The following is a 72,089-nucleotide window of genomic DNA, read 5'->3' as shown; positions in this document are numbered from 1 at the left end:
ATCAAACTACAGTTGCTTCAGAGAATTTACTCATGGTAACTCACTGCATGTGTGTTGGAGTCAAACTGCTCCATAGAATTTTTGGTGTCTGTGTTTCAGAATAAGATTGCCAGGGCTTTCTTTTGTGATATCTCAGAGTGGACTTGAACTTACAACCTTTCAATTAGCCTGGATAACAGTAAGCGTGGTAAAAGTAATATGAGCAACATTCTGTACAGTGGGTTTTGCCTTTTCTTTTTCACTTGTAATCCTGAAAGGTTGGCATGCTATTGTTATTCCTGTTACACAGTTGAGAAGCTAAAGCTCAAGCAGGCTCAATGATTTCACTTCTGGCTTTACAGAAGATTTGGGTTCAGACCTAACTAATACTATAACACCATGTGTTATAGATTGAATTGCATCCCCACCCCCCACCCCCAAAATACTTTCTGCAATCCTAACTTCTATACCTCTGAATGTAAACTCTGTGTGGAATAGGATTTTTCTTTGTTTCATTAATCAGTGTAGAGCATATCCTACACCTAAGTACTTCTGAGTGATATATGGGCCAGTATAAAGACGCATTGCCATCCCGTTGATCCTGGCTCATAGTGAACCAAAAGGATGGAGTAGAACTACCCTACATGGTTTCTATGGCTGCATTCTATATAAAAGCAAGAAGAGGTAAACCAACTGTCACATCTTTCTCCCATGGAATAATGGATGGGTTTAAAACGTTGGGTTCACAGCTGAACTCTTTAAATAATGAAATTTATTGTGCCCTAACCTATACCGAGAAGCCTTCATGGCATAGTAGATTATGCAGTGGTCAGGTATTTGAACCCACCATAAAGATTTATAGCTTTAGAAACACACAGGGCAAGTTCTACTGTGCTGTGGGGTGGCTTTGGCTCTGAATTGTCTCCGGTGTGGTGAGTTTGCTGTGGGGGCTGGAACCTTATCCTTTAAATCAGTGGGTCTTAGGTAGAACCCAGAGGTCTGTGTCTTAACCATTCCTGCGAGTGATTCTGACGCACACTAGTGTTGGAGCACAATTGTTCCTGGTGTCTAAAAGAACCCTGGTGGTACAATGGGTTAAACAGTGGTTTGTAACCATCACGTGGTGGTTGGAACCCCTCAACCGTTTCATGGGAAAACAACGTGACTCTTTCTCCTATAAAATGTTCCCACTGCATGGGAAAATAATGAGACTCTCCTGTAAACATTTGCTTTCTTGGAACTCCTGTGGATCAGTTCTACTCAGTCCTATGGGATTTTTAGGAGCTGGAATCAGCTCCATGACAGAAAAGAGAACCCTGGGTTTTATTGAGTTGGCTGATATGGAGGTGTGCTAACTCCATGGTTACACTCAGACCATTCATGGGGCCAAAGGAGAGGGGAAATGATGAGAAAACCATTAGCATCAGACAGGACTCTTCTCTATGTGCCTGCTACTTGTATAATAAACCCTACAGATTAATTTGGCCTTGTCTTTTGAAGTCCTTCACTAGAGGCTGATAACAAAAGACAAATGCCAGCAATTCTAGTGGAAGCAATTATTTCTAAGTAGACAGGTCTCAATGGTGATGTGTGAGAGAACTAGAAACTATAGAATGGTTAAAAGAATGGTTTAATGCTGACAATGAGGCAGTCCAAAATCCAAGCTATTTCTAAGAAAATGAGTGATTTGCAATTGTGACCAGATGCAGATACTCTAGATAACTACATTAGTCAATACTCTGAGGAAATAAAGTCATCTAACCAGGCTTGGGCATCCCTGGCTGATGCCTAGAGAGAGTTGGTGGTACAGTGGTTAAGAGCCTGGCTGCAAAATGGAAGTTTATCAGTTCAAAGCCACCAGCCACACCACAGGATAAAGGTGCGACATGTTTCTGTAAAGATCACAACCTTGGAAAGTAGCTCCGGGAGTTCTATTCTAATTTAGATGATTGATATGGGTTGGAATTGACTCAATGTTAATGTATTGGGAGAAGTGGTACAAACAGTATAATGGACAAGATGGAGTTTCAAGTCTACCCAGAGATGTTCCAAGTCTACCCAGAGATGCTTAGGAAGAAAGACCTGGAGATTGACTTCCAAAAAAGCAACCACTGTAAACTGGATGGAGCACAGTTCTACTGACACACATGGGGTCATCATGAGTTGGAAAACTCAACAGGCTTTTTTATTTTTCTAAACAAGTTTGATGCTGTATTCAGAGATGATTATAACGGAATACTAGTTCTAACAATAGTATGTACTGTATCACTAGACAAATATTTATGGAACTCACTCAGAAAAGTATGTGTTGAAGGACGGAAAGAGTAGAGGGGACTGAGTGAAATAAATGTCTTTGAATTACTAAATTTAAGTCATAAAATAATTAACTCCAAGTGTGTATTTCATTCTGTTTCAGATTCACTAACAAACACCATGAAATCAGAAAACCACACAGGCATTTTGGAATTTCTCCTTCTCGGCCTTTCAGATGATCAAAGACTGCAGCCCTTCCTCTTCTGGCTATTCCTGTCCATGTATCTGGTCACTGTGCTAGGTAATCTGTTCATTATCTTGGCTGTCAGCTTTGACCCCCACCTCCACATCCCCATGTATTTCTTCCTCTGCATCCTGTCTTGTGTTGACATCTCTTTCACCTCCACCACAGTCCCCAAGATGCTCGTGAACATCCAGATGGCGAATAAAGCCATCCGTTTCAGAGACTGCCTTACCCAGGGATATTTTTTCCTGGCTTTTATATGTATGGACAATTTAGTCCTGACTGTTATGGCCTATGACCGCTATGTGGCCATCTGTCACCCTTTGTATTACACTGTCATCATGAACCGCCACCGCTGTGGCCTATTGATTCTACTCTCTTTGTTCATTAGCACCATGAATGCCCTGCTCCACATCCTGATGGTGCTCCGTCTGTCCTTCTGCACAGACCTGGACATCCCCCATTTCTTCTGTGAACTTGCTCAGATACTCAAGCTCTCCTGCTCTGATGTCCTCATCAATAACATCCTTGTGTATATTTCGACTAGCCTGTTGGGTATAGGTCCTCTTTCTGGGATCATTTTCTCTTATATGTGCATTGTCTCTTCCATCCTGAAAATCCCATCACCTGGTGGAAAGTATAAGGCTTTTTCCACCTGTGGGTCCCACCTGGCTGTTGTTTCCTTATTCTACGGGACCTCTCTTGGGGTCTATTTTAGTTCTGCAGCTAATCCATCTTCCAGTATGAGAGCTGTGGCCTCGGTGATGTACACTGTGGTCACTCCCATGATGAACCCCTTTATCTACAGCCTGAGGAATAGGGACCTGAAGGGAGCCCTGAGAACACTTGTCTCAGCAATATCTTCTTTTCGGTAATTCTGTCATCTGCCTTGGACATGGGAATATAAAAATTGAAATAAATGAAATGCTGAGTATGCCAGAGATCTTGACACCTCTCTGATTCAATTCTTCCTGCAATCTAATTAGCAAATGGATTATCAAGTCAAGTAGTTTTGTATTAACTCCTGTTTTCCTATGTCTTTGAAAACCAAGACCAAACCATTGCTATTCTATCAATTGTAACTACTGGGGACTCCATTCATCACAGAGAAGAACTCTTTCACAGGGGGTTTATAGTTCTGGTCTTTATGGAGAAAGTCCTCAGGATTTTCCTGGGTGAGTTTAGACCACCAACATTTAGATTAGGGATTGAGCACAACCTGGTTGCATTACCCAATTATCAAGTAGCTTAACACTGTACTGACTGGCTATTTCAAGCCCAAACTAATGCGCCAAGCCAGCTCCTGTAACGACCTATAAAGCTTTCAGGTTTATAAACTGCATGAACTAATATAAGGATAAATACGTGTTAACATGGATAGAAATGTTTGGGTATGAAAACACGAATATACGAATGATCAGTGAGGAAAGTATTAATTCTCTGAGTTTAGTTTATATACCTGTAGAAGAGTCATAACACACTCTTACAAGTGATATTAGAAACGTTAACTGAGATGATCCAATATAGTGCAGAGGAAAATATATAAAAACTGGAAGACGGGTGAGTTTCTCTCTAAGAGAAGAAAAACTCAGATATTTCCCCAGAATAAAAAGTCCTAGAAAATCAGTAAGCTTCACTCACAAGGTTGAAAGCCTTAAGGACCCAGAAAAGCAAGTCCGTTTCATTCCAGCACCTCTCACAGGTTACCCTATGATCTGCAGCAATTGGTCTGTATTAAGGACTCCCACTGCCCGCTGCCGTACAGTCAGTTCTGACTCATTGCGATCCTACAGGCCAGAGCAGACATTTCCCAGAGTGTTGCTCTTTATGGGAGCAGATAGCCTCACCTCTCTCTGACAGAGTAGCTGACGGGTTTGACCCATTCTGGTTAGCAGCCTTCTATGCCACCAAGCCTCTTCTTATCAAGGAAGAATAAAATAAAATAGGGAAAGAGAAGGTACAGGCTAGCTTTCTGTGCTTTCTTTTCAATTTTTCTGAAAGCCTAAAATTATTCTGAAAATAATTCTTTTTTATTAATTTCTCAAAATTAAATGAATAATTATTAGGTATGCAATCCTCAAGTCAGCGACCTTGCAGCGGGCACTCGTTTGCTTCCACATCATGAGTATATTGAGTAAACCAATCCTCACTTTACCCCCTCTGCCTCCCTTCCTTCTACACTTTGTCCTCCTTTCTCCTGGAATCTGTACATGGAAAGGTAATTGAATGAAATCGGTTGGGCTTTCTTATGTAAACTACAGGGGTTATATGTGAGCACACTTAATATCCAAATATATGGATACTCTTTTCATTCTTTTGTTAGTGATTGCTAGCAAACTGGCATCGTGGTCAGAGAACATATTCCGTATGATTTTAATATTTTGAAATGTATGCAGATTTGCTTGATGCTACAAATAGGAAATGTCTTCAGGAGATCATGGAAAATTAGAATGAAAAGGTATTTGAATTTCCCCACAAGCCATTTGAAGCTCCCTTGTCTAGGAAATGTTCTGTTTGTGCTGTAAAATGAATGTGTACTCGATATTATGGACTATGCCATGGATTGAATTGTTTCTCTCAAAACTCTGCGTCAACTTGGCTGCGTCAGTTTCCCTGTGATTGGGCAATTATGTAATGGTGTGATTTGGCACATACGCAATGACTAAAATGCGAACAGGATGGAGATCCTGACTTTATCCTTGAGGGGGTTCTAAAAGTGGATTGCTAAAACCCTTCGTCCGCCTCTTTTAGACCACCTCAAGGTTAAAGTCAGCACCATCCACGTCTACTTCAAAATCTAGCTCAGCTACGTGGACCTCCATCCTGGTCTCATTTTAGTGATGCCTTATGAGCATTCAGATTTTTTGTATTTTTAAAAGACATTGTTGTAGCAGATATCTTAAAGGAAGAACAGCTGCTTCTAATTATTAGCTATCTTTTTGATTTAAAAAGTGTATTCGAACATTGTCTTTCTTAGTGGAATTGTTGATATTTTGTGAAGTTTATATAAATACTGATTGCTAAACCTCAAATCAAGCAAGAGTCAGACTTTTGAGGCCCAAGAACTTTAACCCTTAGTGTTATTCTCATGTTTCCAAACTAAAAGGGAGGGCTTTGTGGATGCAATGCTGTTGTTGATGCTATTGTGTGTCCTCAAGTCAATTCTGACTTAGAGTAAACCTACATGGCAGAGTAGAATTGGCCCTTGGGATTTCCCATGTGTACTCCTGTGGAACCTTGATATGTAGACCAAGAGGCAGTTGTTTGAACATAAGGAGGGGATACTACATTATTTAATCAAGAAAGGTGTAAGTCAGGGTTATATCCTTTCATCATACTTAGTTGAACTGTAAACTGAACAAATCATCTGAAATGTTGCATTATATTAAATAGAACCTGTGATATGCAGATCATATAACCTTGCTTGCTTCAAGTCAGGAGAATGTGGAGAATTTACTAATGGAAATCAAAGAATGCAGCCTTCAGGATGGATTACAACTTGATTGAAAAAAGACAATAAAAATCCTCAGAACACCAAGATAAATGGAAAACAGATTGACCTTGTTAAAGGTTTCATTTGACTTGAATCCCAGTCAATCCTCATGGAAGCAGTAGCAAAAGAATCACATGGCATATTGCATTGAGCAAATCTGCTCAAAGGACCCTTTAGCATGTTAGACAACTGAGGAGCGAGGTGGGCCATGCAAGTCAAAACTGGATGATGGATAAGGGACACGGGGAATGAGTTTGTGCATTCTAATCATGGTTTGGGGTAAATCACAAAAGTACTATGGACTTCCGGGAGAGCAAACAAATCTGTCCTAGGAAAGATACAGCCAGAAAGTTCCTTAGAAATGAGAATGGTGAGATTTCCTCTAACATCCTTTGGACATGTTTTCTGAAGACCAGTCCTTGGAAAAGAACATCATGCTTAATAAAGTAGGGGGTCGGAGAAAAAGAGTGAGATCAGTGGCTGCAACCACAGACTCAAACTTAGCAACAATTGTGGGGTGACACAGGAAAGAACAGTCTTTCCTGCTGTCCAATATGTGGCCCCTACGTGTTGGAATGGACTCAATGGCACCCAACAACAGCAACAATAACGTTATGAGAGTAAATCATCAGGTCTATTCTGTCTGGAGCCACTGATCTGTTCAAATCACTGACATTCATAATGATAGCCAATTATATAACCATCGCACTACCAACGCTACTTTAGCAACACCAAGACTAAAACCACAATGGAACACAAGCTCAAATACCCATCAGATGATCAGTCTGGATGATATGAAAATGAATGCGGCACAAGGATTGGAGGAACGCTTATCAAGAACCTGAGAAATGCAGATGACAACTTTGCTTGCTGAAAGTGAATTGGACTGAAAACACTCACCGATGAAGATGGAGGATTTCAGCCTTCAATATAGCTGCAACTCGATATAAAGGAGTGCGCCTGAAAGACGGCTACAATGCTGTGTAAGGGAAACAAAATCCCCACAACTAGACCAATAGGTAACATCATGACAAATGGGGAAATGTTTGAAGTAGTCAAGGGTTTTGTCTTGCGTAGATCCACCGTCAATGCTCATGAAAGCAGCAGTCACTAGTTCAAAGGACACATTCCATTATGCAAATCTGCCGCACACGTGCTGAAAAGCTGTTGAAAAACAAGGAGTTACTTTGAGGACTGACATGCCCCTGGCCCATACCATGGTATTCCCAATGGTCTCATATGCATGAGGAAGTTGGACATTGACTAAAGAAGACCTAAGAAAAATCTATGTGTTTGAACAATGATGCTGGTTAAGAAAACTGAAAGTACAATGGATTGTCAGAAAAATAAGCAGATCTGTCTCAGAAGGAGTACAGCCAGAATGCTCCTTAGAAGCAAGTATGGTGAGACTTCGTGTCACATGCTCTGTCGCACATTGTCAACAGAGACTAGTCCCTGGTGAAGGACATCCAGTTTTGTAAAGTAGAGGGGCAACAAAAAGGAGGAAGTTCCTTGACAAGGTGGCTTGGCACAATGGCTGCCATGATAGGCTCAATCATAAGAACCATTGTGAGGACAGCCCAGCACCTGGCACTCTTTTGTTCTGTTGTATGTAGAGCTGTGATGGGGCAATACCCACTTGATGGCACCTGATAACCACGATATCCAATCTTCTTGTTGGACAACAAGCACTTCATTTTCATAACCCGACTCAATCATTTAGTGGGAGTGACTAGAACATATAAAAGTTATCCCTAACATTACAATATGAGATATCTGGAATAGGATTATATAGATAGCTGTATTTATAGCCAAAGTTTATGAGTATTTACTAAAGGGTGAAGGGAGGAGGAAGCAGGGAATTATTGCTTAAAGGTTAGTGTTATGCCTGGATAACTAGATAATCCAGTGATACTCGTGTATGTGTAAGAAAGAGCTTTATATCAAGAATTAATTATATATCAGAAAAATATCCCATCCCAGTACAACTCAAGTCCTTAAGTCCAATACGAGGCCATTAGTCCTTTTTAAGCCTCACAAAATCACAAGCACGATGCAGAATGCAGGATTATCATAGGTTGGTGGGTGCAGACTTGTGTGTATACAAAGGCGGTGAACACATCCAGGGTCCCAGCAGTAACCAGGGTCAGCCAGCAGGAGGACGTGGGCAAAGAGAAGGAAGGGGAAGTTCCCAGGACTGCCATCCTCATCAGAAGGCCACTCCCAGAAGGAGGCACCATCAGGTTGTGACTTGATTGACAAGTTGAATACCACCCCTACATATTTCTATATCTTCAAGTTGACAGGAAATCATGTGACTACCACAAGAGTACTGAGTTTCTGATTTGGTTCTGAAAATGTTTCAGAATAAGATAATGGTGATGCAATTGATGTATGTGTGGATTGTGATAAGAGTTGTATGAGTCCCTAATAAAATGTTTTTTAAAAAAAGATAACGCTAATGGTTGTACAGCAAGATAAATATAATTACTGTCACAGAATTGTGCAATAAAAATGGTTAAAGTGCAAATGTCATTTTAAATCTATTTTGCCACAATGAACTTTTAAAAGAATAATGAACATGAGAATTGTAAACTTTTCTGGATATAAGATGTCAAGAAATAACTGTTTAAAACAAACATAAGTTATTTATACTATCTTTATTTCAAATTTCTTTCCCAGCTTTGTAAGCAGTGGGAAGAGTCTAGTAAATATCCCCAGCTCCAGCCTCAAGTCTAAATTGGAATTTTTCTCCTTTAGTTCTCCTTTCTACTGGGCCTTGGTCCAGAAGATAGCATGTTGTCCTATTCTGGAGTGTCTCATTGGAAGCCTCTTCTCTTCTCTTCAAGAGCCCACGTGCCCTTTTTTCCATCCACACTCCCATATCTCAATATCCTTGGGCTCTTGTGAGACGTACACCACCATCACACACACCACCACCACAATCACCCCTTGGAACTCATGCACTATTCTTGATGCCATTTAATTTCTTTTTTTTGTATTAGTTCTAGTTGTTTTTCTGTGGTATATCTAGGAGGACATACTTGCAGGATAAAAAACATGTCAGATGTGCTGCCTGCACCTTCAGCCCTGCCCTCTATTACTTGGGATCCCCAAATTCCCCAGTCCATTCATTTTCTTGGAAGTGGTAAGGATCCTGCACAGTAAGTTAGGGAGCCAGGTCTGCCTGACACTGAGCTTCCATCCGCTTAGGGAGGAGGGATTGCAGAACTGACCAAGGCTTCTCTTGACTTATCAGCTAACATCTCATTTCCCTAGTCCATTTGTATTCCTGAGAAAAAGATCAGAGTTACACTATGTATTGCTCACATTAGCTTTGCAAAAATCCTAGGATGTGGCTGGCTCATTTACACAGAAAATGAAACTGAGACATATCAGAAATGTAGTCAAGGTGCCCTCTGTGACAGAACTCTAGAGGCAGGTAGGTCTATGCAAGCTCATCTCTTGCCCTAAAGGTGCTGACACCTTGGAGCTGGGCCTCCTAGTTTTATGTCCCTGCTATTTCAAACATGCTAACTCGGATCTTCTGGTTCCACCCCTGCCTTTCTTGACTCAGGAACCAGCAAAACATTCTGGGAACAGGGTCAGGTTCTGGGTAAAAATGAGAACTTTCCTGGTGGATCAGATGTGGGAAGATAGGAGGGATGACAAATAAAGGGCTGAAGGAGTCCCCAAGTTTAAAATTGGACAAGGCTAAATATGAGGTTGGTATTATTTCATATTGAGAAAATGAAGTCAGGAATTTCATTTGTAATTTTAAATGAGCTGTAATATACCCTCTGCTACCCTCTGTTTTTGACTTGTCTTTTTTTTTTTTTTTTGAGAAGTAGATCACTAAACCCTTCTTCCTAGTCAGTCTTAGTCTAAAAGTTCCCCCTGAAAGCTAACGACTATGGATGATCCTGCTGATATATGAAATATCAATGCAAACTTTCATCATAACAGCAACATGCAGGCCACCAGAGAACTGCAAATGTGGACAATGAATAAGGGAAACCAAAGAATTAATGTATTTTAATTATGGTGTTGGCAAAGAATATGGAATACTTTTATACTAATTAGAATTAACAAATCTGTTTTGGAAATGATGATGGCCAGACAGAATCTAAGGAGGGTCGAATCTCTGGAGAAGGACATCATGCTTGGTTAGAGCTTCAGCAAAAATAGGAACACGCTTAGCAATACGGATTGCCCCAGTGAACGCAGCAAAGGACCAAACATGGAAAGAGCATCGGAAGGACTGTGAGGATGACTGGAGACTGAGCATTGCTTCAATCTGTGGTACCTACGGTCCTTGTGCGTTGGAATCCTCTCAATGTAACCGAACAGCAACAGCACCAAAATAAAACACCTTTATAGAGAATATTTCATGTGTGCACTGTGTGAAGTTCAGTGTCCAGGATATCGTCTACAGGGTAACTAACAAGTTCCAGGACCGGTGTGATTTTGTAAGGATCCAGAGATAGCTGTGCTCACCTGTACACGCTCACAGAGAAGAGTTGAGTCACAATTTTATTAAGATGCAGGATCGCTCAAAAGAAATGAAGCAGGTCCTTCTCTCAAGTTGAGGACACCTTGAGCATAGGTAAGACACACTTCACTCTGGACGAGAAGGGGAATTCTAGTTTGAAAGCTGCATTTTCAACGGGGGAGTGGGTTGTTCAAATTAGTTGCTTAGTTCTTTCTTGAGTCTCTTAATTTTATCTCAGCTCCCACTCTGGGTCGGCATGCTTTCAAGTTTATCTCTAGGTACTGTCATGGGTTATAATGTTCACTGTAGCCTGACTTCAAGGTTAAGGTATTTGTTCGTTCTCTTAGTGGGCAGTGCAGAAGCCCCTATTCTGTCCCTGACACCCTGGGATTCAGGGTAACCTTTGGCCTGGGGGTGGAAATTTTATAACTTAAAGCAATAAGAATTCCTAGTAGCAACAAAGCCCACACGGAAGAACACACCAGCCTGTGTGATCACGAGGTGCCGAAGGGATTAGTTATCAGGCATCAAAGAACAAAAGAAAATAAAATTATTGTGTGCACACCTCCATGATACGATTGCTGAAAACAAATGGGTGCATAAGCACATGGGGCGAAGGAAGCTGATAGTGCCCGGCTATTATAGCGTCTGGGGTCTTAAAGACCTGAAGGTAAACAAATGGCAATCTAGCTCAGAAGCAACAAAAACCCACATGGAAGAAGCACACCAGCCTGTATGATCACGAGGTATCGAATGGATCAAGTATACTGCATCATCAGAACAGAAAAAAATATTACCAGAGTGAATGAAGGGGGAAGTGCAGAGTGGATACCCAAAGCCCATTTGTTGGCCACTGGAGGTCCCCTTCCAGAGGGGTCTAGGGGAGGAGATGAGTCAGTCAGGGTGCCATGTAGCAACAATGAAGAATACAGCTTTCCTCCAATTCCTAAATGCTTCCTCCCCGCCTCAACTATCATGATCCACATTCTACCTTGCAAGTAGACCAGAGGATGTACACTGGGATAAATAGGAGCTGGAGGCACAAGGAATCCAGGGCGGTTGATACCTTCAGGACCAGTGGTGTGAGTGGCAATACTGGGAGGGCAGAGGGAGAGTGGGTTGGAAAGAGGGAACCAATTACAAGGATCTACGTGATACCTCCTCCTTGGGGGATGGACAACAGAGAAGGGGGTGAAGGGAGACGTCGGACAGGGCAAGATATGACAAAATAATAATTTATAAATTATCAAGGGCTCATAGGGTGGGGAGAGCGGGGAGGGAGGGGAAAAAGGAGGATGCCAAGGACTTAAGTGGAGAGCAAATGTCTTGAGAGTGATGAGGGCAATGAATGTACAGATGTGGTTTACACAATTGTTGTATGGAACCTGAGGATCCAGCCTTCGGGCACTTAAAGCACTTAGAAATTGAAATGTGCTAGCTGATTAAATTCCACCTGCACAAAGCCGCCAAGGTAAGCCAATCTTGAGTACTACATCTCCCAGAATCCTCTCCGCCCCACGGTTCCGGGTTAGAGCGGCCAATGGGGTCCCGCGAGATGTAGAAGGCGGAAGTGAAGCGGAAGCCATTACACTAGGGAGGCAGTAGCCGCGAGCCACATGGGTAGGGGGCTTCACGGGCGCCGTGCGGTGCTTCTCCGCTTCTCTATGGTAAACAGGGATCTTCCATATGAACTTCTCGGCCCTTCGGCGGCGGGTTCCGGAGCCTCTGCTTCCCCTGTTCTGCCCCAGTCGCGTAAGCTCCGCTTTACTCGCTTAACCCATCATCTCCCGCGTTCCCACGGACGTCAGGGGCTCCCAGGCAAGGAGGTGGAAGGGGGACCCGCAGCCAGCCGAGAGGTGTGATGTAGACGCTGGCGATCCGCGGTCGGAAACGCTGTCGAGGCGGCGACCACGGTCGACCGATGCAGTTAGGGATGTGAGAAAGCACCGGTCACAGGACTGCCTTAGGGGTGCAGGCTGGAAAAGCCTGGCCCGAGGCAGTTTAGGAAGCAGTTAGAGACCCCAGAAGAAACCGCCTTTTGCCTTGCTCCCAGTTTCATCTAATGCTAAAAAGCCGCACCGATCTTTTGTGTCTCCAGCAGCCTGCCAGCCTTGAGAGTTAATCTACTAATAGCTTGTGTTGGCTTTTATCATCGAGCTTTTACAACATTTATCCATTTCACATTTTTAAAATCGGGAAATAGAACTTTCATGGGAAAAAAAACAAAAACAAACAGAAAAGCACAACAGAAACCTTTTGAGTATGGATGTGATGCACAATAAAAACCCAAACCAAACTCAACTGCTGTGGAGTCGGTTTCCCTTCAGAGTGAATCTTTGGGAGAGTGGAACTTCAGACACTGTAACTCTTTACAAGATTAGAAAGTCTCATTTTTCTCCTGCCCCCGCTGGTGTTTTGAACTATTGACCTCAGGGTTCACAGCCCAATGTGTAACTACTACAGCACCAGGGCTCCTTAAACAATTAAAATGATACCAATCAATTAAATTCACAAATCATGTCAAACCCACTGCCATCGAGTTCTTTGGACTCACCCACCCTATGGGACCGCGCCTTTAGGCTTCATGGGCTGTAACTTTAATGGGAGCAGACAGCCTCAGGCTTCTGCAGAACCATTGGAAGTTCCTAGCCAATAACCTTGTGGTTAACAGTCCAAGTTTACTGGACAGCGCTACCAGGGCCCCTTGGGAACAAGGTCAGGATATTAAATCCCAAGAAATTATGTACATTTTCCAATCTGCATGCTCCTGTGTGTTTTCCCAAAGATAAATGTACTAGTGTTGACAGTCATTAGTGATGGGAAGAGCCTCCTTGGCATAGTGGTTATCATTTGGCTGCTAACCTTGAAGTCAGTAGGTCAAAAGCACCAACTGCTCTCCAAGAGAAAGATGGGAATTTCCACCCCTGTAAAGAGTTATAGCCTCTATAGCCTCAAAAAACCCACAGAGGCAGTTCTATTGTTTTATATCTCATTGCCATCAGTCAAAATCAACTCGATGGCAGTGAGTTTGGTTTTGTTTGTGCTTGAAATCACTTTCAAATTTATCCACATCAATTCACTTACGGTGAAAACACTTGCCACAATTTACTTGCCCATTCGACTATAGGTGGGCATTTGCCGAGTTAACACCTTCTCTTATTGAATAATGTTGCCATAAACATTTTTGTGCCGTGGTGTCTGTGTCAGAGTCTGTCCAGGGTTGTATTCTGGTTCACGGAGTCTCTTTTAAATCAAAACCCCAAATTAGTCACAATTGCCTCAATGGCAGAGAGTTTGAGACATCTCAGAGTGATCTTCTGTGGAGTGTCCATGACTACTAGTACGTCTTCACTGGAGCCGGCAGCCTCATCTTTCTTCTGAAGAGCGGCTGGTGGGTTTGAACCTTAAGCAAAATGTTTTTCTTTGGGTTGAGTGACTATGTGAGTAAAGAATGTGTAGTGTAGAGACATCAACGATTATAGCTATGGTGGTTGTTGTTGGTTTTATTGTTGTTGTTTTTACTCTAGTTTTGATTTCCACACTTCAGACCTTAATCCATCTCAAAATGTTTTATGTGCGTAATAATTGACAAAGATTCAAATTTATTTTTGTTTTCCCTCATAATGCCACCCATAAATCACATTTCATGTATTGTTTTCTCTTGGCCATTGTGCTTATCCCAGTAGCAATACAGGAGTACAAAGGTTTAATCAATTCAGTAATTTTTAGATTGAGATATTTCTAAATAGCTTGTAGACAAATTATGTTCACCTAGCTATTCTTCTCCAGAACATTATGACCGTTCCCTAGCTTTTTGTTCTTCCATATACATTTTTGTCAGCCATCTTACCAAGCTCTGCCCCCAGGATTTCCTTTCCAAATTGTGTTGAATCAAATTATGAATCTTAAGGAAATGGCATTTTTCCCCCCACTGAGTTATTTCTATTTATCTATATCTTCTATAATGCCTTTCAGTCAAGTTTGGAAGTATCTGCAGAAGGGATTTAAATTGCATTGCTTGATTTATTATATTTTTAGGAATTTTGGTCTACTAAGTCAGTAGTTCTCAACCTTCCTAATGTTGCGACCCTTTAATACAGTTCCTCATGTTGTGGTGACCGTCCCAACCATAAGATTATTTTTGTGGCTACTTCATAACTGTTATTTTGCTACTGTTTAAAATCGGGCAACCCTTGTTAAAGGGTCATTTAACCCCCAAAGGGGTCACAACTCACTCATTGAGAACCGCTGTGCTAAGGGGTCCTGGTGCCATGGTGACTACAGTGTAGGCTGCAATCTGCAATGTTACCGTCTCAGAAACCCACAACAGTTCTGCCCTGCCCTGTCCCATCACCATGAGTCACAACTGGCATGGTATTATCTAAGAAGTAGTACGTCTTTCTGCGCTATGCGTTGAGTTTGGGTCTAGACATGTGACTGTAACATGTTATTAATTCATTATGTTAATGTATGTGTTTGTTTTTTAATTTTCTTAGACAATATTCATCTGTATAAAATAACTACATATTTATATTTTCCCTTAATATCCTACATATTTGCTTTATTTTTATTTTAGGACAGGCAGGTTCTTCTGATATCATTGATTAGAATTTGGATTAGAAACTTTAGACAGTATTATTTTCACTCTGATCTTAAAGGGAAATCACTTCAGATGCTTCCTGGAGACTCTTCTACCCCCTTTGGGGTAAAATATATATAAAATATATAGGCATCTTCATTTATTAAGTGTATAGGTCATGATATTGATTAAATTCATCATATTGTACTACTATCACCACTGTTTATTTTCAAAAGTTTACATCACCCCAAATACCTTTTAAAAATAATACTAAAATATATATGAGTTTTATTAGATTAAAGACGTTTCCTTTCCTTGTTATTAGAGTTGGTCATCAGTGTAACTAAAAAATATGTAGAGAATCCCAAGGAAACCTTTAGTACTGTTAACCGAAAGCTTGGAAGTTCAAGTGTACCCAGTGGACCTCGAAGAGGAGGATTGGTGATGTACCACTGAAAATCAGTCATTGAAAACCCATAGCTGTAGCATAGTCATCGTCAGAGTATATTCTGTAGCAACTGATGAAAAGAAATAGACATATCCCAGAAGACGTAAAAAAATTCCTGGGAAAAATGGAGTTGAAGGGCCATAGATTTTTCCATGATCTACTTGAAGCCTGTATGTGTAGACCACACACAAACCAAACCAAATTAACCTACGCCCCTCCAGCCAATCCCAACTCAAAATGACCCTGTAAAGGGTTTCCAAGGCTGCTAAAATGCGTGCTTTCTTTTGCTCTTTGTACACTCTGAAAAGTTTTCTGGGTTTATGTCTTCTTTCGTTACTGTGTCTGTTAAAATTTATTTTGTCTGTGGGCAGAAATTCCCTCAAATCATTGTTTTGCCATTTCTTGATAGGCGTTTTGATAAAAATACGTTTATATGTAGGTGGCCACTTCAGAACCAGGGTGATAGTCCATAGTCTTCTGGCTTCCAGTGTTGCTGACAGAAATCAGCTGTCAGCCTAATGCTCATGTCTGTAAAGTTGTTCATACAGCATGACCGCCAGGCCAGCATCACCTGGCAACTTGTCAATGGCAACTTGTTAAAATTTTACATTTTTGGACCCATCCCAGATCTACTGAATCAAGTTCTGGTGCTGTAGCCCAGCAGTGCAGGGATTTTGTTCGGTGGTTTTGTTTTGTTTTGTTGCGGTGGTTGTTTCTCTCCCTGGAGGAGGGGAGGTAATTGTTTGAAATGTGATTTTTTTTTAACCATAGGCAGCTGGAAGGGTACTGTGCTTATGGTCATAGGGGAGAAATGACTTTGAGGAGAGGAGTGAAAATTGTTCAATTGGTAAATTGTGCTGTTTGAACATATATCATTTTGAAAACACTCCAGGTGATTCTCTGGCAATTTCAAGTATGAGAACCACTGCTTTAGAGATTTATCTGCTGTTGTTGACCATTGCTTTTCTCCGGTTTCACTGTGTCTAAGTGTAAATTTATTTATCTGCAGTCTGTTTGGCTTACCTCTCAAGTGAAAAACTCAGAGCCGCTGTGTTTTGTACCTTCCCCACTCCTCCTTCTGGAGTGCTCTTTAGAAATGCAGCCCCATTCCTCGGCTTTTCTTGGCTCTTAACTAGCTTTAATACTTGGCATCTCTTTGTTTCTTTGTGCCATTCTCAGTTCTGTCCTCTAGCACAGTGTACGGATTTTGGCTTGCATAAATGCCACATATACAGTTTGTGTGAATATTTGTCAGCCCACCTCAAAAGTACTCATTAGTTGGATTGGGAAGAGATCTAGGCATGAGAATTATTACAGGGCTCCCCAGCTGGGTTATGCATTCATTTGACTGCTCACCACAAGAAAAGACTTTCTGCTCCAGTGAAGACTGACAGCTCCAGGAATCCAAAGAGGCCTGTAAGGTCACTATGAGTTGGAATCAATTCAGTGACAGTGAGTCTACTCTGTCCACAATCTGATGTTGATGCAGCAAGTCAGTGGGCACTGGGTGACACTCTTAGGGAACAAATTCTCTTTCTGACTGTGGAATCTGCTGCTAAGTCTCTTTATGTAGGTTTTTGGTTTTTACCATCTATTTTTATTTCAACAATTGTCATTTCCCTTTTAGAAATTGTGGTGTGTGTTTTTTTTTTAACCTCAGTGTTAATGTATTGCCAGGGCCACTGTTTTGTTTTGTTTTTAAGTGTTACCTGTTTTATATTGTACTTTAAAGTGCTTTTATGTGGAAGGTAGAATCAGGTTGCACCATGAAAACACAAGTCTTACTCTACCCATTTAGCCCTTAAGACATTACATCTAATTCATTGAAAGCTTAAAAGATGAGGCGTATATAGAAATATTTGAGTGGGAATCCACTCAAGGGCAGTGGGTTTGAGTGAGCACAGCGCACTTCTGGACTAGCTGAGGAAATAGTAGTAGACAGTGCTCTCTCAACTGTTATTTTATCTGTGTCCTTCTGAACAACACTGATCAGAATAGTTTTTGCAAGGGCAGACATAGCAGTGCAAGGAATAATCAGTCTTTCGACAACAATTTTAGAGATCTGCAGAGTTTGACTCTTCTGAGTTAATGTTACAAAATCGAATGATGACCTCATAATGGAATCATGCAGGAACAGTTTCAAAGGGTAACCTGTGTTGTGTATCATCCCCTACACTCCAGCACGCCCTCTTCCACCACCACCACTACCACCCCCCCAAAAAAGAAAGAAGGAAAAGGGTGACTAGAACAATTAAATCATGTATAATTGAGAGAAGCAGGACTGGGACTCGGGTGACAAGTTATTTTCCGGTGCCAGCCCTGAATCCGGACACTTGTTTGCCTCTTCTTTGTCTAGTCTTTGATGAGAAGAAAACAGATCCTAGTGTCAATGAGGCAAGGTTTGCAGAAATTGAAACGAACGTGTTCTCAAGACGGACAGGCCTCTTTCGCTTTTATTGTATTCAGTGTTGTATTCATGTGGCAGTCAGTGTTGTATTTTGTTGTATTCAGTTTTACTTTTGTTGTATTCATGGTGCCAGCAGAACAGGAAAACACTGCATAGAAGAATGAATAGATAACAAATGAATTAACCCACATTTATCTTCACACTGAGAAGACTACCCTGGCATTTTGGTAGAGTCATAAGGGAAGTATTCTGTGGAGTTGGACAGTCTGGTAGTATAGTGGGTTAAGTGTTGGGCAGTTCGAAATTACCAGCCACTCTGGGGAAGAACGATGAAGGTTTCTACTCCTTTAGAGATACCGTCTTGGAAATATCCAGGGGCAGTTGTGTCCTGTCCTATAGGGTTGCTATGAGGCGGAATCAAATTGATGGCAGTGAATTGGGATCCTCTGAGGAGGTTCAGGGAAACTAATGGTAATCCATGTATTAAGACACAGCCTGCATGACTGTTCCTGGGCTCCACCGTCCATCACAACCCCCATGGAGGGTCAGGGCCTAGATCATTTGGGTGTAACATTCACTGTATTAGGCCAGGTTCACTAGAGAAACAAATCCAGAGACAATAATACATAACAGCTGTAGATCAAGAAGTTATTATATATCGATAAAACATCCCAGCCCAGTCCAACTCAAGTCCATAAATCTGATAATAACCCATAAGTCTCTCTTCAGACTCATGCAGTCATATGCAATGATACCAAATGCAGAAATGTCGCAGGCTGATGGGTGTAAAGTTGGGTGGATCCAATGGCACAGGCAACATCACAGAGCTCTGACAACTTTCAGAGTGGCCCGCAAGCAGAAGGTGATAGCAGGGGTGGGGGGCATGGGGGAAGGTGAAGTTGGAGTTGGATTGTGTTTATCCTTCATAGCTAGGTCTATAAAACATATAGAATTGTTTTTTATGTGTTTTGTGCTTAATGTTGAGAAAGCTCTTCCTTATGTGGTTATCGAGTTTTCACAGCAATCTTTACTGAAAACAGCTTCCTCTCCCCACTGTGAACTACTGTGCTGCCTTTATTATGGGTCATATAACAGTTTGCAAGATAGTTTTTTACTCTGTTGCAGTGGCTGCATCATAACAGGTCTTGGTGATTCAGTTAGCTTAGTACGCCTTCATTAATGCTTTAACTTATTGACCAATGGGCTTTTCACACATATTTTTAAATTCCTTTGGCAATTTCTTTAACAAAAGTTTGTTTTGTTTTGAACCTCTCTGTCACTGTGGCTTAATTGTGCTTCTTCTGAGTTTTAAATAAGAACTCTAGTGGCACAACGGCTAAGTGGCAGCAAATCTAAAAGTTAGTAGTTTGAGCCCACCTGTGTGTGACACGGCAGGAGAACCTGGGGACCTGATTCCATACAGGTAACAGAGTTGGAAACCCTATGGGCCAGTTCTTCTTTGTCAGTGGGCCCACACTGTGAGTCAAAATAGACTAGACAGTTCCCAAGATCAATACATTTTATATCAATAGAAAGATATTGGCACTGATTATCGAGACCAGAAAACAGTAAAGGAAGAGCAGATCTGTGTGAGATATTTTGTGGCGGTTGTTAGCTAACAGTGGAAGTAGGATCTGGAGGTCGGGTGTGGCCTTCATACTGGAGCACGGGTGTTGGATTTAAGAGTTGAAGTTAGGAGTTGGAGACAGATGCCTTGTCAGAACATTTATTGAAAACAAACAAGCAAAAAACCAACTCCAAATACATGGCCATTTAGTCAATTCTGACTCAAAGCAACCCTGTAGAACAGAATAGAACTGCCCTGTGAGCTTCTGAGAGTAACTCTTTAAAGGAGTAGAAAGTCTCATCTTTCTCCCATGGAGCAGTTGATGGTTTTGAACAGCTGACCTGGTGGCTAGTGTAACCCACTACAATACCAGGGCTCCCCTGGCAGAACATAGAGCATGAACAGTTCCCCAGTTAATTAGGTCATTCATTTTTCTTGGCAGTGTTTTGTAATTTTGTCTAGGTCTTACATAGGTTTCATTTGACCTGCTCCTAGATATTTGCTATGTTTTATGCTGTCATAAATAGAACTGTTTTAACATTTCATTTTTCATTCTCTGATGAGGTGCCTTTTAAAATCGTAATTACTATGAAGTGCGATGAATGGTTATTTGCCAAAGTGGGGCAATGCTAAGAATGTTTGAGATCTAGAAAAACAAAGGTGAAATTTTGGCATTGTCTTAGGGAGAGTGGTTTGTTTAATACTCCTTACTGGAATCAGTTATTGGAGTTTCCCAGGGGACCAAATAACTGACTGATAGTTACGTTCAGGCAGGAGGCAGATGGTTAGGATTATTCAGGAGTTCTCTTTTCTTTTACAGGGGTGATAATAGGCAGAAGAACAAAGGAATGTATTGAAGATCTTGATGATTCACAGCTGGATAAGTGGAGCAATGAGAAGAGGAGGTAAGTTGGGAGCAAGGTTTTGGAAGAATGGGTGCCCTGGAATTCTGTCCAGTTGAAAAGTTAATGTGAGAAGAAGTTTGTGGGGGAGGTGATTCTAGAGGAGAGATTTCTTGGTCATTATCTGGGCAGTTTTCAGCGAAGACCAAGTCTGTGCTGCAGTCAAATGGATGTATAATTAGTGTGGGGTGATGTGAGGCAGAGGACTTCGGAGACGGGACCCTCCTACTTTAGAGAATCCTTAATGATGGCAGGGATTGAAAACACAAGTGCGCCCTGAGGCCTCTAATGAGTGTGGGAGTTCGCCATAATTGCTGAGATAAAACCCTTGGAAAGGAGCTCCTGCAACCTGGTGGAGGTAGGCTAGGGACCACTACATCACGAGCTGCAGGTTTTACTTAAGTAAAATGAAGGTCTCATATGAGATGGCGTGCTGCTCAGAAGAGGAAACCCTGAAAACCATGAAGATAAGAGAGATAGAAATAGTAGCCCCTGTTATTATTTCAAGCATTCACCTGTTAACTGAAAGGTCAGCAGTTCGAACCCACTAGAAGCTCCATGGAAAGATGTAGCAGTCTGCTTCCATAAAGATTACAACCTTGGAAACCCTATGAGGCAGTTCCAACACTGTCCTTTAGAAACGAAATTAAAATAAAAATGACCTTATAGGACAAGGCAGAACTTCCCATGTAGCTTTCCAAGACTGCAGCTCATGACAGGAATAGAAAGCCTTCTCTTTCTCCCAAGGGGTCAGCTGGTACTTTCAAATGCCTGCCCATGGCATTAGCAGCCCAACTCATAACCACTACACCACCAGGGTTCCAGCTTGCAGGGTTGCTATGAATAGGAATCGATCATTTTATTGGGGGCTCTTACAACTCTTGTTGCAATCCGTACATCAATCGTATCAGACATATTGGTACATATATTCCATCTTGCTTTTCTAGACATTGAATTTGACTTTCTGTAGAGCCTTGGGATCACTTCCTCTTTTTTCCTTCCCTCCTCCTCCCCACCTTTTTTTTAAAATTCTTTCTCTCATTTACTGCAGATGCCTATTTATAGGGGAATGAGAAGAAGAGGGGCATTCTGATTCTACGATTGTCCGGTTGTTGGGCAGGTTTCTTGTCATTTTCACAGGATGGCAGCTCCCACTCTGTCTCCCGGACCTGGTAAGTTCTTGAGGCAGCACACTCCCTTAGAAGTCAGCATACCTGATCCGTCCCACAGGAGAGTCACTCAGCTCATGGGGGACATACAGCCACACAGAAGGCTGTCCAGGGAGGTTGGAGGAGTGAGAGTGAGAGGAGCAAAGTCACAGGAGTACCTGGAGGCTTTGAGTTCAATTCAGGGCTTTGTGGATTTGGAAAAGGATGGAGTGTGTGTGCTTGGTATATGCGGGAAGGTGAGCAGATACTGAGTGACCCCACATTATCCTTTTACTGTTTTTCACTTTTTTATTGTGAATTAGTTGACCATTTATTGCTTTACATATACCTGAGCAAAGTAACAGTTCCATTGCTCAGAAATCCACTTTCTGAACGTTGAAGCTGTGCCTGTATATTTTGTGGGTATGGATGCTTAACGTTAGTGATTGGCACATGTTGTTGACATGTTGAACAGACTTTGTTTCTCTTGCCTGCTTTCTTTTCCACTAGTTGTGTCTACTCGGGACCCTGTTTGTCTCCAGGAATCGGGACTTCCTCTTTCTTCAAAAGACTATTCATGTCCCCAGACTGTGGACTTGTTTCCTTGCAGTGTCTTGGAGCCTCAAAGTCCCACGGGGGCAAGTTCAAAGGTACCCCAAAGTATCAGGGGCTTTGCTTGTAGACAAAGAACTGCCCCAAAGGTCCCCAGTATCGTAGGCTGAGGACTTCATTCAATTCTTCATCCAGGTTGAGTGATGCCTAATCAGAGTGCAAGACAAAGAGCCCAGGGATATCGTGAAGAGGTCCTGGAGTCAGGAAAGGGGAAATGACTTGTGTACCTGTTTAAGGCTTAGGCCCACACTGGACATTAGAGGCAGAACTAGAAGCTCTTAGGTCATGCTAGAAGTGGAGATAGACATTTAGTCTATGTCAGAGGTGCATCTGAAGTAATGAGATAGGACAAGATCACCTTATGGGGAAGAGAAAATGTCTGAGTACCGAGTTGTAGAGAAAAACTCAAGATTACAGAACCCTGTCTGAAAACGCGTCATGTTAGATCTCTCATGCCATATCGTTAGCCTCAGCTATTTTTCCTGTGAACATTGGTAGGCTGGCTTCTCATTGACCCAGTATGTGATGTTTTAGGAGTCGGTGACTTTCCAGGATGTTGCTGTAGACTTTACTGAGAAAGAGTGGCCTTTGCTGGATTCTTCTCAGAGAAAACTATATAAAGATGTGATGCTGGAAAATTATAGCAACCTCACTTCAGTGGGTAAGGCTGGTGTCATTTCTACATTTATCCAGTGATTTCTTACAGAACTGACTATGACCCAGAACCATTGTGAGGATTCCAAACATAGTTGTAAAGAAGCAGGACTGGTTCCTATCCCTGACGTCTCACCATGGATACTGAACCTTGTCCATTTTGTGCACTTTGAAGGTTCTCACTTGTGTGTGAGCTTGAACATGGGATTCTGAGATAAGAAACCCCATTCTGTTAGAAGGTTAAATGTGTGGGCAGTTATAGTTTTTTATTTTTTTATGAAAGACCTTTACTGTATTTCTTTTAGAAATTTACTATCACCATTATGCTGCTCCAAAATCAAATTTGTCCATCTTCACTGCTGATTCTAGTGTGATGGAAAGGCTTGTTCTCTGGCTTAGGGCTCCCTCAACACGTGTCTTTCCCTGTGAATAGGATATCAGCTTGGCAAGCCTAGCCTTATCTCGCACTTGGAGCAAGAAAGGGAACTGAGGACAGAAGAGAGGAGAACTCACCAAGCCACCTGTCCAGGTAAGCACCTGGCAAATGGAATGAATTCTTTTGAGTATCAGCTGCATTCAGTGAGTTTGGTGAGATACATTATCAACCAGGAAATTGAGAAGTGCTTCTTTTGCTGTACCTGTATTCCTTTAGAAGTACCATGGTCTTATTGTCCCTTCACCTTTAAGTTGATGGTTTTGGCTCAGTGTTTCATACTTTATGTTTGTGATCATCCTATCTTTCATCAGTGCCAATCTTTGAAGAATCTTAATGAATTAAGTTTCTAGCCCTTTTATTACACTTCAACCTGCAGAAAGCAGAACTCCTCACACCAAGAATGTAAGCAGTATCACAGTAAATGGAGAAAAGAAATTATCCAGAATCTATCATCAGTGCCCATAGAAGTAACAATCAAGAACTCAAATCTTGTTACATTGGACAGATCTGCTGAAAAGACCTCTTATTAAACGATAAATATGTCATTTTGAGGATTAAGGTGTCCCTCACCCAAGACTTGGGATTTTTAAGTCACAACCTATGTATGCAAAAGATGGACATTGACTAAGGAAGACCAGAGGAGTATTGTTTTGAGTTATGTTGTTGGTGAAGTCTATTGATTATATCAGGGAGTGCCAATGAATGAGCATGTCTGTCTTAAATAAAGTACCGCTGGAATGCTCAGATCTTAAGATGATGAGACTTTATCTAACTTACTTTGGACATGATTTCAGGAAGGTCCACTCTAGAGAAGGTCACTATGCTTAGGAGGTAGAGGGTCAGCGAAAAGGAGGAACACTGTCCACGTGATAGCTAGACATGGTGAGTGGCTTCAACAATACTTGTGAGGTGCTGCACAGTCAGCCAGTAGTCATTCTATTATATGTAGGATTACCGTGAGTGACTTTGATGATATCTAACACTAATGAAATTCATGCATAGTGATTAAATGTTCAGCTATTAGCCCAAAAACCTGCAGTTCAAATCCACTAGCCATTCTATGGGAGAAATTATTTAGATATCTGTTTCCATAAAGATTACTGCCTTGAGAACCATACTGTGCAGTTAGTTGTACTCAGTCCTGTATGGTGGTCAAGAGTTGGAATCAGCTTGATAGTACTATACACAGTTCTCACGCAGCTAAATGCCTACAGTCCCTTTTTGCTCGTGTTTTTGTGTGAGTTTGTTTCCCTTGAGCATTACTTTTTCATGTTTTTGGTTAGTATTCATCACACACACACACACACAGACCTAGAATAAACACTTGTTTTTGCACCATCCTCTTAATGTTTTTATTTTCTGGCAAATTAATATTTTTTTCATTTTGTTTCAGATTGGGAGATTACATCTAAAACAAAATGGTCAATTTTTATGGAAAGTATTTTTGGGAAGGAAACCTCCAATGCCTTGACAGTGGTAAGAAGTTCTTGGGATAATTCTTGATCATCCACATTAGGAGAAGATTGAAACTGTCTTAAGGCAGACAAGCAACCCAAAAGCTAAGCGCATCATTGGAAGCAGGTGGTAATCCTAGGAGGAAGCAGTATATCAGAGACAATCTTATCAGCTTAGGGAAAACAGCTGAGTCCACACTCTTCAGTTTGAGCTCTAATGAGTACTTACTTCCCCAACCGTGCCTTCAGGTATTACGCATTTGCCTTGAACAATTTTGAACAGTTACCAAATTTTTACAATTTTACCAAGTTGTAAAAAGCCTTGCAAGCTTACCATAGATACTCGAGTAGAAGCCAACCTGAATATCAGTGCAGGCACCTCATTTTACCACAAAACTGCATAAAAATGTGCTGAAATGCTCAGCTTGTACATTAGTATACATGGTAGCTAATGCAGCAGACCCTGATGCCATAGCGATCACTTGTTCCAATTGAGAGGTCACCGATGGAACAGGAACCGAACATTTGCTCTGTCAATGATGGCTGTTTTTCGTCTTCATTTGTAGAGGAAATCAGGGAGCAAATATCCTGTAAATATGTTTCCTTCCTGTTCATATCAGTTTCTGTGGGAGAGAATTTTTATAAATATAATGGATATCGGGATGTTTTACTCAGCTCTCGTTGCTTTAATCAACAGGAAAGAACTGGACTTGGTGAGCAACCCACTGAATATGCTCACTTTCTTGATGTCTTCAGCATTACGCAGCAGGTGGGACGGCGCGATGGGAAGAGGCCCTATCACCGCCACAGCTACGGGACAGGCTTCAGGGACAGATCACACCTCCCTGAGCACATGAGTATTTGCAGTGGAAGAAATATGTATGAATGCCATCAGTGCCAAAAAGCCTTCACCACAAGGTCTTCGCTCACACGCCACAAGAGGATTCACACCGGTGAGAAGCCCTATGAATGCAGTGCCTGTGGGAAAGCCTTCAATGATCCATCAGCTCTTCGAAGTCATGTGCGAACTCACACCAAAGAGAAGCCCTTCGACTGCAGCCAGTGTGGAAATGCGTTTCGCACACTCTCCTCTCTGAAGATACACATGCGAATACACACCGGGGAGAGGCCTTACGAGTGTGACCAGTGTGGGAAGGCCTACGGCAGAAGCTGCCACCTCACTGCACACAAGAGGACGCACACTGGAGAGAGGCCCTATGAGTGTCATGACTGTGGGAAAGCTTTCCAGCATCCTTCACACCTTAAGGAGCATGTCCGGAATCACACTGGCGAGAAGCCCTATGAGTGCACACAGTGTGGCAAAGCGTTCCGCTGGAAGTCTAACTTTAACTTGCACAAGAAAAACCACATGATAGTGAAAACATATGAATGTAAAGAATGTGGGAAAGCTTTTGGCGATGTCATATCACGAAGAAAACATATGCGAATTCATATAATCAAGAAACCCGTTATCTGTAGACAGTGTGGAAAAGCCTTCAGAAACCAGTCAATCCTTAAGACACATATGAATTCTCATACCGGGGAGAAGCCCTATGGGTGTGACCTATGTGGGAAAGCCTTCAGTGCAAGCTCAAATCTCACAGCACACAGGAAAATACACACCCAAGAGCGGCGCTACGAGTGCACCACCTGTGGGAAGGTCTTCAGTGATTATTTATCGCGAAGGAGGCACATGAGCATTCATCTTGTAAAGAAACGGGTTGAATGCAGACAGTGTGGAAAAGCCTTCAGAAACCAATCCACCCTTAACACACACATGAGAACTCACACAGGAGAGAAACCATATGAGTGTGATCACTGTGGGAAAGCCTTCAGCATAGGCTCCAACCTGAATGTGCACCGGAGAATACACACTGGGGAGAAGCCCTACGAATGCCTTGCCTGTGGGAAAGCCTTCAGCGACCATTCGTCCCTCAGGAGTCATGTGAAAACACACCGGGGAGAGAAGTTATTTGTGTCTTCAATGTGGAAGAGGCTTCAGTGAACATGCCTTTTTAAAGAAAAGTGGAGTCCGGGCTGAAGAGAAATTGGTGCTGAAAGCTTTGTGGGCTCTTAGTTTATTGGAGTAAAGAGTAAAAGAAAAGAGAAACCTAATGTGCATAATGACTGGTGGATTTGGGTTGTTTCTTAACCCATTGGGAGACCGTTGAGAACTGGAGCTGGGAGAAAATGTGCTCCGTGATACAGAGGAGCCTTCAGTGTACATTCCTCTCTTCACAAAAAGAAGGACACGGAGAGAACCTCTCACGTGGTACTTAATGTGAAAATGTTTTTGCCACCAACTTTTAACCATTTGGGTATAAGAGTAGCACACTAAGGGAAATGAAAGTCATCTTAAATTCAACAACTGGGAAATATTTATTGGTGTTACACTGTATTACTCAGGAAAGTGAATGCCCCAATGACACACACAGAAACATACAGTCAGGACTGTGGAAAAATCTACAGCCAGGGTCGATGACCTTTCCCTGATCTATATGGCCTATAAACTTACAATAGTTTTTACATTTTTAAAGAAGAATATGTGAAAGAGGCCATGTGTGGCCTATGACACCTGAGATAGTTGTTATCTGACCTTTACAGCAAAAACTTTGCCAATCCTTGGTCTGTGGCTGTGCTTCCCTCTACATGAGGTGCTGTTGTGGTGCCGAAGACAGTAGGTAATGTTTGGAGGTGTTTGGGGTTGTTAAATTGGGAAATGGTGAGGGGATCTGCAACTGGAATCTAGTGGGAAAACCTCATAGATGCTATTCCACAACGCACAAGACAGAGTCCCTCAGGGCTGAGAATGGTTAAGTACTCTGCTACCTAAAGATTGCATTCAAACCCACCCACAGGTTCCTCAGAAGACAGGTCTGGTGCTATGCTTTTGGAAGATCAAAGCCCCGAGACCCCTAGGAAGCCCTGATTCTCTGCACCTGTGGAGTCGCCATGAGTTTGAATTGACCCAAAAGCAACTTGCAGTAATAATACACAGAAGCCCCTCCCCTCCTCCACCCTCCCAGCAAGGAATTATCCACCACAAAATGACAGTGTTGTTTACGTGGTGAAACCTTGGTCTACAGTAATTCCACAGTTTTGATACCATGAGTGCTCACACAAGACACTAAACGTCAGTATAATCGTTGTGGCTCCTTTTACAGGCAACTTTATAGCTCATTGCAGATCATCGTATGGGTATAGTTAATGTGGAGATGCTCTCAGCCATAGCGTCTCAATTGTTGTGCAGATGAAAGTTCATCCTGGGAGACAGTAAATTTTCTAGGGAATGAGGTTGCCTTTATTGGTTTTATATCATAAAAATGGGCCTTTGGCTTGTTAGATATTTTTGGTCTTTAAGGTTATGTTCATGTAAACAAACCTTAAGCCTAATCACAAAAGGTTTGTACGTAGTATTTTTATTATAACTTCACTGTTGACATGGTAATCCCCTGCTTGATAACTTAATTGGCTAGTGGGATAGTCAGAAATGTGTTATGTGCAAACTTGCCTCAGAGATAGTATGGGTGCAGTTCCAAGCCACTGCAGTAGAATAAATATTGTACTAAAGCAAGTCAAAATTCATATTTGGGTCTCCCAATGCATACAAGGTATGCTTACATGTTGCACAGTGTAGTCCATTAAGTGTGTGGTAGCATTATGAGAAAGTTTGGAATATTGTGAGTCTTACCACAATTTGAACCAGACAACACGCACATGTACACTTGGATGTTGGGCAAGTGGCACTCATAGACTAACTTGACATGAGTTTTCCACAAGCCTTCATTTCTTAAAAAGGGTAATATCTGCAAAGCACAATTAAATAAGGTATGCCTGTACTGTGTAGCATGTGGGTATATTTAGTACCTAATATTGGTATCTAAAGGTACTGCTGAAAGCCTAATGTTTATTACATCACATGTACCCTCTGGTTCATTTGTTTCCCAGTTAGCCAACAGTGGCATATACTACCCAGTTTCCCCAGTACTCACATCTTCTATTTCAAGATAATCAGGTAAAGAAACCTATGCTGTTTTTTAAATTCTATCTTAAAGGTTCTCTTGCACCTCATACAGTATTCATACGTCCCAGTCTAGGCAATTGACAAACAGGAGTCACTGTATGGGCTTCTGTATACGATTTTGAAAAGGGGTCAGTTTTACCTGGAATCTTCTCTCTCAATGTCTCTTTTTAAAATCTTTGACTCTTTACTCCCAAACCTGAAAAGAAACCCAATACCTAGTGTTGAAGGATCTGTCACATGACCATCAGGATGAGCACAATGGCTAAAGAGCACACTGCAGGGAAATCACAATGACTCTTCTCCCCATTAGTTTCTTTGGATACATGCACTAGCCCTGTACCTATAATTTCTGGTTCCCTGGTACATTGGGGGGGGGGGGGGGACAACAACAACTGATGACTGCATTCAGCTGCTGTGGCATATATTTTTTATTTTGCTTACCTGGGGTTTATGCAGTTCTTAGCAAATACACTTGGCCATTGATTAGCTATTACAACTGTTCCATATGTGGATATGAACTGCATAAACATTGATTGTTGCATTTTTCAAAACCTTGATGTCGAGTCAGTTCTGACTGAAAGACCCAATAAGACAGAGTAGAACTTTCTCAAACAGTTTTCCAAAACTGATCTTTATAGAAGCAGACTGCGACATTTTTGAGGTTTGTAAGTTGAACTGCTAACCATTCTCAACAGTCAAGTGCTTAATCACTTGCCACCAGTACACCTTTATTGATTAGGGATTTAAAAAAATATTCCTTAAATTAGCCTTTTAGATTGTACTTCAAATCTTTATTGATATCCGAGTTCATCATGTTCTTGTCCTGTTGTCTGCTTATAGTTGTATCAGTTTTGACAAAAGTTCTGGATCCAACCAGCATCTCCATTTTGTTTATGAGAATGTAAGACAGTTTAAGTTCACTGGTTTGAAATAGACCTGTTAGCAAGTACTAGTCTGGCTTCATAATCTTTAATTCTTTTATGCCACACACTACACGCCTGTACCTTGCACCTATAGCATTGAATCAAGAGTTTAGTACTCATGTTGCCCCACATTCTGATTGGGTTTCTGATGCTTGATAAGTAAATAAATAGCTTGTATGCCAGATGATGGGAAATGCACTGGAGGAAAAGTAAGATTGATTGTGATGATGTGGTCGAGAGAAACTTCCAGAAGACAGGGAAAGGTTTTCCGTTCTGGAAGGTTTTAGCAGATATCTATGTAGGTGAATGAATTGTTTTAGTGTATCACAATCAGGAAGAGCAACCTTGTGTGTTAGTCTGGGTAGACTAAAGAAACATTCACAAACACGATATGTGTATAAGAAATAAGTTTATATTCAAAAGCAATTGACTATTGAGAAAACATACCAGCTCAGTCCAGATCAAGTCCATAAATCTGATATTAGCCCATATGTTCAATACTAATCTATAAAGCCCTCTTCAGATTTACTTAACACATGTGAGGATGCCTCTTAATCCCCCAAGTCCCAAATTGATACCAGATTATGTAATTACCACACATTGATTGTCCAAAGGCCACAAAAAACTGTGCTTGTGTCTTAGTTTCTTAATACCCCTATAATTGAAATACTATAAGTGAAAGTGGCTATTATGAACAAATTTTATTTCCTCGAATGTTGAGGACACTAGAAGTTTGGATTAAAGTTTCTTCCTGTAGCAGAAGGTTCTCAGTCAGCTCTGGGGGGAAATCGTGGTCTCCTCTTACTCCCTACTAACAAATACATCTGATGTTTCACCTTTCTATTTTACATATTCTCTGTCACTATCTATTCACCATCTATTTTGCACATTATCAACATATATCGGCAGTGAGGAATACTGATGTTTGAAGTCAGAGTAATTCAGACAATGATTATGATTATGTCTTGGCTGGGCTCTGGTTCTCAGTGGTTGAACAGTTTTGGTTTGTTAAATAATTTTATTGGGGGTTCATACAACTCATCATAATCCATACATGCATCCACTATGTCAAGCACACCTGTACATTTGTTGCCCTCATCATTCTCAAAACATTTGCCTTCCACTTGAGCCCTTAATATCAGCTCCTAACTTCCCCCTCCCCACTCCCCCTCCCTCATGAGCCCTTCAAAATCCATAAATTAATATTTTGTCACATGTTACACTGATGTCTCCCCTCACCCACTTCTCTGTTGTACATCCCCCAGGGAGGAGGTTATATGTAGATTCTTGTAATTGGTTCCCCCTTTCCACCCCACATTCCCTCCACCCTCCAGGCATCACCACTGTTACCACTGTTCCTGAAGGGATCATCTGTCCTGGATTCCCTGTGTTTCCAGTTGCTATCTGTACCAATGTACATCCTCTGGTTTATCCAGATTTATAAGGTAATATTGGGATCATAATAGTGGGCGGGTGGGGGGAAGCATTTAAGAACTAGAGGAAAGTTGTGTGTTTAATTGTTGCTACCCTGCACCTTGACTGGCTCATCCCCTCCCCACAACCCTTGAGTAAGCGGTTGTCCAGTTGCCTACTGATGGGCTTTGAGTCTACTCTGCACTCACCCTCATTTACAATGACATAATTTTTTTTGTTCTTTAATGCTTGATACCAGATCCCTTCGACACCTCGTGGTCACACAGGCTGATGTGCTTCTTCCATGTTGGCTTTGTTGCTTCTGAGCTATGTGACCACTTATTTATCTTCAAACCTTTAAGACCCCAGATGCTCTATCTTTTGATAGCTGGGCAACATCAGCTTTCTTCATATTTGCTTATGCACCGGGTTGTCTTCAGTGATCGTATCTGGAAGGTGGGCACCCACTGATACGATTTTCTGTTCTTTGATGTCTGATACCTGGTCCCTTCTATACCTCGTGGTCACACAAGCTAGTGTGCTTCTTCCGTGTGAGCTTTCATGCTTCTCAGCTAGATGGCCACTTATTTGTCTGCAAGCCTTTAAGACACTATATCTGTTAAGATGGGGCACCATAGCCAGGCACCATCAGTTTTCCTCACCACTTTTGCTTATGCACATATTTGTCTTCAGCGATCAAGTTGGGAAGGTGTGCATCATGGAATGCCAATTTAATAGAACAACGTGCTCTTCCATTGAGTAAGTACTTGAATGGAGGTCCAATGGGTTGGGCAGTTTTTAATTATGTAGTTATTTTCCATTTTCTGAACTTTTGCAGTCAACCTCTGTTTGGCATAACATCAAATTTGCTGATCATCCTGATTTTTGGTACCTGACCATATCAGAACCTGAGGAGTAGTATTACTCCACCTTACTATGACTTTCTAACTGTTGTTTTAGCAGTGAAGCAAACATAAATGAGACAAGCAGTTGGGCCTTGGGGGTATTAAGGAAAACCAGACAAGGATGGGTGGTAATTGATGTATCCTGCTCTTAAGCACTGCTGAATTGAGTCAATATTAATAATAAATTTAATGTAGTTGCTAATTTTTGTTTCAGTTGCTGTTCACTGAGTAACATACTTGGATCTGTCTAATTCGCTGGTGATCAGTTTTGCATTCATTTTTTTTCTTTTTTCTTTGGCTTCCTTGCTGTTTTCCGCATCTCTTCCAATATCATAAAGAAAGGCTGTACATATCTCAGGCTCCAATGTCTCCATATACTGAACAGCACAGCCTGAATTTCTACCTCCATACCCCAGGATTGACCTAGTTCCTAAGCAGGTTACATTCCTTTCAGTGGACAAAAGCTAGCTTAGGACCAGAGGTGGTTGAAATTTGAGTGTCACAGTTCTAAGTTCACTCATGAGTAGCAATGACAGACCCAGATTTTTGACCCCTCTATCTGCAGTGTTTGTAATATTAAACCTGACATGGACCAGACAAGCAGAGATGTTTGGCATTTTGCAGATTGGGCACCCAGCCAGTGGTGTTATTCTTGGAGTATGCTGGAAAAATGGATGGAGACCTGCGGGGACTATAGTTGTTCCATGACCCTTGATTCTCAGTTTGCACCTATGCACATCACATGCATTCTCCAGGCGTGTTCTGAAGCCTGGGGTCGGGATTTGGGAAGAGTGGTCAACATGATAAACAGGTTTCTTGACTCCCCTGGGTTTCTATTGGAGCAATTTACTTGCAAGTGAAGAGAGGTGTTTTCTTTCTCACTGACATTTTTGCTTTGTAAAAATCCTTGGAGGTGAGGAGGGACTCAAGTATGTGTGTAAATTTGGTCATAACCCTTGGCCCCAACACCAATCCCCAATTCCTTTGGAGCTGTGTTTTTTGGAAAGGTCGAAGAGTTATTGTTAATTAAGTGGTGGTGGTACAGGATTGTTGTGCTCTCTTTAGATTATATAAGACGGACGGCCCATTTTAAAGTCCTTATAAAACAACTAGCTTTTACCATGTTAAGTTCTGCGCATACTGGGCATTATTAGCTGATTGCCAACTCAATACCGTCCGCCTCCAGAAACGTCAGAGCCACTCTCATGTAGCAGCAAATAAAGCAAGCATGTCCGTGTTCACATGGCATGTGGGAAGTCAGCAGAACAACCATATAACAATGTGATAAGTTCTATGTAGAATAATAAAGAGAATAGACTGGTGAGCTTAACCCATGAGTTAGTGCTGCTATAACAGAATTACCGCAAGTGGGTGTCTTTAACAAACACATTTACTAGGAGTTTCAAAAAAACCCAAAGTCATGCCATTGAGTCAATTCTGAATCACATAGCAACCTTATAAGGACAGAGCAGGACTGCTGTTGTGTGTGAGAGACACTGGAAGGAAGTACAAAGCTTCATCTTTTGCCTTTGGAGCAGCTGGTGGTTTTGAACTATTGACCTTTCAGTTAGCAACCCACTATTCCACCGGGCTGGTTCACTCTTGCCTCTGCAGGAGAAGCCTTGCCTTTTCCCATTCATTTGCTGACCATCTTCATGTGGTGTCTATCTTCCTCTCTGTGTGTTTATCTCAACAGTCATTGGCTTAAGACACCCTACACCAAAATGGCCTCGTTAACATAACAGCAGCTTCTGTTCCCAAATGAGATTATAACCAGAGGTCGAGGTATTAAGGATTTACAATACATATTTTAACCTCACTACCCAATTCGAACTCATACTAGGACTAGATAGAACTGCCCCTGTGGGTTCCTGAGACTTTAAATCTTTACAGGAGTATAATGCCTCATCTTCCAGGAAGCCATAATTCAGATCATGTTGTTAAATACCACAGATTGCTTCTGACTCATACTGACCTTACTTAGAACAAAAGCTTTTCTGGTCCTGCACCATTTTCACAATCTGTAACAACCTCCAAGTCTGTGCTGTTTGTGATACATAATTGCTTTTGGCTTCGCTGACTTTTCAGGTAACCAATCCTTTGCAGAAATTCCCAAGGGACTTGTTCTGTGTGCATCTGTGTACATGTAGAACGCACACATCCATTGTACATACATAGAGTAGAAAGAAATTGAAAGATTTGGGAATGTTTATTGATGAGTCAACCAAGCTTTTTCCTTAAGAGTAATTCCCGCTCTCTCTTTTGCTTGGTAGCTAGCTTCTCATTTGGTTCTCAGGCTGCAGGACTTGAAATATGCTTACTTTGCCTTGTCAAAATATGACTCTTCTATCCCCCTTTTCAAAGGAAATTGGATCTGTATTTTCTTGAATCTCATTCACTTCTATTGATTTGTCCTCCAAGAAAATCCTTTTTGCCTTCAGCTCAAGCTACTAGAATTTATATACACCTTAACTAGACTTAACTTGCTACGTCTCATAAAACAAGTCTTTTAAACCAAGTTAGTTACTCAGATTCTAAATCTTCTCAAAGAATGTTTCAGCCTTGGCATATGTAATCATTTTGACCTAATCTTATTGATCATTGTTAATAGTTGCTTCTTCTCCTTACCCAGGAAGGTGATAGATTTGAGCACTTTATATGGGTTAGCTCTAGCCCTCCCAACCACTTAAATGGCACCGTCCTACAGAACAGACAGGTGGAAAGTGTCGGTTTACATAAACAAGAACATTGATGAAAATTCGCTTCACAAGTCAGCCCTCCTGCACTTCTTGACCTCAATGTCACACAGGAACCTTTTTTAACTTGGTCAGATGGATCCGCCAAATTCAAGATGCATGAAGCAGTTAGACCATGAAGATCACGGCTTTCAGTCTTCAGTATGAATTAAAACTTGATATAAAAAGACCAAAATCCTCACAACAGGACCATCATAAATGGGGAAAAAGGTAGAAGTTATTGTGGTAGATATATAATCATTTGTCAATTTGAGGATTAATAGTGTAGGGGTGGAGTCTAGCTTGTCAATAAGATCATAGCCACTGAGGCCTCTGTATGGGCATGGTCTTCTGAGAATTCTTGGAAATCTGCTACTTCCTCCTTGGAGGTAGGAGATTTTCTGCTATACCCCGGGAGACATTGAAGCTAACAAGACACATGGAACTCCCCTAGTTCTCTCTAAGCTGGACAAGCCACATGGATGCAACAGACCTCTGAAACCAGAGAAGCCACAGAAAGACCCCTGCCAGCGCTGAGATGCTTACACCACTGGACCCAAAGACTACTCACTAACTTGTGATCATCCTGCATTTGGCTTCATTGCCATTTTTTTGGTAAGTCTGAAGAGCTTATAGATTGGTATCAGACATGTGAGCTAATATTAGATTTATGGCCTTGGACTGGACAGGGTTGGGATGTTTTGTCGATGTTCAATTGCTCTTGCATATAAATCTCTTTCTTATACACATGTGTGTCCATGGACTTATTTCTCTAGTCTACCCAGATCAACCCAATTATCAAGGATTTTTGTCTTGCTTGGATCCACAATGCTCATGGAAGCAGAAGTCAAGAGATCAAAAGACTTACTGCATTGCATTAGCTACATCTGCTCACAAGACCTCTTCAGAGTATTGAAGATCAAAGGTGTTACTTTGAGGACTAAGGTGCACCTAACCCAAGCCATGATATTCTCCATTTCATCATATGCAAGTGAAAGTTGGATATTGAAAAAGGAAGACAGTAGAAGACTCTATGTATTTGAAGTGTGGAGCTGAGTAAGAATATGGACAATACTATGGACTACTAAAAGGACAAGCCGATGTGTACTGGAAGAAGTAAGCCAGTGTGTTCATTAGAAGCAAGAATGGCAAGATTTTGCCTTACTTAGTTTGGACATATTGTCTGAAGAGTCCTGTCCCTGATGAAGGACACCATGCTTGGTAAAGTGGAAGGGCCTTAACTAGATTGATGGATACCATGAACTCAAGCATAGGAGCATTTACAAGGTTGGCAGCCAAGGCCTGTGAAGTGTTTTGTTCTCGTGCATAGGATTGCTATGGTCGAAACTGACTCAATGATACCTAACAGCAACATGGTCACATTTAATTCCCCAAGCTTTCCTTCCATATGCATCGCTCCCATTCAGGTCTTTGTTGTGTGGTTGGGGCGATTACATAACCTTGAATCAAAGTGCTGATTATCCCACAGGTGTTATCTAAAAGTTTACTTCCATTCAATGAAAAAAACTAATCACTGTCTGGTTCTTGCATAGGTTTGAAAAACACAGTGTGTTCCCCAGAGACTAGTACTAAGGGAAGGTGAGTACTTTCTCTGTGTTCAGTACAACAGGACGATCATCTATTTAATTGGGAGCCATGGGAATCCAGTGCAGCTACTTCCACGGGGCCTAATTGCTCCATCACATTAGTAATGCAGAAAGAAATGATGAGTTCCCCTGACATCTAAGTGGCTCTGGGCCTTTTCATTTGATTGCACTTTTGTGCTAACTCTGAGGACAGGCAAATAAACAATATCCCCAGAGGGGACTTCTAATCACACAGTTGCCAAGTTTTTTATTATTCTGGCTTTCAGTTCTCAGGACTTTGTACAGTAGGAACCAGCACTGTCTTGTGTAATGTTTAGGTAACTTTTAATCCACTCAGTAGTTTTCTTTCCCCTCTAGGGAACCTACTGTAAAAACTCTGCCTTCGACAGAGTTAGATTGGGGGGAAAGAGAAATTATGGTGTAATACTGTTTTTTAAGCAATCTGGGAATAGGTTAAGAAGAGAGAAGATATTGTTGTTTGCTTCCATAAAAATTATAGCACTGGAAACCTTAAGGAGCATTTTCACCCTGGCCTATAAGGTTGTTATGATTCAGAATTTAATAGCAAGTTGTAGTTGGGGGGTGGGTTATATTTTGTTTTGTTTTACTTAGTGGTAGTGGTAGTTGTGATAGTTTATTTTGTTTGATTTTTAATTTGAGGGATAGAGACATAAGATTTCCAGGATGAGCAGTTTATTCAGAAGACCCAAAGGAGGGGCTGTTGCCACCCCACAAGTAATTTAAGCTAAGGGTGGAGGTAAGAGTTCAAGAAAAGAATAATCTGCCATTATCTCTGTTGAAGGAGATCAAAGTTAAAGGGATAATATGGTTCTCCTGACATAGCATATTAATATATGAACATTAATTTAAATGGTAGAAGTTGAAATCACTTTCAAGGCAATAAATGACCCTCTGTTAATATAGGTTAGTTAGCTGTTTCTAGAGAGTTCTGCATACATGGAATGCCAACAGCATTGTATACCTCTTTGGTTTCTTTAAGTAAAAATTATTTTGAGATTCCTCCATTATGTTGTGTTAAGATTACCATCATTCTATTAGAGACCCCATCATTCTATTAGAGAAAAATGTGGCCTCTTGTGTGGTGGTGTGCTGCACCTCTTTAGTGACTCTTTCCATTGAAAAAATATATATATATTCAGGTTTCCCTATGATGAGTCAAAACCTGATGTCCCAACCATGTACCTTTTCTTCTGCCCACACTCTCTATCTCACTATCAACATTAAAACGTAGGGAGTCACCTAATGCTGAGGAGCAGTTCATGGTGACTACACTATCGATTCTTCTAACAGACACTGTGGAGCTGCCCAATGAAGTCTCCATATGAGTACAGAAAAAGAACAGAATGTGCAGAGGTGGAAGAGCACTTGGTGTACAATTCTGAGAGTGTGAGTACCCCAAAAGGCCATATTTTATGAGATTGATGTTTTATATTAAGCTACTCAGAGCATGAGAATAAATATTTCAGTTATGAAGGACCTCAGAATAATTCTGCCTGATTCCCTTGGTTCCTCTTTTCCACCGGAACAGAGCAAGCCTTGTTAACTCTGATCATCAACATTGTGCTTCTGCTTTCAGGTCTCAAAGTGGACAGGTGAGAGCATGACAATTTCTAACCAGCTTTTCCTTTGGGGGTCACCATTTATTTATTTAATCAGAGCCCTTGCTGTGTATTGGGCTCTTTGGGGGACATCAGAGATAGAATTGGGTAGAGCATGGTTACAGGTGGAATCCTATCTGGTTAATTGGTTGAATCATTCTCTTTTCAGTGGAAAAGTATGGGCTCTTCTTTTTGGTCTTGTCCTGGATTGTTTGGAGTGGGATTTAGGATGAAGTTATCCTGGGGAGTCTTGGTTTTGGATAGAATCCACATTAATGAGTCAAAACCTAGGACACTCTGCACACTTAGTGCAAACATTTCAGCAGGTGGAAGAAATTGCTCCTTAGCTCCTGCTGAAACTTAGCTTCCTGGATTCTGGTCATCAGATCTAAAGTCATCCTCCATGGAGGAGGGAGGTCACAGCAGAGGTTCATATGTTTACCCAAAGCAGCCCATTTAGAGGCAGAATTAAGAACCAAGATAAAATTTAGAGTAAGGCCTGGCACACTGAACACAAAGAAAATCTTGTCCCATTTGTTATTGCTAGTTGACATCAAGTTGGTTCTTACTCAAGGTGACCCCATGTGTGCAGAGTAGAATGGCTTCATGGGGTTTGCAAGACTGTTACCTTTTGGGTGCAGCTTCTCCAGAATTGCCACTGGTTCATTCAAAGCTTTAACCTTCCAGCTGGACATAGAGTGCTTAATCATTTGTGCTACCCAGGGACTTCGCTCCCATTATTATTTAACAAAGATGTTCTTTAGGACTATCAAGCAGTAGGTACAAGTCTTGGTGGTGTAGCTAGAGTGCTCAACTGCTAACTGAAAAGTTAAGAGTTCGACTTCACCAGCTGCTCTGAGAGATAAGAGGTGACAGTCTACTATAAAAGTAAACTCTGGTGAATACAAAGATGTAAGGGAAGGGGGCAGGAATAGGGAGAGGAGAAGAAGAGGATGTTGAATGGGGAGAAAGGAAATATGGTGTGGTAGTTACATTATTTCATGTCAATGTGAAGTGTAGGGTGGAGTCTGTCCTGTCAATCAGGTCACAGCCAGATGGTGCCTCCTAGTGGGTGGGACCTCCTCGTAAGGAGAGTCCTGGGAACCTCCCTCTTTTTCTCTGCCTTCACCTTCATGCTGGCAAACCACACTGAGACCTGCACCAGCCCTGTGATACTTCCACCACCATTGAATCCACAAGATTTTGCACCCACTAGCCTGTGATCTTCCTGTATATTGCATCATTGCATGTGGCTGTGTGAGTCTAAAGAGGGATTTAAAGACTCAGACTTATGGACTTCAGCTGGCCTGGGCCGGGATGTTTTAATATATAATTACTTCTTGATATAAAGCTCTCCCTTACACATATATGAGTGAGTGTCTCTAGATTTGTTTGGCTAGTCAACCTGGCCGAACACACATGGGGGATGGTGGGAGGAGAAGAAAACCATAATTATGGAGGGCTTACCAGGATATTGTTTTTAATTTCCTTTGTTGAGATGGGCTGTATAATTACAGTGTGATTTTAAAACAACAATAACAAAACCTCCAGATTCCTTACCCATTGGATCTAAATATTAGTCTGAGTGGCTAAAAAATGCATGAAAAGTAAAACCAAAATGGACTCTTTAGTGACAAGCAAGTTCATTTCAAACACATAGAATAATTTTTTATTCCTTCAATCTTTTATTATATACATGTATAATACAGTAGTTTGAATATATTAAAAAATAATTGTGCAATCATCTGCATATACACACACAGAGAGAAAATTAAACTCACTGCCATTGAGTCCATAGGTCAGAGAACTGCCTCTTAGGGTTTCTGAAGAAATTTTTGTGCGAGTAGATAGACCCATCTTTCTCCAGTAAAGCAACCAGTTGACCATCTAAACTGCTGACCGTCTGGTTAGCAACCTAATGCATAGTCTACTGCACCACCAGGCCTCCGTGGACAATTTATGGGGCACTCTACTGTGTCCTGCACTTCAATGGCAGTGGGTCAGTGATAGGCATTGGAGATAAACGTGGATATTAAAGAGTAGGCAAAGTTTCTACCCTCTGGGTTTTGAGAACACTAAAAGTAATCACCCAATTAATGCAACTAATTTATATTGACACTACGTTATTACAGGATTAAGACCATTTCCTTTCCAAAAATTTCACGACTACAGGTCAACTGTTCTCTGCACCACAGGACAACAAGGGTTTTTCTTCCCTTGAGTTTTCTTACATTCATTTTCCCTGATGCTTCTGGGTCGTATTAGATGAATGGCTCCGAACCAGGGGATAAGTTTGTCCTTAGAGGGCATTTAGCAAAAAATGTTTGAAGATATTTTTAATAGTCTTTACAGGGAAATGGTAACTAAATATGTAGAGGCCAAATATACTGATAAATATCCTACAGTGTCCAGGACAGCCCTCGACAACATCGAATGATCCAGCTCCAAATGTCTACAGGACCCAAGTTGAGAGGCTCTCATACGGTGGAGGGATAATTTCTAAAGCAGGAGTTAACGTGGAAGGCATCAAGGAGGGTTGTCAACTACTACTACAAGCTCATTAAAACCAAAACCCAACTCAATGCCATCGAGTCATTTCCAACTCACAGTGAACTTATAGAACAGAGTGGAAATGCTGAGATTGTTCATCTTTATGGGAGTAGAAAGCTTCATCTTTCTCCCATGGAGCAGCTAGTCCCTTTGAATTTCTGACCTTGTGGTTAGTACCTCAAGGCGGAACCCAATACACCACCAAGACTCTTCAGCCATATCCAAATCGGTCCAGGTCATTGAGGCCTAGGGCTCCAGAGTGTGTGGCAGCTGAGACCTTAATGGAACTGGTTAATGCCTTTTATTATTATTGATTTGTCCATCATCCTCAAACACTGGATGAATAGGAATGCAGCGATGCAGATAGTCAGAACTCTTGAGGGGCAAAATCCTGCCCTTAAATTTACCTATTTGGGGGGGGGCACAAGATGAGAGCATGAGTAAATAAATACTATTTGCTATTTATTTGATGCCCACAACTTATTGAAAGTTTGCTATGTAGTATACACATTGTTGTCATCAGGTGCCACTGAGTTGGTTCCCACTTATCGCGACCTTATGTACAACAGAATGAAACCAAGCTCGACTCCGTGGCATCCACACAATTATTCTGGTGTCTGAGATCACTGTCGCAGCCATTGGTCTGTCTGTCTCATTGAAGGCATTCCCCTTTTTTGCTACCCCTCCATTTTACCAAGCATCATGTCCTTTTCCGGCATTGGTATGTTCTGATAACATGTCCCAAGTATGTGACATGACATGAAGTCTCCATATTTTCCCCTCTAAGGAGAATTCTTGCTGTATTCTTTCCAAGACATATTTGTTTCTTTGGTAGCTCATTGTACTTTCAATATTCTTTGCCAATACCACAATTCAAATGAATCCATTATTCTTTCTAATTGAATGTATAACATTTAAATGCATATGACGCCTTTGAAAATACCATGGCTTGGGTCAGGCACACCTTAGTCCTTAAGTTAATCCTCCCATTTCAAAATTTTGAAAAGGTCTTGTGCAATAGATTTACCTAGTGTAACACATCTTTAGATCTCTTGACTGCTGCTTCCATAAACATTTATTGTGGGAACAAGAAAGCCAAGATCCTTGACAACTTTAATGTTTTCTCCATTTATCATCATGCCATTTATTGGTCCAGTTGTGAGAGTTTGGTCCTCTTTACATTGAATTATAATCCCCAGTGAAGGCTGTAATCCTTGATCTGCATCAGCAAGCATTTCAATTCCTCCTCATGTTCAGCAAGCAAGGTTTTGTAATGTGAAAATTGAAGGCTGTTCACAATCCTTCCTCCAATCCTGATGCCACATTCTTCTTCCTCTAATCCAGCTTCTCTGATTATTTATTCAACATGCTGATTGGATAAGCATGATAGGAAAATACAGTCCTGTCACACACAAATACGGATTTAAATAATGCACCATTACCTTGTTATGTTCCACAACTGCCTCTTAATACATGGATAGTTTCTGCAGGGACACAATAAAGTATTCTGGAAGTTCTATCCTTCTCAAAGCCATCCATAGTTTGTTGTGATCCACAGAGTCGAAAGCCTTGGTATAGGCAATAAAACACAAGTACACATCTCTTGGGTATTCTCTGCTTTAAGCCAGCATCCATCTGAAATCAGCAATGATATCCCTTGTTCCATGACCTCTTTTGAATCTGACTTGAACCTCTTTCAGTTACCTGTCAATGTGCTACTTTTGCCATTGCTGAATGATCTTACGTAAGATTTCACTTGTGTGTTCTATCAGTGATATCATTCTCATTAGCTGCAGGTTCACAGGAACAGTTGGTGGTTTTCTTTATACTCATTTTATTCTCTTAGCTGAAGGCAAAATAATTCCCTCATGAATACCTAGATAATCTCAGGGAATGATGGAAATTTGTTTCTGTAAATACTCACAGTCTTGGAAACCCACCGGAGCAGTTCTATATTGTCCTCTAGGGTCTCTGCCAGTCAGAATCGATTCAACGGCAGTGAGTTTGAGTTTTGCAAAAGAATACATATGGTCAAGTCCCAAAAGAGAAGAACTAGGGGAGACAGATTGCTTTGATATGTATGGGCAAAACTCAGAATCACGTGGCAAAGTGAAATTACTTGATAGGGCTCTTTTAGACATAATCTTTGTAACACCCACCAAACTACTGCACGACAGCATGCAAATAGGGATGCAAAATGAGGCTCTAATATGCAGGTGAGTCAATTTTACCATCTGAACCATCTCTGAAATAGAAACAAGGGACCTCATTTTTCTCATGAAAGAAGAGGCATGAGTGGAATAAATCCTTTGGGTCCCAAGATTCCTAACCTGAACCTCTTTGATCTAAGAGACAGGGGGCCGTGGCACCAGAGAGGTGGATGTGGCATGGTGATTAATGGAAGTAGCAGCAGCAGAGCCAGAGCATGAAACAGGACTGCAGACTTCTCCGCTTGGGGAGTTGTTTGTTGACCTATGGAGAAAAGAGTGGGGCACCTTTGGACTGAGTGTTATGGTAGAAGTTGTGGCCTTTGTCCATTCATTTGTTGGATAAAAGAAATTTTGTAACACTAGTCACAGCTGGGCAAAGGCCACGGGAAAGAGTGAGAGCCAGAGAGAGGTGTGCCTTCAGGCACTGTTGAGACTGGAGACTGGCTGGTTCTGATCCTAAACAGGTTTACCATCTGTTAATTTTTCCTTATATAACTCATAATTGTGCGTATTATCTGTGAGCTTTGTGTGGACCGTGGCAATGGATTATCAGGCCCAGCAGAGCAGCAGTGTTTGATGGCATGGGGCAGTTGGTGTCAGGATAGGATCAAGAAGGTGGAAGGGTGGAAGCAATGTCTGACTTCTGCCTCACATGATTCAGCTTTAGGTTGGTGTAGAGTTGGATTCTCCTTCCACCTCATGAAGCCAGAGGAGGTCAGAGACTTCCCCACACCCATCTGACATCCATAACATTTTGTAATCTGTAGACAGACAAACTGGTTTATGGCCCCATGATCAGCATGGAATTTCAACCACAGAAAACTTGTATAAAAAATCCAACAGATCTTCACCTAAGTGTCACAGGACATTCTAAAAATAACTCTCATTCATAACACTTGTTGAAATGTAAAACACTTCTCTCCAGCCATTTTAGTTATGAGCCTCCTGTGTTAGTCTTGGTGGACTAGAGAAACAAATTCTTAGAGACACTTATATGTGTATAAGAAAGAGCTTTATATACAAGAGCTGGCAGGGGTCTCCATATGGCTCCTTCAGCTGCCAGGTGTCTGGCTCCATCAGTATCATTGCTCATAGGTCTCGCATGGAGTGAGTGGGTGTCCCACCTCCAATGAGCTATTTATATCTTTAGCCCCTCCAAATGAGATCATCAAGTTGCAACCTGATTGACAAGTAAACTACACCACTCATAAGTCTCAAATTGACAACAGGTTATGTAACTTCCACATATCCCATTTGACCTCATTAAGACATTGACCTAAATCCTGCACCCTCTTTTCATGACTACCTCAGCGTTTTCCTCAAAGGCAATTGGTTTAGACTTTTCCCTTTCACCTAATGTGGATATGTGTCCTCAAATTGACTCCTACTCGTAGTAAATGCTATACAACAGATATAACAATTGCCAGTCTTGAACCATCCTTACCGATCCAACCCCACCGTCGAACAGGCCCTTAGGAGCACTGTTTGTAATGAATATAAATGAGACAGAAAAGATAGAGCAATTGAGTTCATCATCCCAATGTCAGAATCAAGAGGAAGAGCAAGTTAATTTTACAGTGAATTTATAGGATAGCAAGGTGTGCAAACCCCCACCAGACACAAACACAATAGTTTTGGCAAAGTGTGACTCTGCAACATCCTGAGTTCTTTGGGGAGCGCATCTCAAAGGGAGCTTCTGACACGTGAGGGGGCAGATGGTGACAATCGCTCTTGAAGAATAGGAAACAGCAGACGGCGGATGCTTTTAGAGATAAGCATACTCAACAGTATGTGTGCAGAACTAGACATCTGTAGGAAGTAAGTTGTCAATTTATATAGGGTACATGTGAAGATCCTGTTTCCTGGAGAATTGTATACATCTGCCTGCCTCTTAACTAACAGGCAAAGGGAGGACACTTCACTATAAGTATCAGGCAACTAAGACAAAGGAGAAGCTGTGATGAAGACAAAAGGGAGCTTGACTGCTCTTCGACACAGACATCTTTTAGAGTAGTGAGAAGCCAGGCATCCATAAAGGCAACTTTACATCAGCATCTGATAGGAGGGAAGTGTGTAGAGAACTCTTTCCACGGGAGAATGCATCCTAGCTTGTATCCTCTCTCTTGGAACTGTGAAAGTCTTCTCTCGCTAGAGCCAGTCTTCTAAGCCCGGTGGTTATGAATATAGAGAGCAGGCTGCTTCCAGGTTCTCAGTTTCCCACAACAGTCGTTGCAGTGTTTGAGCTCATTGATGCAACCACTGTGTCAATACATCTTGCATTGTTGTTATAGTTAGGTACTGTTGAGTTGGTTCTGACTCATAACAGCTCTGTGTACAACAGAAACATGGTCCTACACCATCCTCCCCAGCGCTGCTTCTTTTTAGCCACTGTCAATCTAGTGCATGGAGGGTGTTTCCCTTTTTTTGACCCTCTACTTTTCTAAGCATGGCATCCTTCTCCAGAGACGGGTTCCTCCTGATAACCTGTCAAAATTACAGGGGACAAAAATCTTACCATCCTTACTTCTAAGGAGCATTCAAGTTGTACTTCCTTTCAGACAGATTTGTTTGTTCTTCTGGCAGACCATGGTATGTATAATATTCTTCACCAGCACCACAAATGAAAGCATCAGTTATTCATTCTTCCTTATTCATTATCCAGCTTTCACAATTGTTATGTCACAAACATACATTTGCAAATAAAGAACCAAGGACTGCTTATGGACTGACCAAATATCCTATTAAACATTTTGGCAGTTACATAATCTCCTGTCAACTTGCAAAGGGGTGGAGTCTATCCTGTCCATTTTCACTGTTTCATCTGAAAAGGTATTTATAGCCTGGTATCAGACATATGGGCTAATATCAGACTTATTGACTTGATCTGGACTGGGCTGGGATGCTTTCTCAATATACATTTACTCTTTGATAGAAAGCTCTCTCTTACATATATATGAGTGTCCTGGATTTGTTTCTTTAGTCAACTCAGGTTAACACAAATGGTAAAGTTGGAATTCAAACAGATCTACCTGAATCCAAATATATTGCTCACCGAGAAGTTTGGTTTTCAAGTTCATCCCCCACCCCACCTCTCAGTTCAAGTAATCTCATGGAGCTGAACCAGTGTAAAGGAAGCTTTGAACTTCCATTTTCCTGTTTGCGTTAGGCCAGGTTCAGAAACAAATTCAGTGGCACTCATATATGTGTAAGAAATGGTTTTATATCAAGAAGTAATTAAATATCAAGAAAACATTCAAGCCCAGTCCAACTCAAGGCCATAAGTCAGATATTAGTCCATTTGTTCCTCTTCAGATGTATGCAGTCACATGCAATGATGCAGCATGCAGGAATATCACAGGCTGGTGGGTGCAAAGTCGTGTGGATCCAATGTCAGTGGAAGCATTGCAGGGCTTCAGAAGCTCTCTGTGTCAGTAAGCAGGAAGGTCAAGGCAGAAAGAGAATGAGAGAGAGAGAGAGAGAGAGAGAGAGAGAGAGAGAGAGAGAGAGAGAGAGAGAGAGAGACCAACCTCCAGAGAGCTATATATCTCAGTCGTACCTCCAAGGGAGGTCATCAAGGTACAACCTGATTGGCAAGCTAAACTCCATCCAGATCTCCTTACATTTCTTACACTGTTGTCAGAAGTCTCTAGTACAGTCCATAGTCTTAGCTTAATTAAAGCTCTTTCACCAGAACTGCACAGAAAGTTATATGCTTCAAATTTCTAACTTCTCCAGAATGTGGGACTTGATCTAGGCCCACTCTTATACATAGCTTCTTCGGTGGCCTGAGTCAAGGGTGAGTTGATGCACTCATCCCTGGCTAGCAAATATCTCAATCTACATTCGCTAGTTATAGTTTTTCCAATTCTACTGACAGTGAATCTTTCCCTTCCTCCATATGGCAACTGCATGCCCCCTATATGACAATTATACCCCTATTGTGAGTACAAGTTTACAAGGGAGAGAAGATCCCTGACTAGTTGTCACAATTTCTTTCCATTTCAGGTGGTCAGCATAGACTCTGGCCAGTCCCATTGGTATGTTATCACTAACATAACATTGAGTGCTCTTATGTTAATATGCCTGTCAGAAGGAGCCATGTTGCTACAGTCCTTAAGTACTTAGCTGCTAACTGAAAGGTCGGTGGTTTAAAGCCAGCAATGGTTCTAAACAGAAATATGTGTCAGTCTCTGAAGAATAAAGCCTTGGAAACCCTATGGGGCAATTCTTACTCTGCCCAGTAGGGAGACTAAACTGCAGAACTGATGCAATGACAATGGGTCAATGCATTTGAAAACTGGACAATGAAAATATGAAATGATTGGATGCATTTGAATCAGAATGATGGCCATGGTATCGAGTATACCATGGATTTCCAATTTTAAGAATATAGAAGAAACAAATCAATCTTAGAAAATTCACACCTGGAAGGTTTCTTATAAGTAATGACTATAAAACATCATCTTGCTGTTTGAATTCATCATCAGGAAAGACCAAGCACTGTAACAGTGGTTCTCAACCTTCCTAAGGCCGCAACCCTTTCATATAGTTCCTCATGTTGTGGTGACCCCCCCCAATCATAAAATATTTTCATTGCTACTTCATAACTGAAATGTTGCTACTGTTATGAATTGGGCAACCCCCAAAGGGGTCACAACCCACAGGTTGAGAACCACTGCACTAGAAAAAGACATCATATTTGATAGAAAGTCAGAGAAAAGTGAGGGAAATATGCAATAAGATAGATTCATATATCAGCCACAATGAACACAAATATGAAGGTGGTACAGTAAACAGTAAAGTGTGTTAAATTGTACATAAGGCCACCATGAGTTAGAACCTAAAACCAAAATCCATTTCCAACGATTCGATTGCGATTCAGCACAACCCTAAAAGACAGGGTAGAACTTCCCCATCGGATTAATCGTGTAGAATGGTTGCATGTTGGGCTGTGATCCTCATGGTCAGCAGTTAGAAACCACGAGCCTCTCCCTGGGAGGAAGACTGGGCTTTCTATTCCTGTAAAGAGTTAGGGTTTCAGAAACCCATAAGAGGGTGATAAGAGATAGCACGTACTCAGTGACTGAGTTTTCTTTATGGAAGCCTACCATCACCTCTTCCTTCCACAGAGGAGCTCTTGGATTCACACCACGGACTTCTCATTTAACAGACTTGTAAGTACCATGCCACCAGAGATCCTTGAGGTAGTGTCTACCCAATGATATCTAACAACAACAGCATGCAAGACATTAGGGTTCTGAGCTCTTTTAGATAATTTAATCCCTAAAAGAACACTTCAGGAACACTATCTATCTACATCGTTCACACAACAATTAGAAAGAGAGCAGCCAAGTTAAATAAGCTGTTCTACCTTGAACCACTACCTTGAACAATTGCATTGTTGGATTTGAACTTCGATCTGTAATGTTTTGCTTCCCTCAAGATATATTATGTGATTGAAAAAAAAAACTTAAATAGGTAGGAAGATGGTAATTAGTGTGGGCCTCTATAAAGAATTGACCATTTTATTTTGAAGCCTAATTTGTGACAAGAAGCTAAGAATGAGAATATTTGGGGTAAATGGTGACCAGTCAGAAAAGACAGCCAATTGGATTCTTTGGATTCAAGGATTTTTATTTCAGGTCTGCTGACACAAAAGAATTGACATTCAAACTCTTCTTAAAATAGAAACAAAAATAAGTTACCTAAGGAAGTTAATGAAAGTGTTGGGATAGGTCAACAGAAACCATAAGCGCATGATTCAATGAGTAAAATTTTTACGGTGGAACGGTTGAGTCAGTATGAGACAGTCCAGTGAGTTTACACAGTGTTTAATCTGAGACCAGAGAAAAGTGTTGCCCAGAAGACATAATGCTAGACGCTAGAACAAAACTGTCATGGGCGTCATGGATGTCACCCCCCTGGGGGAAAAAAGTGTCAACTTGGCTAGATCATGATTCTCAGGGTTTAGTAGTCATGCAATGATATAATGTGGCAATTCGTTATATGATGGTTCCCCCCATGATCTGATTTCAGGTGATTGACCAATAAGAGTATTAATTGTGGGATGAGACACACTTGAGCCCATGACAACCTTGATCCTATGCAAGGAGAACTTCCTTTTATCTTACAAGAGATAATAGGAAAGAGATAAAAAGGAAAGAGAAGAGAATATATGTAGAGAGACTATCACCAAGAGAGAAGAGTTGGGGGTGGAGGGTGCGCTTTGGACCTGGGGTTCCTATACAGTGATATTCCCAAATCCAGGGGGAAATTGATGTCAAGGAACCTAGAGGTGTCCAAAGAATGCTGGGCCTAAAAAATGTTGAATGGCAATAAGGATGTTTGCTACAGCCGAGAGAGTGCCTTCCCCTAGAGCCTGCACTCTGAATTGAGAATTCTTTCCCCGTTAACTGTGAGAAAATAAATCTGTTGTTACAGCCATTCATTTGTGTTGCTTCTGTGACAGCAGCACTAGACAACTAAAAGAATGACCCAGAGAGGCCAGGTGAAGGTAATATTATATACAATAATATGTGAAGGTTTGTTGTTGCTTCTGTTCCCTCTCCTCCCTTGCGTCATTCACTATGTGGTTTCCCTTCCTGTGATGCTTGTAGGAAGTAGTCCATAATCATTGAAATAGTATATTTTCATAAAAAGTATTAGGAATTAGCTGAGTATCATTCATTTCCTAGGGTAGGTAATGAATGGTAGATGTACTACTTCACCTACCATTTGATTCAATAATATTTTCTTCTAATATCTCACTCAACTAGAAAAATGAAAACTCACTGCCTAGGAGTCAATTCTGACCATATCGGACAGAGTAGAATTGCTCCTGTTGGTTTCAAGACTAAATCTTTACAGTAATAGAAAGTCTTATCCTTCTCCCATGGAACAGCTGGTGGTTTCAAACTGCTGACTCACTGTTAGTAGCTCAGCAGATAATACCCCAATGTAATATTTAGATAACATATTCAGGAACACAAATAATCAGCACTTGGATCTGTGGTCTGTTCTTAACTTCCGTTATTTCATTGATAGCAAACTCCTCTACTGACAAGTTTCCTTAAAGCCCCCTTTATGTCCTGGTTCCTCAGGCTGTAGATGAAGGGATTCAGCATGGGGCTGACCACAGTGTACATCACTGAGGCAACTGAGCCTTTTCTGGAGGGATGAGCTGCTCTAGAAGTGAAGTAGACCACAAGTCCCACGCCATAGAACAAGGAGACGACAGAGAGGTGAGATCCACAGGTGGAAAATGCTTTATACTTCCCTCTGGCTGATGAAATTCCAAGTATGGAGGAAATAATTCTAGAATAAGAAAAAAGGATCCCAGTCAGGGGAATAACACCCAGCAGGCAAGTTACAAAGTATAGCAGAATGTCATGTATAAAGGTGTCAGAGCAGGCAAGCTTGAGGATCTGAGCAAGCTCACAGAAGAAGTGGGGGATTTCTGTCTCTCTGCAGAAGGAGACCCTTAAAACTAACACAATTTGCAGCAAAGAGTATATCAGGCAGATTATCCAAGAAATCAGGAGCAGGAGACAACAGAGGCGAGGATTCATGATGATCATATAGTGAAGGGGGTGGCAGATAACCACATATCTGTCATAGGCCATCACTGTCAGTAGCATACTTTCCAGTCCAGCAAAAACCATGAAAAAATACATATGGGTAAGGCAGTCTTCATAGGTGATGCTGCTGTTTTGTGTCTGGATGTTCACTAGCATCTTGGGGATCGTGGTGGAGGTGAAACAGATGTCAGTCAATGACAGGTTGGAGAGGAAGAAGTACATTGGGGTGTGGAGGTTGGAATCTGAGCGGACAGCGAGAATAATAAGTAGGTTGCCCAAAACACAGATCAGGTACATGTAAAGGAACAGTCCAAAGAGTAAGGGCTGCAAGTTCCTGTCTTCTGAAAGTCCCAGGAGGATGAATTTTGAAACAGCTGTTTGATTTGGGGGTTCCATGTGACTTGTGTAAACTGTCTACAAAGAAGCAAGGATGAACAATAACACAGTAACATGTCATACACTTAAAACGCTTCCAGTCACAAAGCCTTACGTTTTCCTAAAGAGTTTGTTTTCTTTAGTTGATCTTTGTTTCATTTTAACTTTAGATTCTGAATTGGGTGAAGATTTACAGAGCAAATCCGTTTTCCATTTGACAATTCATACACACTGTGTTTCAGATCATTGTTTGTAACCCCAACAATGTAACACTACGTAACTCACCTCTGCATTTTCCTCTCCCATCCATGTGTCTTCCCTATCCCCTCCTACCTTCTGAATATTGTCTTTGGACAGATACTCCCCTTCAGATATCAAATAATTGATTATTTTAAGGAGTTTATTCTTCATAACTCCTGACTGTTATTGTTCACCTTATAAATCTCTCTTTTGTTTGGCTCAACATTGAACTAGGGGGATGAGTTTGTTTCCAGGTCTGAAAAGACACTAACGGTCTTTGTCTTAAAGAGGTCACCAGTTGCTACCCAATCAGTAATTGATCTTTGTAGTAGTTGTTATCTGTCATATAATTGGTACCACTCAAGGCAACCCTACAGAACAAAATAAAAGATAACATCATGAGCAGTTAGGATGAAGAGAAGAAATGGTATTTGGAAGATGAAAGAACAAGGAAATTAGGGGTAAGAAAAACAAAAATTTAGGGGAAAAAACAAGGGAAAGAAGTGGACGTACTATAATTGGTGTATTCAACTCAAGATTCCTTGGTTGGCACCAATGTTTACTATGATCAACTGCTAATTAAAAGACTGGAGGTTTTCGTCTACTTAGAGGTGGTTCCAGAGAAAGAGTTGGTGATTTACTCCAGAAAAATTATCCGTCAAGAACTCTAAGAGCACAATTCTACTCTGACACACACAGGGCTGCCATGAGTTGGCATTGATTGGAGAGCAACTGGTTATCACCATATATGAATGACCTAGCTCATAGGAGAGGTGTTTGTGGATATTAAAACTGTAACCTCATTTTTTATGGCTACAGAGAGGATGTTCAAGTGGACACAGAGAGAGTTATGGGGTACAGGAATCCCGGCAATTGAACGAGAATTCAGATATATCTGGAGATCAGAGAACATTAGGTGTAAGTAGACTTGGAGAGCCCATCCACAGTCTTTTATTTATTTATCTGTTTGTTTATTTTGGGTAGGATTCTATCTTGCCTTTATTTTTTAAAAATTTTTATCATGTTATTGGGAGATCTTACAGATATGATAACATTGCACAGTTCAATCACATCAAGCAGTATTGTACACTTGTTACACAATCAGCTTCAAAACATTCTCCTTCTTCTTGACCTTCCTGATATGCACTCCCCTTTATCCCCTCCCTCCCCCGTCTATGCCCCCTGGAATCCATATTATTGTTTTTGTATAACTATATATGCACATATATTGCCATATCTTGCACTAGCTTATATATCATTCACCTACAATTCTGTTGTTCGCTCCCATCAGTGGGGTTTATACAATGATCATTGCTATCAGCTCTCCCTCCCCACCCTTCTCCCTCTTTCTTCCCATTCCCTCAGGAAACTGTTAATCCTGTTACTTTTTCTGGGGGGTTACCTATTCTGGCTTTCATGCATAGAATGATTTTCATTTTACCAATGACCATATGCAAGTCTGACAAGGCAAATGAGGTAGAACTGAAACAATAATAATAATAGGGGGAGGAATGTTAAAGAAGCAGAGGATGGTTATGTGTTCCATCAGTACCATACCAGATGCTTTCCTTTTGGCCCTTCTGTGAGGAACTGTCCAATTATCTTACATGTGGTTTTGGGGTCTGCACTATACCCACACTTCTTCACATTGGATTTGGTTGTTTGTTTTTGACCTTTTGATACCTATTACCATCGACACTTCATGACCACACAGACTAGTGTGTTTCTTTTACGTGGGCTTTGTTGCTTTTATTGATGTATGGGGAAATTTCTGTATGGAATGCATGGGTGGTGCAGTTAATGCTCAGCTGCTTCCAGACAGCATTTCCCATAAGCATTTCAGAAGAACCAGCCATCTACTTCTGAACCTCAGTCAACACTGTGTAGCACAGTTCTGCTTGTACACACATAAGGTTACCATGTGTCAAAATTGATTCAATGGCAACTAGAGGGGGGAAGAGCCCTGTCTATGCACCTGGAAAGTGGGGCCCTTTCTTACCTCTTTACTGCAGCACTTTCAGAGTAATGTGAAGGTATCACAGTTGAATCTGAGGGTTGCGGTCCATTACCATTGCTTGTCTCACTAGAGGACAGATAAGGACAGAAGCCATGCACCCAGAGGGGCAGAGACAAAAATCCAAGTGTGGAAAACAGGTCAAGTTGACTGACACCTGGCGTATTGCCTCTTGGCCTAGGACAGTCAAGCCAGAGAGAAACATACAACTGGATTATTTGCTCCCCTCACTTCATTTTAAATAAATAGCCATGTTGACTGATGGAAGTTTCCTCCTTGGGAGTCATGGGAGTGATTTCATTTGCTTGTTTGTCTGATGGTATCAGAGTTGGAGCCAAATATAGGATCTTCTCCATTCCCTCTTGTCTCTTTATTCCTCAAGTAGTTCTACTGTTCCTGCAAATGACTCCAGGGTACTCAGTTCCCCTTAGGGAACCTCCTCAAACTGCATCTGCTGTACTTTTCTAAATCAAAAGATTAGAAAACCCTTCTGAGGATGTTGTCTTCAGTGTCCAGAGCCTATACTGAAGTCTCTCAATGTGGGGGAAACCAGCGCCTCACACTATCACAGGTCAGGTAGGTGCACTTGTACGGTTATGATATACAAATATTATAGTAAAGCCATTGCGAATAAGAAAGATAGAAGAGAAGGTAAAATACAGGAGTCAGAGACACATTTCATAGTAGCAGCCTCACCTCCTGAATGGCCATGATCTCACCAACCCAGTCCACACACAACATGATCGGAGGAGGGGAGAAGAGAGATTTATTTCTAACCAAGGCTTATATATCTTTTGGGGGCATGCCAGCTCCCTGATTATAGGTAAAAACATACGTCACAGGAAGGGGTTGTACTATAGGTAGGACGAGTAGCGATTAGTGATATACCTGTGAAAAGATGGGCGGATCCTAGATTCAGGATGGTAGCCTAATGGATGTCATTGAGCTGGGTTGACATATTCTAAGCTCTCTAGGGAAACAATCACTATCCTATGAATAGGATGTGAGCCCGACCTACGGTGGACCAGAGAGTAGTCTGATTGCTCTGGATGGCTGATGTCTTCCAGGAGATAACTTGGCAATCATTTACCACAGTTTCAAGCAGTGATCTAAGTCTGTCATATCTATTTGGGTGAGAGAAGCTGGGGAAAATCTTTTTATATCCCACATCTAGAGATGCTTGCTCACCACATATTGGTACTTAAATGGAAGCCATGGAAGAAGGGCTGAAGAAGAGAGGAAGACTTCCAAAGAGTGGCAGGGTTTTATTTTTGTTTTTACCATATCCAGACTCAGCATGAGGTTTGTTGACCCTGCGCATCTGGAGAGAGTGGACATGAAATCAAGGGTAAATGAGGCTGATGTGTTGGGATCTTCCAGGATCCCACGGTCTTTATTTAAGGCAGTTTAATGTATGTACTCTCATTAATTCACCATTCAACATTTAAATATTTTTGAGCACCTTCAACAAATAAGTATTAAATACCCATATGCCAAGGAACCCTTAGTTTCTTCAAACAGAAATGGACTCAACTGTTTACCAAAAAGTTACCATTTGAACCAACCCAGAGCACCATGGAACAAAGACCTAACGGTAGGCTTCCAAAAGGTCATAGCTTTGAACACTCTATAAAACACAGTGTTGTTGGAGTTAGGTGCCACTCAGTCTGGTCCTATCCATAGCAACCATATGCACAACAGATTTAAATACTGCTGTGATGCACAAATAGATGATCACATCACACTTGGTCCTACAGTTGCAGCCACTGTGTCAATCCATTTCCCTGAGGATATTCTTCATTGTCGCTGCTCTCATTTACACCAAGCATAATGCCCTTCTCCAGGGCCCGGTCTCCCCTGATAACGTGACACAGTCTTCCCGTCCTCCCTAAGGACCACACTTCTTCCTAGACAGATAGATTTTTCCTTTTAGCCGTCCACTGTATGTTCAATATTGTTCTCCAGTACCACAATTCAAAAATGTTGATTCTTCTACAGCAGTGGTTCTCAAACTTCCAAATGGTGTGAACCTTTAATATACATCTTCATGTTGTGGTGACCCCCCTAACCATAAAATTATTTTCGTTGCTACTTCATAACTTTTATTTTTCTACTGTTATGAATCAAGCAACCCCTGTGAAAGGGTCATTAACCCCCAAAGGGGTCACGACCCACAGATTGAGAACCGCTGTTCTATGGTCTTCCTTACTTAATATACAAGTTTCACATTTATACAATGCAATGGACTATCTCATGGTTTGGGTCAGGGGTACCTTCGTCATTGAGGTTGCATCCTTGCTTTGTAACACTCTAAAGAGCTTTTGTGCAGCAGATTTACCTGATGCAACTCATCTTTTGAATCCGTGATGGCTGCTTCCATGAGCATTTATTGTGGATCCAATCAAGACAAAAATTCTTTGACAACTTCAACTTTTCTCCATATATCACGATGTTCCCTGTGGGTCCAGTTGTAATGATTTTGGTCTTCCTTGCATTGAGTTGGAATCCATACTGAAGGCTGAAGCACTTGGTCTTCATCAGCAAGTGCTTCAAGTCCTCCTCACTTTAAGCAAGCAAGATTATGTCATCTGTTTATCACAGGTTGTTAGTAACCCTTCTTCCAATCCCGATGCTCCATTCTTCTTCATAATAAGACAGCTTCTTAGATTGTTTGCTCAGTATACAGATTTCATCAGTATAGTGAGAGGATACAACCCTGTTGCACATATTTCTTGATTTTAAAGCCTGAAGTATTCATTTGTTCTGTTTATACCACTATCTCTTAATCCATGGACAAGTTCTGCAAGAGTACAATGAAGTGTTCTGGAATTCCCATCCTTCTCAAGGTGGTTCATAGTTTGTTATGATTCACAATGCCAAATGTCATGGGATCGTTAATAAAAGACAAGTAAACATTTTTCTGGTATTCTCTGATTTTAGCCAAAAATCCTTTGACATCATCAATGATATCCCTTGTTCTATGTCCTCTTCTAAATCCAGGCTGAACTGCTGGCCGGTTCCTATGATTGGACTGCTCAACTATTCTTGGATTATCTTAGGCAAAACTTACTTGCATATAATCTTAATGATACATTTCTATAACTTGAGCATTCTGTTGGGTCACATTTCTTTGGAATGGGCACACATATGAATTTTTCAAGTCAGCTGGGAATATAGCTGTCTTCCAAATTTCTTTTTTTTTAAATCATTTTATTAGGGGTTCATACAACTCTGATCACAATCCGTACATCAATGTGTCAAGCACATTTATAGATATGTTGCCATCATCATTCTCAAAATATTTACTTTCTATTTGAGCCCTTAGTATCAGCTCCTCATTTTCCCCTCCCTCCCTGCTCCCTCCTGCCCAATGAACCCCCTGATAAAATTTATAAATTATTATTTTTGTCATATCTTACACCATCTGACATCTCCCCTCACTCACTTCTCTGCTATCCGTCCCCCAGGGAGGAGGTTATATGTAGACCTTGTAATCTGTACCTCTTTTCTCCCTCACCTTCCCTCCACCCTCCTGGAATCGCCACTCTCACCACTGGTCCTGAGGTGTTCATCTGTCCTAGATTCCCTGTATTTCCAGTTCCTATCTGTGTCAGTGTGCATTCTGTGGTCCAGCCAGATTCATAAGATAGATTTGGGATCATGATCATGGGAGGCAGGAAGCATTCAAGATCTAGAGGAAAATTATATATTTCATCATTGCTACGCTGCACCCTGACTTGCTAGTCTCCTCCCCACAGCCCTTCTGCAAGGGGATGTCCAATTTCCCACAGATGGGCCCTGGGTCCCCACTCCACTCCCCCTCATTCACAATGCTATGATTTTTTTTTTTGTATTTGATGCCTGATACCTGATCTCTTTGATACCTTGTGATCTCACAGGGTGTGCTTCTTCCATGTGGGCTTTGTTGGTTCTCAGTTAGATGACCCTTTATCTTCCAGCCTATTGAACTGCAGCTTCCATATCTTTTGACATCTTGGCATTATCAGCTTTCTTCACCACTTTTGCTTATACACCTACTTTGTCCTCGGCGATTTAGTCAGGACAGGCTGGTGTGCTTCTTCCATGTAGGTTTTGTTGTTTCTCAGCTAGATGGCTGCTTGTTTATCTTCAGGCCTTTAAGACTTCAGATGCTATATCTTTTGTTAGCCGGGTGCCATCAGCTTTCTTCACGTTTGCTTGTGCACCCATTGTCTTCAGTGGTTGTGCCAGGAAGGTGAGCATCTCAGACTGCCAAATTGTTAGAACATAGTGTTCTTGTGTTTAGGGAGTACTTGAGCAAGGGTCCACCGTCCATCTATTTTCTTAATACTAAACCTATAAATATATGTACATAGATCTATTTCCCCATCATCATACATAAATATATTTACCTCTGTATATGCCTGTATTTAAATCTCTATGACTACCCTTTGTCTCCTACTTCTTTCCTCTATTTCTTTGTACTTTCCTCTTGTCCCACTATCATGTTCAGCCTTCATTTCGGTTTTAGGAATTCCTCTTGGTTACATTGCCCTTGATCCAGCCCTGCCAGACCACTTACACCCTCCTTGCCACTGATTTTGGATCGCTTGTTGTTTCCTTGTCTCTGGGTTTGTTAACACCTACTTCCTTTCCCCCGCCTCCCCTACTCCCATGTCTCCCAGGAACTGTCATCCCGTGTTCTCTCTTCTGGCTTGTTTATCCCACATATCCCTTCCAGGTAGACATACTATGTACCATCACAAGACGGAGTACAACGAAGTAGCAAATAGAAAGTAAAACAATAGTTAGAACAACAACAACAACAGCACACAAAAAATCCATACAAATACTTCAGGGTCTAATTGTTGTCCTTTATGAGTGCTTTCCGTTCGACTCTGATGGGGTGCCATGACCTGGCACCGCATCTATCCCTGGGGACTTCATTGCTCTGCTCCCCACACTGCTCTGCTACATGCCCCCAGAGACTGACTTCAGCATAGTGAGCTCAGGGTGGGCACAATTCCTGCCGTGTGTCTCTAATGTTGTTCCCCATGGTGCTATGGGTCAATGAGGAACGCTGTGTCCCCTGGTGAGGCCAGCCTTGTGGTCATTTCTGTACATTGCTGTTCTGAGCAGGAGCATTTTCCTCCAAGCTTGGTGAGCCAGGGTGTGCTTCTCTCTCTTTCCCCCACCTTTTCCCCCCTTGTTGGCACCTGTTTTCCCTGATCAGACAAGTCCCTCTTCTTAAGCTGTAGCTTCAGTGCTGTCTTCTGAAGTGAAGTTTGCTGCGGGGCGGGTGGTGCTGTCCACTTAGTTGGTAATGGGACCCACCGCTCAGGCCTCTCTCTTGGTTCCCTGCTTCATGTCAGTGTGTCGCATTCTTATCTTGGAGCTCCGGCTTGTTGAAACATTTCAATAAGCAATGGAAATTATCATTGCCCATAAAGGCATTTTTGTTACGATCTGACCATCATCTTGTGTGTGTTCCAGTAGTTTCACTCTGCCCAGGGAAGAAAGCATGATTCCTAGAACTGTGTGAAGGCTAAACTAAGCACCCACCAGTTCCCACAGAGTTGATTACAGCTCATGGTGTGCCAGGAGGGTTTTCAGTGGTAGGACTTTCAGAAGCTTTTCTTTGTGATACCTCTGGGCGAGTCTGAAACTCCAACTTTGGGTAAGTAGTTGAGTACTGAATTGTTCATGCCACCTGAGTGTGTATTCTGAGTGTGACACAGCAGAGCTGCCTCCATACTGTCGCCACCAAAAGGGTTTTCAATGGCAGGTTTTTCACAATATCCTGCATCTTAAAGCAGAAGGGCAGGGAAAAATAAGAAGATCATCAAGAAGATGGCTGGAATAATGAGCTCAATATAGCAAAAATTTAAGGATGGTATAGGATCAGGCAGTGTTTCATTCTGTTGTACACAGCATTGCTGTGCATCTGAATGGACTTGATAGAGCTTAATGACAATAACAATATTCTAGCCTTAGGAATCTGATGACTTCGGAGGTTAGTGATCGGTCTTAACGAAAAGGTTGTCTGTTTAAACCCATCCATTGTTTCTCGGGAAGATGAAGTTTTCTGAAATATTTCAATGGGTATTTATTTTGTCAATTCCTGGATCCTTGATTTTGGTTAACACATTCAGTGCAGTTGTAACTTAATCCTTTAGCACCATTGGTTCTTGTTCATATGCTACCTCCTAAAATGCTGGACTATTGACTATTTCTTTATAGTACAGTGACTCCATGTATTATTTCGTTCTGTTGTGCATAGGGTCTCTATGGGTCAGAGTTGAACAATGGCACCTATCAGTAACAACTACAAGACAATGTAACTGTGCCTATGTAAGTACTCTGGAAACACTTTTGCTAGATTTACTAATGATCTCCTGTGATCAAATTCAGCTATTGTTTTTCAATCTGAATCGATTTCATAACACTTAAAAGACAGTCATTCTTAATACTTATCTATTTCCCTGATTGCAGTTAAAAAACAAACAAGGTTTTCTCTTCGTGTAGTCCCACAGTACCCTTATACACTGTTCATTTTTTCTATTTGATTTTCAAACTGAGTAATCTCAGAATCATCATCTTCTAGGGCATAAGGGTTCTGTGGAACTACATGACAAGAAATAACATATGCATAACAGGAATTCCAGAAAGAGAAGAGAGGATACGAAGTCTAGAACATATTTTTGAAGAAATAGTCATAAAGAATTTCCCAAATCTGGAACATGAGATGATTATTCAAGATGCTCAATAAGATTCATATAGGTTAAACGCTAAGAGAAACACCCCAAGACACATGATCATCTGACTTAGCAGGAACAAAGACAAAGAAAGCCTTCTGAGAGCAGCACGAAATAAGGGAAACATCACTTACACAGGAACATCAATAAGAAGTGCTGATTTCTCACCAGTAACTATATAGGCAAGAAGGCAGTGGTTTGACACTTACAAAATCTTGAAGGAAAATAACTATCAATCTGAAATAATTTACCCAGCAAAATTATCATCCAAAAGTGAGGGTGAAATTAGGATTTTCCCAGATAAACACAAATTAAGGGAATGTGTAGCCACCAGAATAGCTCTACAACAAGTATTAAAGGGAGTTCTCCAGAAAGAAAACGTGTTCCCAGCCCAATAATCCAAAGTGTTGACACTAAATAACCACCTGAATACATATAATAAATTTACAATGAGATGGGGGATCTGGACTACATAATTGTAATTGACAACATAAAAATAAAATGGAGATGTTTGGTATAGATAAGAGAACTTTCAGGTGTTAAAGGGAATATAAGTGTTTTTTTTTAATAATTATCCCCCAAAATAATAACAAATGAAAAAAATAAATTGCTAAAAAGAACTCTACTTTGAGGTAGAAGGGATGTTTAATAAAATGTTTGACATAATTCTCTATTGTTAATTAATGGCAGTGAACATAAATGGATTAGGTATTCTAGTAAAGAAACAGTGGTAGATTGGACTGCAAATATGACACATATATGACAGGGGGCACACCTTAAGCACAGGTGCATAAATAGATTAATGTGGGGGTGGAATACTTGACTATAACAAGTAAGCAGTAATACAAAGCGAACAGTGACAATGTTAATATATGACAAGTTATAAGTGAAAGTTTGTTATGAGACAGAAGGACATATGTACCACCTTTTGATGGTGGATGGAAGAGTTTTAAAGGGAATAAAGAACCAGAAGACCTGCATAATGTTAGCCATTTGGACTTAACAGACGTAGAGCACATCAGTCAACAGTGGCACAGCACACACTCTACTTCACTGCACATGTGTTTGCCGTAGACTATTTTTAGACACAGTGAATTTAAGTAAGTTTTTAAAAATCGAAAAGTGTGTCTAATCTGACCATAATAGAATGAAGTTAGAAGTCAATAAGGAAAACTAAATAAATTTATGGAAGCTAAAACACAAAATTACAAATTCATTGAGTTATAAATGAAACCAAAAGGAATACACAGAATCTTATTTTTTAAATAAGAATGTAGTTAAAGGTGAAAATCATTTCTTGGGTCTTGATCCTAGAATACACATCATTTTAGCAGCTTATGTGACAAATTGAGAAGGCTATTTAATGTGCGTTGCTGCAGACCCAAATATGATGGTTTAATTGCAGAAAGCACTTTTGGGATTGGGCTGTGTGTTGGGTTACCTTCTTCACAGACCATTCTTGTTGAAAGAATGAGCAGACAGGTGATGACTATATCAACAGTCACTTGGCAGGCATGGTCTGCCTGTTCCTTCAAATAAACACTGGCAGTGTTCCTTGCCATGACAAAATGCAAATTACTATGCAGAAAAGATTGTGGATAACACTTTCTTGCCACCAGCTTCTTCTGTTGAGATGGTGACATTAACTTAAGAACTTTTGCAGTAGTGGCATGCAAACATTTAGAAACAATGTATATTACATTACTTGGTGAACCAATATCTTCCAGATGTTACTAAACATCCATTATAAGTGAATGAGCCCACCCGACTTTAATGTAATTGTATAAAACATGTATTGGTGGAACTACCATTTGTTGAGTCCAGGTGTTGTATCAGAGTTACACTCAGTTATTAAAATCTACACTCAAAAACATACCCCGAAATGGTCTTAAAAATTAAGTTGCCTCCCTGAGCATTGTGCTATTTTAACAACAGTCTGTTTGGAATCAAATTTAAATACTTAAAAATTAAAGATTTTATGGTAATGAGTTCATTAATGAAAAAGGGGTCAAATGGTTGTACAGCTGCAAAAACAAGCACAGTCACCAAATTGTAAATGTAAAAACTTTTACTATATATGCTGTCAACAAAATAAAATTAGGAAAATTGTCCCTTTTGAACTATTTGTATAAGAACAAGGTTTACAAACATTAAACGGCCAACTCACTGAATTTCATTGTGGGGAAAAATGTTTTTACATAATCAGTTTATGATAGAGGGTAAACATCTTAAGTGATGATATTTAATGTTGTTGTGAACTCAAAAAAGAAAACAAAACAAAATTCACTGCTGTTGGGTCAGTTCTGACTCAGAGTGTCCCAATGGGACAGAATTGAATGGCCTCTGTGTGTTTCCGAGACCGTAAATGTATATGGGATTAGAAAGCCAAATTTTTTTCCCTGATCAGCTGCAGGCTTTGAATTGCTAACCTTGAGGTTAGCAGGCCAACCTGTAACCTTCCATCAGAACTCATCGGTTACGTTAGGTGTCAACAATTTGTTGCTAAAGAATGAACCATTGCTCAGCGTAGCACCATCTTCACACTCATTGCTATGTTCGAGTCCATTATTCCACCAAGTGCCAATCCATCTCACCGAGAGGCTTTCTCTTTCTCGGTGACTGTCCACTGTACTCAACATGGTGTCCTTCTTCAGGGTCTGCTCCCTCAAGGATAGTATCTTCCAGATAAGTGAGATGAGCCTGACGGCCCTCACTCTTCAGCGGCCTCCGTGCTGTGCTTCCGCCGAGATAGATTTGCTTGCTCTTGTGGCTGTCCGTGGTCCTTTCAGTATTCTTAGTCAACACCAGAGTACACACGCATCCATTTTCCCTTGAGCTTCCATATCAATTTCCAATGTTCACAGGCATGTGAGGCAATTGAAAATGCCATGCCTTGCGTCAGGTGCCCCTTCATTCTCCAAGTAGCATACTTTCTGTCCAATACTCCAAAGAGGTTTTGTGCTGGAGATTTACCCAATGCAATGAGTCTATTGATCTCTTAACTGCTGCTTCCAGGAGTATTGATGGTGGATTCATTAAGAAGAAATCCTGGAGATTTTCAATATTTTCTTGTTTTATCGTGATGTTAATTACTGGTGTTGATGTGTGGGTTTTGGTTTTCTTTGCATTGGATTGCATTCCATGCTGAAGGCTGCAATAATTGATCGTCATCAGCAAGGGCTTCAAATTATGCCCACTTTATGCAAGCAAGATTGTGTCATCTGCAGATAGGACATTGTTAATAAGCCTTCCCATAATCTGATACAGCTCCCCCCCCATATAATACAGCTTCTCTGATCATTTCCTCAGAAGACAGATTGAAAATGAGTTACAGTGACTCTGTAGAGCAGAATAGACCTTAAATCTGTGGGAACCAGGAGCCTCATCTTTCTCCCTCAGAGTTACTGGTGGGTTTTAATAGTTGACCTAGTGGTGGCAGTGTAGTGCATAGTCCACTGTGCCACCAGGGCTGGACTCAATGACAGTGAGTCAAGCTAAGTAAAAAAATGACATTATTGCACACAAAAACATGAAGATGATAACATAAATGGTTATTTCTGTTGTGAATATTTTGTTTAAAATTCGAAGGAAGAAAATGAGGATGTATTATAAATATGAAAGATTTCAACTAAGCCACATAATAATTAATTGATGGTGGAATAGAAACCTTTATAATAATGTTGTTGTGGTACCCTGACTCAACTCATGGAGACACCTGTGCTAAAGAGTAGAACTTCTCCTTAGCGTTTTCCTGATCGGATGCTGGGCCTTTCTTTCAAGGAGCCACTAGGCAAGTTTGGAAGGGTTTCATTTTCAGGTGAGGACCTGATGGCAAACTGTTTGTGCCACCCAGATTTCTAGTAGACCAATTGAGTCAAATTTTGTGAATGCTTTTCTTTGACTGCATATTACAATGTAAGAGGTTGTCCAATTAATATTTTAGATGCATTTTGTCTCAATAATTTTCAAATTTATGAATAAATACATGAGAGAAAGATACGATCATTTTTCTTTCTTAAGGTTTAGGGCTTTGGAAACCAGATGGGACAGTACTACTCTGTCATATAGGTCATTATGAGTTCTAATAGATTCAAAGACAATGAGGTTTAAATTAATTTAGAAAATAAGTGACTCATTAAGTTTAAAACATATTGTAGAATTTCAGTTTCTATCACAGAGTGTGGATTCCGTTTTCTACACTAACAAGGGTTTCTTTGGTCATTTAAGTATTTTTCTGAGTCTTTGGGGGCAGGTTGAGGAAGCTTGATATCACACTCTCTTTCTCTTCACAACCAATCTTGTTTTTGTCTTCCCCCCCCCCCAAATACCATTTTATTGGGAACTTTTAAAAATAGATACCATACCATTGCATAGTTCAATCACATCAAGCAGTATAGTAAAATTGCTACTACAATCAATTTAAAAACATTTTCTTCCTTCTTGAACTCCTTGATATCAGCTCCCCTTATCTTCCTCCCCACCCCTCATCCCTCTACCCCTCATCCTTCCACCCCTCATTCCCCCACCCCTCATCCCCACCCCTCATCCCCCCACCCCTCATCCCCCCACCTCACTCCCTCAGGAACCATTATTCTAGTTCTTCTCCCTATAGGTTCTTCTGTCTTCGGTTTGATATACCCACAAAAACAGAACAACAGAGAACAACAATTCAAGAGTGTTGGAGTGCTCTACACTCATGAGTTAAATTTCCTCCCTCCCACTTCCCTCCCCTCCTAAAAACCCAAACCTGTTGCCATTGAGTCGATGCTGACTCATGGTGACCCCATGCATGTCAGCATAGGGTGAAACTATGTGTGACAACTGTTTCATTGGGTTTTCAAGGGCTGTGATAGCTGAGCAGTAGAGTAGCAGATATTTCTCCTAAGCTTCCTCTAGGTGGATTTGCATCATCCAACTTTAGGTTAATTAGCTAGCACTAAGCCATTTTCACCCCTCAGAGACTCAAATATCAGTCTCAAACATGCTGAATAAGTTCCTTCCCATCACTCCGCCACGATTGTTTGTTCGAATGCCTTTCATGTCATTACATTCAAGGGGCATATTTTTTTCTGCCTTTATTTTGCTTGACCCAATAGCATCCCCGTGTCTTGAAATAGAACTTTCTCTAGTTCCACAGCATAATCAATGCCACATAGCCAGTTTCAGGAGACATGTCAAGACAGATGTACAGCTTTATTTCCTTTTGGGCTACTTTGAGACCCCAAGTACAGGGATTATAGTGATGGCCTGGATTTGTGTAGCCAAAACACATTCCAGTAGGAGAATCTCTTTCCGTCAAAGTTCAATCAGTAATGAGGAAAACTCTTTTAAAAAAGAAGAAGCCCAGTGGGAGCCAAGCAATCCACCTGGCTCCAAAGTGGCCTACCTGGAAGCAGAATTACCACAGAGCTTTCCTTTCTGCCATTTGCTCTTTCCCCCAAGAGAGCTAAGGGAGTTGGAGAGTAAGACATCAGAAGATCAATTTAATTAATGAGAAATGATCCCCCAAGGCTGAGAAACCATAAATCCTTCCTTGGGACCCTCACTGGTAGTTCATTTATACCTGGCCGGAGAAGAGCACACTGGTGCCTCTTACACACACAAGTCAGTGATGACTTCATGACACATTTCATTTTACTCATTCCTGGTGACATGGTCAGTATTCTGCCTCCCACGGCACAAGGGGGTGTCCAAGCATTGCTTCAGTGATGTCAACTGTATGTGCCATGCTCTCCTAATGAGTGCTCTGGGACAAGGACGACTAAGAAAGTGGCGGAGGAAGGAGCAGAGGGTAACATAATTGATAAGGTCTCATAATATTTAAAATCATGTTTTTCTTGAATTTACTTTCCTAGCTGTTTAAGTCTCTGTAAGTTTTCAGGGCCATTGCTTTTGTGCTTGTGTGCGCCTCCAATCTGGAAACCAGAGTCTTTCTCAATGGCACTAGAAGCTGGCCTTCCCTCTAGTATCACCTTTTCTAGAATTTTCTAATCCCATCTTTTCTCTAGTTTTCAGACCATCTTCTAGTCACTCACTCATAGTGGCAAAGGGAGCAGGAAGCCTCCTCTTTTTCCTGAGCAGGAGCTGCTTGGTGTGAACTGTTACATTGAGTTAGCAACCCAACGTGTAACCAATGGTGGCCCTAGGGCTCTTGTTCACTACAAAGTGGAGTCTCAGGCCAGCAGCATCAACACCCCCGTGGAACTTGTGAGGCATGCTGATGACTAATTTCCACCCAAGACCTTCTGAGGCTGGCCCCAGAGATCCATGTTAACAGCTTTACTGGATGACTCTTTTTCTTTCTCCTCCTAGTTTACTGCAAATTCTATTCTCTTTCCCCTTCTATTTTAAAGAAACTCACGGTGTTACAATACTCAAATTCAAAAAGGGATTTTTAATTCTTTTTAGGGTGTTTGGAAACTCAAAGCTTCTTGTTATTATTTTATATATATATATTCTCGCCTCTCTGCTTTCTGCCCTTCATCTTTCCCTTCCACTGTCCCCTCAAACCCTCCTGATCTTGCTGTTGTCTTCAAAGCTTGCTTCTTTTGGTATGAAAAAAATTTTTTTCTTTGTTTTTTTACAACCATGGTGTCATGCATATTTGTTTTTGTGAGATAGACTAGTGACTAGGCATGATATCTTCCAAATTTGTCCATGCCATAAGGTGTTTGATGGTTTCATTTTTGTTTTTAGATGTATTATAGTCCAGTGAACGTATACAGCAGAGTTTATTTATCCAGCCCTCCACAAAACAGGCTCTTGACTTGTGTCCATCATTTTGCTATTGTAGAAAGCGCTGCAATAAGCACAGATGTGCATCTATCTGTTCATGCTTTGTTCTTCATTTCTTTAGGGTGTACACTGAGTGATTTCAGGGACGTGTGATATTTCTATTTGATTTGTTTTAAGAAATGCCATATTGATTTCCATAGTTCAAGTTTGGCAAGTGGTTCTGATTCAACAGATATATTAGATTTCAGTTAGTAAGTCATTACTAAGTGTCAAGAACTCTGAATGCCTTATCTGGTATAATCCTCAAGACACAAGTAAAAGTATTGGCTCTAGAGGTAACTGAGTCACAAGACCACAGAGTTGGAAGCAGTGGAGTGGAGATTTGAACCAAGGCTGTCTGAGTTCAGAACTTTGCAGTTGTTCTAATATAGGACCCTCTTTCCAAGTGACTCTGATAAAATCTGAAGTTTGAAAACCTCTGTTTCAGCAATGTACCTGCTTCTTCATTTCTCCCCCATCATTAATTGGTTTCTAATGAATCAAATACTTTCTTTTATTTAATAATTCCCTATCTTGGCCTGGTATTGTTTCATATTGTCATTAGAATTGCTTATAGACTCCTCTCTCCCATCTTTCCTACATGTGGTTTGTAGATATGTAAAAAAGCTGATGGTGCTCATTAGTTCTAATTGTGCTTAAGCTGGGAGAATTTTTATTTTTATTTCTTATGATTGTGTATCATTTATTTTCTGTCCTAAGGTGATTTCTTTCTAATTAGCAAAAGAAATACTAGTTCTTATGATAACAGGGGGTGTACTTACCCCTTCCTGCCTTTTGCTTGTTTAATTTTTTTCTAGGGCTTAATGATGGATCTGGTTTAACATTTGGTTTAATGTAGCTATTCTACATTATCTTTAGAATATCTTTCATAATGTATGACAGAAATTCTACTGTTTCTTTCCATCCATGCTGTTAAGTTCTACTACATGTACATTAGTTTGTGATGGATTCATCATGAGTCAGAGGTGACTCCAGGACAAGTGGTAACTTGTAAAGAAGTCAAGTGTCGCCACTTGGTAAAGTAAACCCTCGTGTGATGCATGGCAAGGGCAGGGAGGCTGGAAGGAACCAACATGGACCAACCCTTGTGGGACATGATGTTCTTTATCTCTGACAGTAGAGGAAAGCTTATCCCAGGTCTTAAGCAAGATGACAATGTGGATGTTAACAATCACTCATTAATTTGTTCTCTTCTGGTCATATTTTGTCCTGTTCGGTTAGATACATTTTGTAGTTTCCTGAAAAATGGCCATTTCCATGAGTTTTAAATCCGAGCCCCCATGTATACATAATGCCACAATGTTGTCAAGTCAATTCTGACTGATAATGACCCACTCAGTAGGGCAGAGTAATGCTGATGTTAGGACTGTCAATCTTTTGGGGTGTAGACAACTTAATCTTCCTCGCTCTGAGCAGCTAGTGAGTTAAACTCCTGACTTTTCAATCAGTAGCCCAATGCTTATCTAAAACACTACCAGGGATCCTTACTTATATGTAATACCAAAACCACCCCAGACCCACAAATCTTTATAGATATAGCTTCATTTTCCTTTGGTGGGTTTGAAATGCTGAACTTATGTTTAATAGTCAAGGGATAGTACACTACCCCACTAGATCTCCTTGTTGTTGTTTAGTTCTGTCAAGTTGGTTCAACTCACAGCAACCATATAGACTACACAACGAAACACTGATTGGTTCTACCCCGTGTTTAAAATCATTGTGATGTGTGAGCTAATTGTTGTAACCACTGTGAAAATCCATCTTGTAAAAGACTTTCCTCTTTGTTTTTGCTAAATTTAACTATTTTTCAAATCATTTTTATGGGGCTCTCACAGCTCTTATCACAACCCTTCCACCCATCCATTGTGTCAAGCACATTTTTATATATGATGCCATCATCATTTCAAAACACTTTCTTTCTATTTGAGCTCCTAATATCAGCTCTTCCTCCACCCCTCTCTCATGAACCCTTGATGATTTATCTTTTATTTTCATGTCTTACACTGACTGCTGTCTCCCATCATCCACTTTTCTGCTGACTGTCCCCCTGGAAGGAGGTTATATGTCAATCACAATGATCAGTTCCACTTTTCTACCCCCCCCCCACTTCCTCTTCCACTCCTGTTATTGTTACCCTCATTATTTTTCCTGATGGGTTTATCTGTCCTGGATTCCCTGTGTTGCCAGCTCTTATCTGTACCAGTGTACATGCTCTGGTCTAGCTGGATTTGTAAGGTAGAATTGGGGTCATGCTAGTGGGGGGAGCATTAAAAAACTAGAGGAAAGTTGTATGTTTCCTTGGTCTATACTGCACCTGACTGACTCGTCTCTTCCTTGTGACCATTTTGTAAGGGGATATCCAATTGTCTGCAGATACAGAAGGGCTTTGGGCCTCCAATCCACCATATCATTCACATCGATTTAATTTTTTTGTTCTGCATCTTTAATGCCTGGCACCTGATCACATTGACACCTCATGATCACACAGCCTGGTGTGCTTCTTCCATGTGGCCTTTGTTGATCCTCAACTAGATGGCTACTTATTTATCTTCAAGCCTCTAAGAGCCCACATGCTATATCTTTTGAAAGCTGAGTCATTAGCTTATTTCAGACCTACCCTTTTTTTTTTTTTTTTTTGCTGCCTCTCTATTTCTACAAACATGATATCCTTCTCTAGGGACTGTTCTCTGCTGGCATCCCCAAAGTACTTGAGATGAAATTTTGCCAACCATGCCTACAAAGAATATTCTAGTTGTACCTCTTGCAAGACTGATTTGTTGTCAGTCCATGATACTTTCAATAGTTTCCACCAGCGCTGTCATTCAAATACATCAATTCTTCTTCAGTCTTCCTTCATAAGACTCCAACTTTCACATGCGTAGGAGACAATTGAAAATATCATGGCTACACTCAGACCCACCTTAGTCCTTAAAGTAACATCCTTGCTTTTCAGCCCTTAAAAAAGTCCCCTGCAGCAAATTACTCAATGCCAGACCTTATTTGATCTGACTGCTGCTTTCCATGTGCATTGCCTGTCGATTCAAACACAATGAAATCCTTGACAACTTCATTCTTTTCTCCATTTCTTATGTGGTTTCCTACTGGTCTAGTTGTGATAAGTTTAGTCTTTACATTGAGCTGTAATCCACACTGAAGGCTGCCATCCTTGACCTTCATCAGCAAGGGCTTCAAGTCCTCCTCACTTTCAGCAAGCAAGGTTGTGCCTTCGCAGGTGGTTAATAAGCCTTCCTCTGATTTTAATGCCACATTCTTCGTGTAATCCAGATTATCTGATGACTTGTGCAGGATACTGATTGAATAATACTAATTGAATAAATATGGTATAGATACAACTTTGACACACACCTTTCCCTGACACGAAACACTAGTGTTCTCATGTTCTGCTTGTAGAATTACCCCTTGATCCATGTACAGGTTCCACCTGAACACAATTAAGTTCTGGAATTCCTCTTCCTCTAAAGGCTAACTGTAGGGTTTGTTTAATGATCTACATAGTTGAATGGCTTGGCCTAGTCAAGAAAACACAGGTAAGCATCTTTCTGACATTCTCTGCTTTCAGACAAAATCCACCTGACATCAACAATGATATCCCTACTTCTACATGCCTTCTGAATCTGACCTTAACCTCTGGCAACTCCCTGTCAATGTACCGCCCTAACCATTCATCAACACAATTGTACTTACTTGTGTTGCTAATGGCATTTTTCTATAATTTGTGTTCTGCTGTGTCACCTTTCTTTAAAGTTAGCACAAATAGGTATCTTTTCTAGTGAGTTGACCAAGTAGCTGTCTTTTAAATTTCTTGGCATAGAAAAGTGACTAATTCCAATGCTTCATTAGCTTGTTAAAACATTTCAATTGGTATTTCATCAAGTCATAGAGACTTGTTTGTGGCTAATACTTTCCGTGATGCTTGAAATTCTTCATTCAATACCACTGGTTCTTGATCATATGGTACCTCTTGAAATGGTTGATGGTCAACTATTTCTTTTTGGTACAGTGAGCCAGTGTATTCTTTCCACCTTGTTTCGATACTTCCTGCATCATTGAATATTTTGCCTATAGAATCTTTGAATATTGTAACGTGAGCCTTGAATTTTATCTTGAGTTCTTTCAGTTCATGATATGCTGAGTGTGTTCTTCCTTTTTTATTTTCTAACTGTAGGTCTTTTCACATTTCATTATAATATTTTACTTTGTTTTCTCAAACTGCCCTTTGAAATGTTCTGTTCAGCTCTTTTGCTTCATTATTTCTTCCATTTGCCCTCACTAGCTATGATTTTTGACCTTTTATTTGGGCATAATCTTAGATTTATAGAAGAGTTCTAAGAGAAGCACAAATAGTTTTCCAAAGCCAACATTTTACTGCCTTATCTACTTTTTCTGTCTTCTTCTTCTCTACATTGCCCTTTGCCCACTCCCCCTCTTTTTCTATTTTTTCTCCTCATTCTCCTCCTTCTTGTCTCTCTCATAATTTTTCTGAATGCTTTGAGAATAATCGCATTCCAGATATAGTGCCCCCTTCCCTTTTAATGTTTAGTATTTCCTACAAACAGTGGATTTTCTCTTGCTTGGGTCCACAATCAATGCTCATGTGAGTAGCAGTCAGGAGATCAAAGGATTCATTACATTAGATAAATGTGCTGTACAGGACTTCTTTAGAGTATTCAAGATCAAGGATGTTACTTTAAGGACTGTGGTGTGCTTGACCCAAGTCATAGTATTTTCAATTTCCTCATGTCCTTGTGAAAGTTTGATATGAAATAAGGAAGACAGAAGGAATATAGATGCATTTGAGTTGTGGTCCTGGGAAGAATAGCAAAAGTGCTGCAAAAGTAAAAGGGCAAACCAATCTGTCTTGTAAGAAGTATGGCCACAGGTAGCAGTAAGAATGGCTAGACTTGAGCTCATACACTCTGGGCACGTTGTCCGGATCGGGCAGTCCTTGGGGAGGGACATCATTTTTGGTGAAGTGGAGGGATCAGTAAAAAGAGTAGGCTCTCAAGGAGATGGCTAACACCACGGCTGCAACAATGGGAGCAATTAGGAGGATGGTGCAGGATTGGGCAGTGTTTTGTTCTGTCAGGCATAGGTAGCTGTGGGATGGAACTGATTCTCTAGCACGTCACAACAGAACATTTCTGAGTCTCTTCTGACATTTGCTTTGGTCTTTTTTCCTGTGTTTGTAATGACCTTTTGTTTTCATCCTGCACGATGCTCTCCCACAGTTCATCAGGTCTTCTGTCTGCAGTGTTCAATGAGCTAAATCTGTTCTTGAGACTGTCTCAAAATTCAGGTGGGATAGACTAGGCAGTGTTCCCTTCGGTGGTGCATGGGGTCATTATTGGTTGGAATAGACTCAATGACACGTAACAATAGCAAAAATAATGATATTTGGCTCATTAAACTACATTAAGTAAAAATGCAGAAATTAGTGTTGACATAACACTATTATAAAATTTACACAAATCAATTTTATTTCAATAATTTTCTGGATAGTGTTGATTTGGATTGTTGTTAGGTGCCATTAAATTATTTCTAACTCATAGCAACCCCACATACCACCATGAAACACTGCCCAGGCTGTGCCATGTCCACAGTGATTTCTGTGGTTAACTCCTTTTGATGAACATACTCGGTTAATTCATCTCCTTGCGCTTTTTCCACTTTTGAGTGTAA

At 41.0% G+C, this 72,089-nt stretch overlaps 3 protein-coding genes across 4 annotated transcripts; 2 read left to right on the top strand and 1 right to left on the bottom strand.

Annotated features, from left to right (window-relative positions):
- Positions 1–2,412: 2,412 nt before the first annotated feature.
- LOC142449794 (olfactory receptor 7G3-like) lies at positions 2,413–3,351 on the top strand. Its single transcript, XM_075551429.1, has one exon. It carries the CDS (start codon positions 2,413–2,415, stop codon positions 3,349–3,351), a length of 939 nt encoding a protein of 312 aa, XP_075407544.1.
- An 8,700-nt stretch (positions 3,352–12,051) lies between these two features.
- Positions 12,052–33,439, top strand: ZNF317 (zinc finger protein 317). Of its 2 annotated transcripts, none has more exons than XM_075545685.1 (8): positions 12,052–12,213; positions 20,283–20,367; positions 21,416–21,536; positions 22,023–22,162; positions 22,659–22,785; positions 23,212–23,307; positions 24,608–24,690; positions 25,366–33,439. In XM_075545685.1, the coding sequence occupies exons 3-8, from the start codon at positions 21,506–21,508 to the stop codon at positions 26,671–26,673; spliced, it is 1,785 nt and encodes a 594-aa protein (XP_075401800.1). In that variant the 5' UTR covers positions 12,052–12,213; positions 20,283–20,367; positions 21,416–21,505; the 3' UTR covers positions 26,674–33,439. The 2 variants fall into 2 exon arrangements, with proteins under 2 accessions (XP_075401800.1, XP_075401808.1); XM_075545693.1 differs by lacking the exon at positions 12,052–12,213 and adding an exon at positions 13,461–13,852.
- Positions 33,440–49,688: 16,249 nt separating this feature from the next.
- LOC142430817 (olfactory receptor-like protein OLF4) lies at positions 49,689–50,633 on the bottom strand. Its single transcript, XM_075535834.1, has one exon. The coding sequence runs from the start codon at positions 50,625–50,627 to the stop codon at positions 49,689–49,691; it is 939 nt and encodes a 312-aa protein (XP_075391949.1). The 5' UTR covers positions 50,628–50,633.
- Between the last annotated feature and the right edge of the window lie 21,456 nt (positions 50,634–72,089).

Source organism: Tenrec ecaudatus, chromosome 1 (genome assembly GCF_050624435.1).
Source record: "Tenrec ecaudatus isolate mTenEca1 chromosome 1, mTenEca1.hap1, whole genome shotgun sequence".
In the NCBI taxonomy this organism is placed as follows: Eukaryota; Metazoa; Chordata; class Mammalia; order Afrosoricida; family Tenrecidae; genus Tenrec; species Tenrec ecaudatus.
This window is presented reverse-complemented; position numbering and strand designations above follow the sequence as displayed.

What these genes read in the sequence shown, in the direction of transcription:
- LOC142449794 (XM_075551429.1), top strand. Translation starts at nt 2,413, where the DNA reads ATGAAATCAGAAAACCACACAGGCATTTTGGAATTTCTCCTTCTCGGC.
- ZNF317 (XM_075545685.1), top strand. Translation starts at nt 21,506, where the DNA reads ATGGCAGCTCCCACTCTGTCTCCCGGACCTG. An exon ending in TCACCAAGCCACCTGTCCAG is followed by an intron (nt 23,308 to 24,607) that starts GTAAGCACCTGG and finishes ATTTTGTTTCAG; the next exon opens with ATTGGGAGATTACATCTAAA. An exon ending in CCTCCAATGCCTTGACAGTG is followed by an intron (nt 24,691 to 25,365) that starts GTAAGAAGTTCT and finishes TTTAATCAACAG; the next exon opens with GAAAGAACTGGACTTGGTGA.
- LOC142430817 (XM_075535834.1), bottom strand. Translation starts at nt 50,627, where the DNA reads ATGGAACCCCCAAATCAAACAGCTGTTTCAAAATTCATCCTCCTGGGA.